At 36.0% G+C, this 62,794-nt stretch overlaps 3 protein-coding genes across 4 annotated transcripts in view; 2 read left to right on the top strand and 1 right to left on the bottom strand.

Moving 5' to 3' along the window:
- Positions 1-12,366: 12,366 nt before the first annotated feature.
- Positions 12,367-25,283, top strand: LOC144344815 (glycine receptor subunit alpha-2-like). 2 transcript variants are annotated; one of them, XM_085507959.1, is made up of 10 exons: positions 12,367-12,431; positions 12,719-12,802; positions 14,360-14,451; positions 15,287-15,351; positions 19,202-19,422; positions 19,792-19,874; positions 22,316-22,456; positions 23,037-23,266; positions 23,889-24,041; positions 24,654-25,283. In XM_085507959.1, the coding sequence occupies exons 2-10, from the start codon at positions 12,735-12,737 to the stop codon at positions 24,927-24,929; spliced, it is 1,329 nt and encodes a 442-aa protein (XP_085364085.1). In that variant the 5' UTR covers positions 12,367-12,431; positions 12,719-12,734; the 3' UTR covers positions 24,930-25,283. The 2 variants fall into 2 exon arrangements, with proteins under 2 accessions (XP_085364085.1, XP_085364086.1); XM_085507960.1 differs by lacking the exons at positions 12,367-12,431; positions 12,719-12,802 and having other exon boundaries at positions 14,437-14,451; positions 18,662-19,422.
- A 971-nt stretch (positions 25,284-26,254) lies between these two features.
- On the bottom strand, positions 26,255-38,452 carry LOC100376709 (glycine receptor subunit alpha-3-like). The gene is made up of 8 exons (XM_085508203.1): positions 38,437-38,452; positions 36,473-36,540; positions 35,788-36,008; positions 32,925-33,007; positions 32,598-32,735; positions 30,872-31,101; positions 26,932-27,057; positions 26,255-26,524 (listed from the first exon to the last, which is right to left on the bottom strand). The coding sequence occupies exons 1-8, from the start codon at positions 38,450-38,452 to the stop codon at positions 26,255-26,257; spliced, it is 1,152 nt and encodes a 383-aa protein (XP_085364329.1).
- Positions 38,453-62,236: 23,784 nt separating this feature from the next.
- LOC100376558 (uncharacterized) overlaps positions 62,237-62,794 on the top strand; it is a 4,132-nt gene continuing 3,574 nt past the window's right edge. Inside the window, exon 1 of the mRNA XM_002731757.4 lies at positions 62,237-62,483. Coding sequence (XP_002731803.1) covers positions 62,293-62,483 — 191 coding nt within the window. The 5' untranslated portion in view covers positions 62,237-62,292. The remainder of the gene's footprint in view (positions 62,484-62,794) is intronic.

Raw genomic sequence — 62,794 nt, 5'->3', positions numbered from 1 at the left:
CTTAGCGCACCCACACCGTGCAGGTCACAAGCACGCGTTCGCTCGCTGGGCTTACTGTACCGCCTTTGAGAACTGAAGTGCTGAAAACGAAATCTGGCAAATATAACAAAAACCATACTGTATGACCATTTTGTAAAAGCATATGCCAAACGAGTGCATTGTGGGAAAAACATAAATGCGCATGTGCAGAAGGAAAAACAAGCGGGGATTAGCTGACGAATCACAGGGAAGCACGCAAAGGATGCTTCAAAGAAGAAGAAAAATAGAAACTCCCACAAATTCCGTGACAGACAGAAAGAAATAAACTGAGCAGAACCAAGTGTTTCTAGGGTCAGCTCTAGAACCAATTATTTGTACCATGACAACCGATAGCAGTGGCTTTCAAAAATGTCACGTGCATAAAGAAAACAAATACAGTTTTGGTAGAAATTACGTCATTTCCCAGACTTTTGAAATGCAACCTATGTTTAGGCCAGAAAAAAATCTCTATTTGTCGTTTCATGGAAATTTCAAAACGAGGCGGCGAGGCGATATTTTTTTATGAATACTGAGCTAAAATGGGTGAATTTGAGACAAGTGCGAGTACAAGCGCATTTTGGAATGCTTTAGAGGGAAAAAATGACCGAGGCGCATAGTTCAAAATGATAGCGCGGAAACAAACGACAAACACAGATATTTTTTTTCTCAGCCTTTGTTTTGCTGAAAAAGTTGATCCATTAATGTCTGTGGGTAAATACCTTAAAGTTCCCCGGTAGATCCGGGTTTTGATATATATTTAATTTACTACCATATGGCGTAGTTACAATTGTTGGCTACAGTGTGTAAAGTAATGTTATTATTATTATTGCTTCCCAAGTAGTTAGGTTAAAATAAAGTTTAACCCCCCCAAAATTGCTACAAAATGTTTTTCAACGGATTCTAGTATGTGTTAGTGTACTTTTTAACATACTAAAAGTTTACCAAAGTAGGACCTTCGGAAAAGTATTTTTTTTTCAAGATGGCGTCCAAGATGGCCGCCGAAACTTCTTAATGATTATAACTATGTAACTATCAACTCAAATGTGATAATCTTGGTGTCTATCCCTAGGTTTTCGGGGGCAAAGAACACATTAAGATCATAAAAAATGACGTTGGCCTATTATGTAACACACAAATCCAAAATGGCGTCAACAATGGCTGCCAATATCTCCAAATGACCGCAAGTCCATAACTATTGACTTATATTTTATAATCTCCATGTCTATCCCCATGTTTTTGGGGGCAAGGAACACACTAAGAGAACTGTGGATATAATTGAGCTATTGAATCATTATGAAATTGAATTCATTACCTTCAGCTGCCACTATCACCTATTGCACAAACACCTTTGTCCATAGAATAAGTTTCAGAATTTTCAGTTTTGAGTGTCATCCTCTTCCTCAGTATCAACGTCTTGAGTGTTGTTTGGGTTGTCACAGTTGTCAATTTGGCAAGGGCCACATACAGCAGTGCAGGGGAGTCCATAGCGTCTGCAGCTGCATCGAGAGAATTTGCATCCCACCAAACAGTTGCAATGGATAATTTTCAAGAGTTTGTCAGGCGCAGCATTTTATGGGGTCATAATTGGAATTAACTGATCATCTTCCTTTTTCCATCCCTATTCGGTTGGATTCATTTCATTTGCCATCCCCATCCATACCATAATTTGAAAGTACACACGTTGGCTATGGAATCTTGTTGCAGGTAATGTTGGGGGAAGCCGTTCATGAGTGACAAATGATTCAGCAGTTGCCACTTTCTTGGTCAAAATGATATGGCGCAGTGATGATAGTGTATCATTATATTTGCCACCAAAGAGATTAACCATCATGGCTGTGCCAAGATCTGATATGTCTTCCTGAGATTTGTTTTGAAGGATGAATGCACTAGCACAGGACTTCATGACAGGATCAGATTTCACTAATTTCCGGAAGGCTGACTTTTTTCCAATGCCGAAAATCCTTGAAGTTGAATCACAGCCTGAGTAGGCATGTAAAAAGAGCAACTCATTGCACACATCGTCTCCTAAAGTTTCTTTCAACAGGTTAATGTTATACATTATGTGTTCTTTTGACTGCTTATTTGCATCAGAACGGAAGTAGATGATCTCATCGTCTGTTCTGGAGCAATGAAGGAGCAAGATCAGCAAATCTGTATCCTGACCGACCAACGTTGTGGTGCAATGACGGGATTTTTCAACAGTTGCCTTAACGATATCAACGTCTGCATCTCCTGGTGACTGAATGACATGACATCCCCGTTCAGTTAGTGCTGTGCTGATGAGCGCAATCATGTCTCTCTTGATTTTGTCACGAGATAAAAATTCCTCCTTTTTTCCTCGCCTTCGATGTGTATTGTCTTTTATGGAAGGACCTTCACCATAGCCATCGAACACCAGTGTCACTAGTCCGTAATGTCTCTCAGTGAAGTCTGCATAATACTCGGCTATCACATTATATGAGTCGCCTTTTTTTCAAGGTAAACGGTGGAGCAAAGAGCCACCATCAAGCACGTACCAATCTGTTTCAGGAATAAAGTTCATCACAGCCTCACTTGATAAGTCCGCAGCATGGTCGCGAATTACCTGAGCAAGCTGTGGTTTGTCTGCTTTTTAAAGAATATTCCTGGCCTCAAAAAGAGCTGGAGGGTGGGGGCTCAGTTCATATGTTAAAACCTCTTCAAGGGAAATATCTCCTGACCTTGACACCACAAGGAAACGCTGGAACAAAAGGGCAGGATCAATGGTACGATTAGGAGCAATCTTCACAACAGACATATTCCCAAGGGTTTGGGCTCTGTCTTTCCGCTTGAATTTGTAAGTAAATGCTCACTTTCCAATTATATCTTCAATAATTTTGTTCCCAACCGATTCAAAGGCGTGTAAATTCACATCTGGCCCAACCACTATCCCGCTGACAATGTTTCTCAGAGTGGGATCAGATGTAAAGGGTGAGCAGGCTGAAAGCTTTATCAGAATTTTCTCGAGATCAAATGCATCTTTCTTGATGCGTGCCTCAGTTGAGTCTTTGTGTTGTGGACTTGTAGTATAGGTCAGGTCTGTGAAAACCCTGCATCGCACTGTTGTACTCGGATGTTACAGGTGCAGATAAGGTCCAAAGGTTTTGCATGTCCTCTGTCATCCCACTGCCGCGAGTTAGACCACCAGTGCTCTTTAGAGACTTCATCAATGTTTGTTCAATGACAAGATCACTACTAAGCCCTGCCCAGCACTGATTACTCCTACGAACAACGTGAAAACCAGCAAGGAACTTTTGATAAACGTCTGGGTGCCTTTCCTTCAGGTTGTTCATTTTCTGTAGGTAATAATGAGCAGACCGCAGGTAATTGAAGTGCCCAGCTGCAGCAAAGACAGTTAGGCAATTGGACACTGTCTGCAAATGCATCAACCAAGACCCAGTACGATCTGCCTTGATCAACATTCTTGCCATGCCTACCATACGCTGATAATTTAGCCACAACTGGATGGTCTTTGAGGTCTGAGCAAGTTCAGATTTCTTCTTCGCCATTACTGTCTCAAGTTGAATCAAAACCTCAGAACAAGAGCATCTTCTAGCGTTGTCTCTCCGCTGAGAAGGGAGGAGTACAATTCCTCAGCTTTACCCAGCAGTGTCTGAATCTCGGGATCGTCTTTGACCATTTCCGTTATAAGCTGGTTATGTTAGCACTTGTCAACAAGCAGATGTCCCCGCAAAGCCCTCTGGATAGCTTTGCATGTCATCATGTGCACAACTGCATTTTCTCCAAAGACAGTCTCGAGTATGTTTTTGAGACCAGTTCCTTCCATGAGAGTTCCTATTGCCTCCAGCAAGTTCATAAGTTTATGAAACACCCCAACAATAGTACAATGCCATTCAGGTGACTACTTTGTGGCGCATCAATGATGATTTCGGCAGCCTTCCAATACAAGGGCTGGTCAAATGTTACAATGGTGGGAAGGTTGTGCTTCATGGCATGGTTGCAAAGAAAGTCTAATGTAGACACAATGCATGATTTATCTCCAGAGTACATATTGATCATAGGCAAGAATTAGACTGACGACTGCCCAGGGTGCTGGCTCCCCTGATGCAAGATATGCATCATCTCCTGCAAATTCGGTGTTGCCTCTTTGAAGCCGAGGGAAACTTCCCACAGAATATCGATTCTCTTGTCACAGTCAAGAAATCTCGGCAGGTTCTGGAAGGCTACCTCATGACAAGTATGCCTTGCAAACCTGTACTCCAAGATAGGAATTTTTGTCTTGTTTTCAGTTTTCAGTTCGGAGATTTGTCTTCGTGGAATTATATGGTTAGTCCTTTTTCCAGGGGTGATAGAAGCAATGACACCCATTCCATGAAATGTCCCTTTGCCGTCAATAGTGATAATATTGTGATCAACATTATCAGCAGCAAAAAGGACAGACATCCCCAGCAAATCTACATCACCACCTAGGACATCAGGTTCCACACAATCCGCTTCATTTGTTTTCAAATCTGACCACTTCTGTGTATGAGCAACAGAATCCCATTTCATGAAGTGTATCCACAATGAACTTCGAATGATACAGGTGATGAATTTCCACAGCAAGTCCTAATTGTAGGGGTGCAATGACAGCTCGTGTGCGAACTGCCTGAATTATGGCATGACCAACTGCTGCAACATTGCGTCCTGTGTCTTTCCCAATGAACAATGTTTCCAGTGCTGTCCGCAGACTTGATGGAATGAACAATTGGGCTGAATCAAGTTTTAAATCCTCAATACTTGGATACCGATTCTTCACAGTAGAAACCTGAGATTTTATATCACTTTTGGTTAACCTAGCAGCAGTTTCAATAATAGCGCGTTTTTGGGACTCTTCATCGCCTTCCTGACGCTGTTGCTTGTAGTATGATCTCAGAATCTGTGACGTTTGTTCTCTCATCGTAACAATATTGTCGAAGTCTTCTCCTTCAGAAAAATGAATTGAGTCCTTAAAACGTGTTTTAAGACGCTTTTTCAAACTGTAATTGTCATACGGTTCCAAATCAGGATTGCAAATATACCCTTTCATTATGCGGCTCAAAGATGTAACAGTTAGTTGTTCCTCACTGTTCAGTTCCAGGTAAGCACACATTTTCTGAAATGCTTCATACTTGTCTTCATTTTTTAGGACGACCAGACTTTCTGCGTTTGGCATCAGGGGCATTCTGAAACTCTGAAGGCACAGATTTGAAGGACCGAAAATTTCCACTACACGAATGATGATAAAGTCCGTCCGCTGCATGTAAATCTCGTAAATAGTATTCAATCCGACCCTTTACAGTAAATCCCCAATCAACCTCCAAAATTGTCTCCACAAACTGGTCAGCCCGTACCCAGCTAAATTTTCCCTTGTCCAACTCAATTGTACATCCACAAAATATGCAATCCCTTTCACTTTCAAACCCTCCACTTGATTGTCTTGCACGTGGTTCTCTTCAATGCCACAGAAAAACTACTTTTCTTTGCAACATGGCTTTTAATGTTTTTATCATTTATGTACTGTTGACGACAGCTTTTATGCACTTTAGTACCAGCTCCAACTACAATATCGTCCTTCCGCTTTACACTTGCTTCATTTATTCCCTTCGCCCCCTTCCCCTGAATTGCAACCCAGTTATCACTGGTATCCTCAATCTCTTCCTTGCAAATTGGACAACAAGCTTGACTGTATGTGCTTGCACTCATTGTGGAATCAAGTATCTGAAAAAAGAGAAAGATGAGAATTTGTTATTCAGTTAGATCCAATACATATTCGTCAGGTCAATATATGGAAAATGCGCCATCAACCCATAAAACATTGGTACAAAACGTTTCTCAACTGATGACAGCACTGAAAATATGGAAAGCCATTCCAGCAAAAACCTTAACTTGTCCAGTTTCCCGTTCTTTCAGCTATGAGATTTAAAAAAATGTTTAGAATGTGTTTCTTGCCCACCCAGAAAACAGGGATAGACCTATCCCAAGTTTAATCACATTAGACTGAAACACTGGTCGCATGGTAGTGCCATATTCGACACCACATTGGACTTACTAGTTATATATTTACCCACTTTCATTGTTAATGATCCTAATGTGTTTCTGGGGATGGACATAAAGATTATAAAATTCGAGTCAATAATTATGAACTTGCGGTCATTTGGAGGTGTTGGTAACCATTTTTGACGCCATTTTCGATTTGTGTGTTATATAATGAGCCAACAACATTTTTTTATGATTTTAATGTGTTCTATGTCCCCGAAAAACTAGGGATATACACCAAGATATCACATTTGAGTTGATAGTTACAGAGTTATGATCATTCAGATGTTTCGATGGCCATCTTGGACGCCATCTTGAAAAAAAACAACACTTTTCCGGGGCCCTACTTTGGTAAACTTTTAGTATGTTAAAAAGTACACTAAAACCTACCAGAATCAGTTGAGAAACCTTTTGTAGCAATTTTTGGGGGGGTTGAGGGGGTATTTTCCATACATCGACAAAGTGCGTTTGATGTTTACAGTACACTCAACTCAATGGTTAATGGCATCCACAGTAACATGCAGGTGAATCAAATTGAAACAAATTTACGAGAAAGCCCACTTCGTATTACCAAGTATAGTATATAAAATAACATAGTGAATATATAAATTTTGACAAATGAACATATATAACACGAGGAAATTATGGTTACATATCCCTATTATTGCTATCCATCACACATTATATCAACACAGCAACAAATAACACACCTTTCATTCATGAAAAACATTAAACATTAAAAATTTAAAATAGGACTTCTTGCGCCTTACGAAACATAATTTACAGAACCATTGTGTGCCTCGCACATCTATTTAAATATGTACGTTTCTACTATTTCTAGATCGGTGTATACAGGGATGAAAACAGTCCTCTAATACAGAATGCCATAGAACACGTCAATACATTCGTCCACATCTGTGTCCCGTTCGTAATTGTACACGCTAGTTTATCATTGGAGCCAAGTTGTAAAAATTGATATCCGTTTCACGAATAATAGCTTTGTGAATGGAGTTCACAGCTTATTTCCATACATTATATTCACACATTGTCAGAGTTACAAAGTTACGTGTGTGTTTTTACGGACACATTCGTGCTTTGAATGATCGGAATCAAAAATCAGTATTAAAAGTCTCTGAACGTTTACGTTTAGGATACTGTCGGAGTAGCTTTCGTGTAGTATGTGATTGAAAGATGAACGCTAGTTCTTTTATTTCTACCTGCACAAAAATAACGGATGTTTCGATGTGTATCAGAGACTGAATTTTGAGGTTCGAAATGACACTTTTTGAAGTTTATGTCCTACTTCTTAAAAGTTCTGTAGCTTTGTTCCTTTTGAAGTTCATGTCCTATTTCCTATGGCTGTGCGTCAATTTTCTTTATACACCATGTACAAGAAATTCACTGATTTTTTTGTGTTCAAGCAATCGTTTCGTTCACAGCATATGCAAAACAATTCTTCGTCTGTAATATGCTCTTCGATTTCGTTTACGTCTTCTGAATTGAAAGATATAGCAGTTTTAGCATCGTAGTCAAACTTGTGCGCGTTATCGATCGTCGCCATATTTGTTCATAAGAATTTGACTAGAATTGTCATGAAAATCATCGCTAATGCATCGTAATCCTCACAGGGCTAAAATGAAAATGTTCTTCGTGGTCCGTTCGGCAAATGAACTTCCTGATATATGTACAAACAGCGGCGACCATCCTGGTACCTTTGATCTAAGCTTGGCTGTGACTCCTTCTCTTTTCACCTACATGATGCGAGTAAGATTACGTCAAAATTACTTCCCCCAAATAAGAGATCATGTAAAAGTTTTGTAGCTTTGTTCTGAGACCTTGCGAATTCTCATTGTACGGTCAGTCGAATGACAAGATATAATGCTGGTAAATCTAGTGTACTACATGTGCGTGCGTGCATGGAAATGTTGCCGTTGTCGTTATGACTCAAAATAAAGTACGCCCTCAGCAGCTTGCGGCTACACTGTCATGTTCTTTTGTGTATGGTCCTTGTCACAGATCTGTCTCATTACTCTTCAAAATAATACCCTTTTACAGTAGACATTCTAATTTACCATGTAATTATAGATGTGTAATGTAGATATTTTCTGTTTTCTAGTATTCATTCGGATGTATGTTGAAATATAATTTTGATGGCTGTTCAAGATATATTCAAGATATCTACCCCATCGTTTAAATGTGTACACCCAATATACAGACATCTGGTTTCATTTTGTCTGAGTGCTGCTTCTATGGTGAAGCATAAATTGTTTAGTTCCATAAGTTGCCAGACGTAATCTCGTAAAATGATATGAGTATAAGTCGTACTACATAGTCTCGACCTGTGTTATTATTGTAAGCTGTTCGCCAGTTTTGGCCTTTTGTTTTTACATTATGGGATAATCCCGATCTATCCCGTTGTTGTTGGAGAAGGGAATGAAAAAGTAATAAAAAAGACATACACAAGTTATTCTAAGAATGGCGAATTTACAAGAAATGTCGTAAATAATGCTTATGATGATAAACACACAAACACACACTTGCTATTGATATGAGTGTGCTTATAGTGTCGATCGATATTGAATTAACTGTTTCAAATATCAGTAAAAATACATAACCGTAGTATTCTGAAGTGAAAAAATGACGTAAATTTTTATATAACGGGCGTATACAGAAATATAAAGTTTAAGAACACAACCCAAATGACCGCAAACAATAATTGACGAAACAATCCACAAAAACAAAACAACGAACCTAACAATACAGTACACATTCAGTAAGAGAAAGATATATGCACTTCATAGTGTATATGTAGTGATGTTTTGAAAAGAGAGAGCATCCCGTGCCCCACATACAACACTCGCTATATCATCTTAACAGTCACGTATACCACTTTACATATTTAAACGACAAATAATCCACAAAACAAGCATACCACAGCACAACCCTACAAAGAAAGTTACATAGCACAAATGACTAACCAACAATACACAAGTACAAAACAAGTTCACCAAAGGAAGTCAAAGCAGTAAAAAAAAATAGGTTATTTATTATACATTGTAATACATATCGAAATTGTATGTTTTATTATACATCACATAAAAAACTAACTTCATGTTAGGGTACTACTCTTTACAAAACTTACGCTACATATTATATCAGACTGGTAGTTGAATATATACATCATGATATTGATATGTCCAATTGTACCCCGGGTAATATTTATATTATAGTTATAGTTATCACGTATTGTAAACAAATTGTTTATTTACATAACACTTGAATATATCTGCTGTGTTATAAGTCGGAGGGAAAAGTAGCTACAGACTTCATACTTGGCGTCAATATTTCCCATGTACGCACACGACACAATAACCTTCTAAGAAGAAATGTTCAAAGGTCAATGTCGCAACATGTGTTTTTGTGCTATATAACTATATATGAAAACTAGCCAGTACCAGTAAAATTGGCACACATATTCCAACAACTTTTCCCAAGACCTTGCTAAATTTTGAAGTCAAAGTCATGTAAGTTTGTATAACTACGGGTAAATATCTAGGACAGACGTGTTGAGCATCGTTGAAGGATTCTAGGGTAGATTACTAATTTGACGAAAAAAATTCAACCTTGAAATTATTATTTTTTATTTCCCGAAAATGTATCACACAATTTACCCAATATACACTATATGATTTTCACGAATCAAACTAGCGAAATCATGTGTGTATCATTCAATTTAACAATATTATTTGTGCATATTAACGTTGTAAAACGAGTAAATTCTTATTTTTAGAGATAGAGATTTTAGAGATAGAATTAGGAAAAAATGTGTCATTTCCCCGTTGGCATTTCACTGTGAACGAGCTTGGTTTTGCGCACGGAGACGAAATACGCGAACGAACGACCGAATTGTTGAGGATGTACAATTGGCGTTCCGATTTTGTGAAAAAAAAAATGCGTGGCAATTTGAACTACCGGAGAATTGTCCGTAAATGTGGAGTCTTCTGCATGGGACTTTTTCACATGAAAAATACATAACTGTACACTACCGCCGCCATATTATCAAATCAAATTACTGGTACGTGCACATCATGCATATTACAACATCGGATCTTTTCAGAAGGTCTATCAGGCGTCGTTGCCTGGCCCATCGTGGTAACGCGATTGTAACATACACACGATGCAACGAACGAGGAAATGCGTGCATTGCTTGGTGCATGGAAACCGGGCTTTAGGCGACACTTATCTTGGACTGCGCTATATGCGAGGTCTAGCTGTACACAGAGCAAGTGAAATAGCGACGCATAACCAAACGCACCATTGCACACGATCAGAAGACTATCGTATTTCAAATCTTTGGCTGTCAAGTTGAATCGCTTTTCACGCTGTGATCACATAACGCGAGTTTCAATTGCTTACATTAAACTACCTATAAATTTATTGTGTTACACCAAAGAGCGATCCAACTATTTTAAAATGAATGCTAAAGTTCATAATTAATTTCTGGTAACTGGGGTAGTATAGGTGTTTTTAATAAATAAATAAATAAATAAATAAATAAATAAATAAATAAATAAATAAATAAATAAATAAATAAATAAATAAATAAATAAATAAATAAATAAATAAAAAATAAATAAATAAACACATTTTGATAACGTATTAACCAGTACGCCACGTGACCTTATATAATTAGTTAATATTTGAAATTACGACCCGTATTTCATCACGTTATTGACCAGTGAAGCGGAAAAACAAAGTAATATTCTATTGAAGAAACGTCTGGCCGTGGATGTGTTTTCTATCTTGATAGCGCTTGTAATTCTCTCCGCTTGTTACTGGTGTGGTGCATTTCACTGTCGCCATATAAGCACAGCGAGCAAACGTCTACCAACACATGAAATGTAGCATATAGCTCACATTTAGTTCTATTTTCTGAACGCACACAACAACGGGCGCACAGACGTTAGTGTGATAACGACGATACCGTGGAGATAGGAAAAACAGATTACGTGCGACAAATGTGTGCCCTTTGATACACATATTTCACGTTCAAAAACTAATTGCTTGGCTAAAAAACAAACAGCGTGGCGAAGCAGAACCAAACCTATTCCCGAAGAGCTATCTTATTGAACTCTAACCGTCTTGGAATTCAACCATTGAGCTGTATTGATGGCTATCCGCGGTGATCAGTTACTCTGATGTCAACGAGTCTGACATTGTGGTCAATTTCACAAGGAGTATCTAATTTGAACTTTCAAAAGGACAATCTAATTGAGCTGGCACCACGTGTTTCCTAGCGTCGACACCGTCGGAGTGCATTACGCGTCACAGTATAGCGTCTGATCTCGTAATTTTGTGTTGGCGAACTAGACGAGCTTGGAGATGTCGTTTTATCTGCATCCTGATACTAGGCAACATTTAGAATTGAACACAATTATATCTAAAATGGGTGGCGGAACCTCATTTCAATGTTAAACCAGCTAATGATATACATGTAACATGGTTGTCTGAGTTGAATACGCATGAAACACGGTGGAAATTAGTTCGTGACATGCGTCAGATATTTCGATCCCATGGTCCTGTAGTTGATTAAAAAAATGACTCGTTTGTATCACGTCGCCAAGTTGGTCTTTGTCTGAAAAAAAAAACAAAACGCTTCTGTTGGTTTCCCACGTTCCCTATCTTAATCGCGTTGGCCGTTGGCAAACTTTGTACATGCGCAAAACAACACTCTATCTTCCGTGTAGAATGACATCAACATTTAGCAAGTGAAAACAGTTACACGCAGATCACCGGCACCTGCACTCAAACAAACACCTGGGCATGATCTTCAACATTCATTAAAAATAGATAGAACGCTCATCTGATTACCATATTAAATTTACTGGTATTTTGTTGTAAACAAACGAAATACTCATTAATGATGCAACGAAACACATCATTACGGACGAATCGCGGAATTGTCATAGAAAAAAAAATATTTGTTTAAACATTTTTGTTTGAACTTCCCAATGAGTGAAATTAACAACGACCGCACCCATCGAGCGGACATGTTAATCGTTTTGATATTTAGTAATTTGTTTTACTGAGCTGCCAGAAGAGAATATCTGCGGTAATTTGTAACGGCTCCACAACAAATACATTCGTTGTACACAACACAAGACGCTAATTAAATTCGTAAATTGTGTACGTTCGCTGCGCACTGACAATTGTTCGCGTGTTGTATTATGTGTCACGTGCTGCCACTTAATACGCCAATGTGGTACCCGTATTTATTTATTTATATAGATACATACGCAGTTAGTTGTGTATCACTCACAATGAATACACCTAACACGCGAATTCCATACCGCACCGTCAACCCAACGTAATCGGAGGTAAGATATTTAACCTATCTGATTCCCATTGCGTATTACGCACCCGCCTTACAGTTTTGGGGTGGGTAGATTTCATTTACTCGGCTAGACCGAGGCTTTGATGTAATATAAGTCTCCAGCCTCCTAGCAATTGCTCTGGTTATCCATGACAGCTTCACGATTTCAGGGCAAACGGTTATGTTACAGATATTAATATAAATCATTAATGCAAAATTACATTCATCCGTGTTTTTGCCAAGTAGAATTGATCGCGTAATTTAACACTTGTGCATTGGGTTATATTACAGATGTTAGATAAATAACATGTTGAATGGTAGAAAAGCAGGAGAATTATTGACAAAAATGCAGTACATCATGATTTATGTTTTTATGTAAGTACCAGTTGTGTTTCTCATGTCGGAAGCTATTGATTCTATTTTACCCACTCTTGTTGCGTCCTTTAGCCTTTCAGTTGTTTGGTTGCATACGCCAATTTACCGATGAGTATTAACTATAAGCATGAAACAGTTACATATATAATAAAACGACCAGGCTCTCTCTTTCTATATTTGAATCTCCGATGAACGTACATGTATATTGTAAGCAACGTGTTACTTCGGGAACTCTCGGCCACAACAGTAGCGTCATTACAACTCAGCTGTCATGATGTTTGATGACTATTGTTGTGCAAATATTACTGAGCGTGGTCACATTAATCTTTCATGAATGGCAAATGCTAATGTCTAGTGTATGAAAGAGAGAGGAAGAGATGTGATTAAATGACACTAGTTATAACAGAATCAGATTATCAATATTTTTGTGATTCATTCGACTAAAAAATAATGTTGTTTAAAACATATTCCTATGGGTGTAAACAATATTATTATTATTTAAAATTAGCTGGCATATATATCATCATAATTATAGATATCAATTACTTATAAATACTCATATTAAAACATGTTTTCATCATATGTCAGGCCAATTACAAAATTAAAACGATGCAGTCGATTCGATCTTATAACGTACAAAATATTCTGATATATAATGATCCAACTTATATTTCCGCGGCAACCTACACACAAAAACAGTAATAACGGTGATATCTTCACAATTCAAAATTTTGCCCAAATAGACAATTTATTCAAGATTGGGAACGCCACCGTTCATTATAGAAGTAGACACACACATACACGAACAAACACCATGTAATACATAGACATGCACGTGCTATTGTGTTCGTGAAATCAACACAAGTTCAATCACTCAATATTCCTAGTAATAAAAAAAGTATGTCATCATTCACTCTATCATAGAACGAATGTCAAAAAAACGCAATTTTACTTGCTGTATATCACGACAAGGTAATGGAAACAGACAAAGAATACCATTGTAAAAAACTTGATACATCGCGTGGGTGTACAGTGTACAAGGAAGTTGGTCACAAAAGCACTAGCAATAAAATGTATTAATGTGGCTGGTGAAAATGGCTTGTGAATTTGAATGTTAGTTGACGCACAGAATAGCTTCTTAGGTCTGAATTATTTAATTGTTATTAATTTTGTAGCAATTTCAATTATGGTTACTTGTTCGTTTGTTGGTTTAGTTGTGACCCCAAACACATATCATACGTGTACAACTACTATTATTTGTTCTAATACTGAAATTAACAATTAAAAATAATCAATGTATGTATGGTCTGCCTTTACATGATAGCCCATATATGTTCGAATAAACATGTTCTATAACGTTTAGATTTGGGGCGGTTTCAGTTATTCGTACATAATTAATCACATTTACATTTGACTAAACGCAAAATAGTTTTACTTGATCGTGATTCCAAGAAAAAGCCCCTGTCCAATCAACCAAAGCAATGTAGCAATGTTTCGTTACATTATGTTACAAGAACACTTTCAATGCAACTTTTGAATTCATTTTCTTTCTTTCAGAATGTCAGTGGTACCTACGGTCTCAACTGAAAAGCATATCATTGATGAATTGCATATTGATGGTTCAAGCATTGTCAGACCCAACTACGAAGGTAAATGAAAAAGTAGTTACGTTATGTAGTAGACCTGGAGACCATACAATTGCGACATCGGTTTATTATTATGTTATTTGGCATCATTTCCAAACAATATTTTGGCAGTTGTCGCTATGGTGATACCAGGATAAGGTCACAAACGTATAATATCTTTAAAAAGGCAGAACATTAAAATTGTTCTACCAGATGTTTTGTAACATGTAGGAAATAAACATACATGAAATAATAGGAGTCGCGAATACGGTTATCTAAAAATGAAGTAATGCTGGTTCCAGGGCCGCTCACGTTACTGTTATGGAACTGTACACCCAATGAACCTATGTGGTTTTCTTACCTGACACTACTTACACCAATAGTAAAACTGTATACATGATAGATTGAGGTTATGCATATTAATTTGGAAACATGCCACAACGGCCAATGAGTATTGTGTACTGCTGCAGAGTAAAAGACAGTAAATTTATGAGCGTAGATAAAAAGTTAAAAAAAAAAACTGTTTGCTTCTAACTGACGGGTATGTGTGTGGTTATAATTGTGTTTTAAATTCATCGACGTCGTAAATACTCATTAGGTAGGAAGCGTAGTTAATTTGCTTAGAATTACATTTCTGCATAATAATCAGGTCGCATGATTCCTCGCAAAATTTAATCATATTATGAAACAAAGAAAAGTTTTGCTCGTATAACACACGATTGCGCACTGAACCATTGCTTACACGGGTTCAAATAGATTATGCTTATAGGCAAAATCTCTCGGTATAAGCTTGGTGGTCGATGCTTTATTGCTTAAATATACCATGAATAACTAATCAAACTAAATCTTGAACTTTCAGGTCAACTGAACGTGTCAGTTCGTATGTTCATTACGAGCCTGGATTCGGTGTCTGAAAACACCATGGTAGGTTTATTGTTTGACAGCACATGTTGTTTATACTGATCAATCAAATAATACGAAGTACAACTGTAAACATAAAGTGATTATCTAGCATTTGCGTCGTTAACATAAATAACATAAACGCACATGTAGTCGGAATAATGTGAATACAATGGTCTCATTAATTACATAATACATCACGTAATAAATTCCAACAACCACATTGAGAGCAGCATGTATAAATTGAAAGCACGTTGTTTGAAAACGAACAAGGAAATGTATAGTTAAAAAATGAAATTTCATATTTTGTTTTCAAATATGTTCCTAGAATCATTCTAAATAAATGCATTTGAGCCATTACTCCTACTATTAAAAACGCCGTTTACATGCTGCGTTTTATAGTACGGATTATCTCGTCAAGAATAAAACATCGGAAAAATACCACTATACTGTGATTATATTATTTACTCTGGTTTGCTGAAGATTGTTGTCCTCCGCCTTCAAACAGGCGACGATACTATATGGTCTTTTAGAGAACAAATTGAAGATACATTATATTGCCATTCGCGAATTCGAAAATATCCTACACCAATACTACTGGAATATATTTTTCAAATAACCTATGATTAGTCAGGAAAACCAATCAATAGATCACTCATTCTCAAGCAAACCTGAAAAATAACATGAAAAGGACGCATTTCACAAATAATAACCTACGGCATCATTATGCAGCATGGGGACACAACTCATAATGCAGCACAGGTAGTCTCCGAATGTCACACCCACATTTCCATACTCGACTCGGACGTGTATACTTCTAAAAAAACTGTATTTATTTCGAGTGGTTTGGTAACTTGTTATCAAGCCCGGCATTCACAGTGTATTACTGCTATGTATGTGATATTTACATTGTATCAAAAGCAAACGCGTGTACATTTCACTCGATTTCACGCACAGAAATGTGCATTAGAACACAGTGAGAGATAACTGAACTTGCATTGAAGGCGTGTGTTGTCTTCCTAGCCGTGTAGAAATTCCTTGTTAGCAAAAAAAGACTCGTTTCGTGTCGTAAAACACCAAAATTGTCCGACACGGAGGTACACATTTTAAGCGTGAGTCACGTGCTCGATGTACGGAAAATTCCCACTACTCGATCTTGTTGCGAAATGTATATAGATTGTGATCAATACGAAACACAATGACACGTGACTGAATCAACAACCCTATTGACGTTGTAGTCAGAACATCTGTTCGTATCGTTCAGTGTACATTTCACACATTTACATCTGATTATCACACAGATATACGTCACTGAACAGAAATAAAAATCATCAAACCGTAACAGTTAGATTCAACAATAATCATTTTCACACGTATCTCATAATTATCGCGGTGATGTTTCTTGTTTTTGTGAAGTCAAAATATACCAAAAAGAGATCAAACTAAATTTAATATCGAACAAACAACTTAAAATTAACGAAACTAGCCACTCGTAGATATATATGGTTTGTCATTTAAAATGAATTTTAAGGACACTGGTTAAATTCAAGTGATTCAATGAACTTGTGCTAATTTCATAATTTATTTATTGCAATGAAAAAATTACAATGTAAAGTTAAATTTTATATTATACATATTATAAATGCAAGTTATATATTAAAGGATTTATCAGAATCTTCATTCGTGAAATTAAAAGAGGCTACGATCTAATTTACCTATTTATGGTCGTAATATCGAATGGTACATTAATTGGAGTTGTTATATCAAAGGAAAGCAGTTGGAAACAGGGTTCTCGTGATTCGCGCCCCCCCCCATCGACAGAGTAATATTTTGAAAGGACGTGGTAATCATGTACATAACGTCGATATTGCTTTATTTTCGACCGTCAAAACTGAAACACTGTTGTTTGCATATTTGCTATAACCTAAATGACGAATAACTATATAACCAAATATCATTGTGTATCCAAGCGACATCTGTGTACGCTTGCGATTCATAGCATGGATCACAAATTGGACATAGCAGTCACTGTGGATGTATTATAAACTAACACGTATCCGTTCTTTTGACGACGTAGAGGGCGCCGCTCAACAAAGCATTGCTCTGCAATGCCCACTCACACGCTTCCCATTTTAGATCTGTGCTCCACTGAAATGGGCAATTATTGATTTTTTTGCTGAAAATAATTACTCACATCCAAGTAAATTTGAGATATTTCCCGTGCTGTAGCCACGCCCACCTATCCTGAAACGGTCGACTGTTTCCGGATTTCCGACTCTCGCCGAAAGTTTGCCACCAAATGCAAAAATATGAGAGGAAGCCATACCCCTGGGCCGTACTTTTATATCACTGTGTCATTCAACGTACAACTGTACTTTTAAACGATATACATTTTTTAATCGGCGTTTCTTTTGTCTATTTTATTTTATTTTTGAGGGAGCGAATTTTAAGAAGTTGTTTTCACAACAAACTTTTATGATGGTTAAACGTTGTGTTGTGGGCGGTTGCAGTAATGCGTATAGTTATAGTGTAAGTATTTACACGTTTCGAATCGATCCGAAGGTGCGAAATCGGTGGACGAAAGCCGTGAAAATAACGAGAAAAGGTTGGGGTGCACTTCCTCCTAACAGCGTCATATGGATTGTCCACTTCACCTCAGATTCTTTTTTTTTTTTTGAAAAACTGTCCCTGTCCATGACAAAACAACTAGGTTTTAACGAGAAACGCCGAAAATACAAAACGTTTTCGAAAAAAAATAGATTCGGGACTAGCCCATGATCACTGAGACGGATTTCAAAATGGAGAGAAACGTCGAGTATGTGTTTCAAATGATTTGATTTTTTTTTGCGATCCTGATTATTACTTTATAGAGACCAACCGTGTTATGTAAAAGGTAGCAGTAATTTTGATAATGACGCGAAAACGAAGCGTCGGACAAACAGGAAATTACGCAGCCCTCCGGATGTTTTCATTTTCGCAGGCTAAAAGTGTCTGAATTGTTCTGTTATTGGTGTTGAATGTCGAATTCACACCTTTGTTGCCTTTACTTGCAGCTTGATCTGCATAATAATTTACGGAATAAGAATCCGGGCTTGAGCTGTCAATGTATTTCTTTAATATGATGCCATAATCATGAAAATCACGCTAAATCCACTCTGAATTTGTCTGTATGTGCGTCGCTCTCAATTATTTTTGTTATCCAATTAAACGCCGCCATTCACGCACTTGTCCCCCTCATGACCCGACGCGTTCAACCATTACAACGCGGCAGTCATTTATTTAGTAACTGTGTTTTGTCGTTTTCTAATTATTTCTCTATTTTATAAATCAATAGTGTCTAGTAACCTGCTAAATAACAAGACCATTCAGCCGTCAAATTCGATTTTGTCCAATGCCGGAGTCCAGCGACAGTGTACAAACGTGCTCCGGTGACGGTGACGACCACGGTGACTAGCTACACCAGACCGGACATATTTCGCATCTGACTCAACCCCATGCAACAAACTTGATACTATGTGTTCAGTATGGTTCATTCTTCCTCGACGAACAAATATATAAGTGGCAATTTAGTCAAAGACGAGAAAACAGCACAAGAAATTTGCCTTATTTACACGTATCGGCAATGCAAGCTGCCCAGCGACTTCCCCTTCTGACGTCACAAGGGGAATTTCTGTATGCAAACGAGAAGCTAATCAGGAGCCTCGTTTTAAAATACACACAAAAAAGTTTCCGTAGACTGAGTTTAAAACACATTTTTTCACTTAAAATAAATTATTTATGCTTAGAAACATACAAATTAATAATATTTATGTATCAATGGATAATTTTAGGCGTGAAAATAGCAGCCATTTCACAGGCACTTTAATTGTTGCAGGATTACTCAACTACTATGTTCCTACACACGAAGTGGAAAGACGAACGGTTGTTCCACAATCAGACCAAATCAATCATACTCTCATCATCGTCAATACTCGATCTAATTTGGAAACCTGATTTGTATTTCGAGAACAGTAAGCAAGGTACCCATCACTATGTTACGACCATTAACCGATCCATGAAGATCACTCCAGATGGGGTCATATTTTACAGTTCGAGGTGAGCACAGGATATAAGGTCTACTTTGAAATTACACGGCAACTTGATTTTGTTTTATTTAATATGTTAGTATTTTTTTGCACTCAAGGTTATGTTTTCTCGCGAACTTTCTCCCAACTTTATGTTGGCATTCCGCGAAAAACGCAACGCGAATGCGCATGCACTGGCGTATTGACGCAAATCATGCAACGTCGCGTAGTGAAAAATAGTGCAAAAACAGTGTACGATAGGTTCACAGTGCAGTGTTTAGTGTCATATATTTATCATTTTCGTATAATACATAATTAAATACTTTTTTCGTATTATCACACAACCGTTCCCTAATTTAATCAACTGCTAGGTAAACAAATTGTTTATAATTCTCGACAGACTGAGTGTGACTTTATCGTGTAATATGCATTTCCATCGTTTCCCCATGGACGAACAAGCGTGTCCAATGGTACTACTAAGTTGTGAGTATTTTTTCTATATGAGAGTTTGTGAATGATGGATATAGTTTTTTTGTGTTTCTTATTAACTTAAAGTCAGTTTCCATAAAAAAACATACAATATTTTCTGCTTACAATCCATAAATAGGGTTGGAAATATTAGCCACGTTTGATGTGTGGATTTCATTATTTACAACGCCATAATTTTATTTGTTTTCATGCATGAAGTTAACGTTCAACTATCTACATGACAATATGTTGTCACGATGTCACGTGTTCAAACGCTGACTTCAATGAATGTTGCACCGCATACCACACCGACTCACGCGGTACTTTATTTTTGCCGGCGAATAATGTTTTAGTCCTAGTTTCAGACAAAGTCCGAAATCTGGCACTATTAATTTGATGTCCGTCCGTCCATGCGTCCATGCGTCGCTCAAACTCAATATAAAGATGATGTATGATGACTTACATACGCACGTTAATTTTTATGACAGTTTGACAGCCATTATTACAATCCATGATTTTGCCTGCACAGTGTACTGGCCACGTGTACGCAACTTCGATTTTTTACAAGGCAGTTTACGCATACACAATTGCAGCATCAAGATACAAGTTAGTCCAGTGCTAAAATTTAGAACGTCATTTCAGGATTAAAACGTCTACGTGACTTTACTTTGAAGACATAGATATTTTATACAACCTTGGTGTGTGAGGGCGCTGTATAGTGAATTTCAGTTCAGGTTTGTTGAATTGCCTAATGCACTATATTTATGCTGTAAGAAAAAAAAAAATCACTAAAATGTATATTACAGTTCATGCATCACCGTTTAGAGTTCTATTTCTAAACATATAATATATAAAGAGATAAAATATCTTACATGCAACAGATCATATAAAGCGTTAAAACTAAAATAAAGACTGAATTCGACCTCGAATCAGTCCTCGGCACGGAAGCTGTGACGCGCGGATTGACATATAACGCAACCGTGACATGGCCATTGTTGACATTATAAACACGTCATGAAAAAATTAAATTTAAATACACCTATTTTTCATTTATATTGACAAGGTATATTTCCAGCATAAATTCACTTCAGATAAATGACGGGAATGTCAAATTATTATAATTGTTTGCCAGATTAAAATATTATACTGCCATCGCGAGGCGTCTTCACTCAGCGGCGGCGGGATCCTACTGGGACATTTAATTGATTGACACTTGTCAGAGTGTAACTACGCTCTAACGGGCATATATCAATGATTCGTGCTTTCTAATTCAATCATTTTCATTTACGTAATAAAATGACAGAATTTGAGGGGTAATGAATTAGCAGTTGTTACTTTGTTCAGAAATAATTTACTCTCTGTCACCGGCGGAGTATTGAAGAGTACTGATAAATACAATTTACGTCTCGCCGCGGTAGCCTGGCGCTAATAAACAGACACATTTAATTCCCGAATACACATATTTCATGGAACTCTGTCAAAACAGGACCAATTAACATACTATTTTTTGTCAGATCAGTATGACGATTAGCAATTCCTAGTCGCTGTACGTATTGCATATAGCTGGACTCTATCCTAGTAAGCGCACAATTTGTGCTTGGCATCACGGCGACCGACCAAATTGATCGCTGTTTGTGAGTCTTTTGTTTTTTGCGCTTGAGAATAATCGAATCTGTTTCATGACTCCGCAGCTTCCATAATTATGTAGTTTTATTTAGCGCATGTTTTAAATTGGTAGCCAGTGAAGTAAGAGCTCGTGCGTGTGAACCAACACAGTCATTTTTTTTCTATATTGGATGACGTCCAAATTGTTTTTTTGTTTTTTTTTTTAAATCAAACGTTAATTTAGAAATCGTGGTTGTGTTTGTTCGGTGTGTAACAAAACAAATAACATCACGTCCTGACCGTCATGCACGGTGACATATGTCCGACTAATATAGGCCGTCACTCTCTGATGTCATTTGATCATCCAGCGACTTTAATTAGTAATCATTCACATAACAGTACGACGGTCTAAACTACGCGAACACCGGTACAGAGTTTCCATGAGGCTTTTGTCGTACACCTAGTTGCGTCATTAAATGATCTAGTCCATCCCATGGCTAGTTTGATGGGACTTCGGTTATACATATTTCTCAGCGTGTGTACTTTAGAATAATTAGACACTCAATGCCGTTTATTGACAGTAGACGTCGTTTCATTTGTATATACCATTGTCGCTTAATACATGGCTACTCATTCTTTTGCAGACTTCTGCTTCTGTCTGAAATTGCGTTCAGTCTTTTATTTAAAGCATACTCACAATGCATAGACCTAAATTGCCCTATAAACTTATGTATAAATGCAATGAATACAGTCAAACAAACTATCTCGCATCGATTAACAAATAGTCGTAAAATAACCACTGAAATAATAACTGAAATAATTTCAATCGTGTTTTTTTTGCGATAATACAGATGCGTACAATGGACATGAGCTGAAACTGTCTTGGTACAAAAATCAAAGTTTTGAGGTCTTTGACCAGAACACGTTGCCACAATTCACTCTAGCGGGCTACGAGCTAGACGAACACTTGTTATACTATGCAGAAGACATTCGTAAGTTATGTACTATGTATACATATATATATATATATATATCTTTGGTTTCTCTAATAAGATTTGTGGTTTACATATGCAACTTAAATTTAGGTAGATTTACCGATATAATACTTTTATAATACAATAATACTTTTTGAGTAGCATTCAAACTTCCCAACGATGTATAATTTGTCTTCAATTGCATATACATTTCAATTTACAATAAAATTCAACAAATAACACTTAAACGAGGTAGGAATACGCTTTTGGATGATCCCTGTTTTATAAAAAAACTTGATATCCAATGAAACTAATGAACACTTAGTTGTATTTTGTATAGTTGCAATTTGTTATCACAGGCTGTTTTTTCTCTATCGGCACCTTGAGATGAAAGGTTCCAATGCCATAGTTACATAGGTCAGACGAACTGCGGAAACGATAACAGGAGAGACTAGAACACTATTTGAGGGGCAAAGCAAGTCTCGTAGCTTTCTCGCTTTTAGCAAGATCTGTGCGCCCATTTGCCTTTAAGGTATATTTTTGGAGCAACAATCTTTTAAATTGAAACTTAACTCACAAATCTCTGTTTGTTTTTCAGCACCCTGGTCTTCGCTCGAAGTAACATTCATTTTACAAAGGCAGCTAGGTTACTATCTACTTGTTTTCTACGTTCCATGTGTTCTACTGGTTACAGTATCGTTCATATCGTTTTGGTTGTCGTACCAAGCAACGGCAGCGAGAGTTAGTCTCAATCTGACATCGGCATTAACAGTCGTTGCTCAGGGGATCGGTGCTCGTTTTTTCCTTCCCCGTGTCTCGTACACAACGGTTAGTAATTTGCATCCATATTATTTCGAAAAAGTAATATTTGAAGCGAATGATTTAAACAGTTGCAATCCCCTGGCCTTTACAATAAAAAGTTGAGATTGTGGTGGATAGATGAATTTCATCATGATATCTACGTGTTTTCACACATTTTAATATGCTTTTACAATATTTTGGCGGTGATGATTTATTTATTTACCATATGGGAATACATACACATTTAGTGCAGTACACCTTCATGAAACAACAATTAAAACTACATTATGACATTGCATACATTTATATTCAGGCTTTCCATACAACTTTTGAAACCTGTGGAAACTGCTTGGCGTATCTTCCCTGATAGCAATATGTGTGCTATTAAATTACATTATCTACGTACAATTTCTCTATTTACGGTATCTTGAAATCACGTTTTCAAATTTCTACTAAGTATACGGATTCATGTATTGTAACTGTGTACTTGACCTCCAATACTATCACCAGTTGACACAATTAATATTATTGCTTTGAATAAAACAACTACTGTAATACATATATATATTAGCATACCATTCTGAATCAAAAATTGAAATAATATTTACAAATAATGATTGCATACTTCCACAACTTATTTACATTCCAGGCATTAGATGTATATATCTTTGCAAGCTTCTGTTTTGTGTTAGGCGGTCTCGTCGAATTTGCTTTTGCCAACTTCCTATCGAGAAAGTGTGTTGTTTGTAAGTGCCGTGGAAACAACATAGCCATCGCGAACAACCCCAAAACGGAGGAACCGGCAAGTATAATTCATTGACTGTAAACTTGTTTACGAGCTGTTTTTAACCAATCAATGCAGTCCAATTTTCCATCCTAGACTATCCATTAAGGGCAGACACATTTTGCTGAGACGGTGTCGATTTCTACGTACCAGCCGTCCGTCTAATTGTCCGAACGTGAAAGCATACGTAACACAAACTGTTTTAGTTGAACGTATGAAAACAGAGAAATACTTTATTAAAAAAAAAATACAAAATGTAGTTTGGCTTTTATCTACATCTTTCCATATGTTCTGTTCTTGTCAAAGGTTTTGGTCGCCTATTAACAGAGTGGAATGTCCTCCACCAATAACAATGTTTATTGATAAACAATATTAATTGTCAACGCCAATTGAAAGGAAACATAAGTGTCAAAGAGTATTGTCGCTGTATGCAGACGCGCACCAAATTACACCAACAGTGTGCAATGAACATTATGTTAGGTCACCATAGTGTATTGCATTTATATGAAATTAAATGTATAATGGGAGAGGGTAAGCTACGTCTGCAATACTGCGCGCATTCCGAGTTCATGACTTTAATTACATCGGACGCAGAAGCCTTGAGCAAAATATCTATTTTTATTTTCGCAGGACCTGCATAATCGAGATGGGAACGCGTCCTCCGCCGGCAACTGCAGCAGCATCACGAATAGGACACCTTGGAAATATTCGCACAAACAACAACCCATGTGTCGCCTGCAACAAGAAACGAGCAAAAAACAAGGAAGTTACCATTCAAGTCACTGCGATAAAAAAATGTGTGAGCCTAACTACAAAGCCGAAGCAGTCGATCGGGCGTCAAGATACTTGTTTCCAATTGCGTATTTGGTATTGAATTTAATATATTGGGTTGTATATTCAGTTTGAGTTACTATTTCTGCTCATCAATCATTAAGTTCGATTGTCGGTATGCATATTCATATAATCCTCGATCCCCCTCGAAAAAAATGTCGCCTCTCCAAAATCAAGCTGAAACTCTTTGTGTCAGCAAAATTTGTACCTCAAAATGCAGGAAATAGCGTTTTAGAGGGTTGAGAATTACAAATGTTTTAAGGAGAAGAATACCACCCAGTAAGGTCGCAATTACGGCGCAGGGTTGGTGAGCAGATCTCGCCACTCCGTCTCTGTATGTATACATTCGATAGGCAACGTTTGGTCCAATAATTCATCAAAACTTCCGGAGAGCAGAGTAATTGTCGATTACATGTAACTAATTATTTATAATCCTATATATATATATATATATATATATATATATATATATATATATATATATATATATATATATATATATATATATATATATATATTGCATTTTCAGCAAATCATACTATTTCAATTCCCAACACATAATTGTAGTAAAATAGCTACAGTTTAGTTTGCCTTTACAGACTAGAACACGATGTGACAATAATGCATAATTATTGTCTAAATAGTCCTGGAGAATGTTAGAATGTATGCCCCTGAATGACAATTTTCAACTTCTGTTTTGTATTACGTATTGTATAGTATGTATCTTACTACAAACAAAAATCCTGAATAATATAGCTCGATATAATAACGAACACTTGTCTGAACTACTTTATAGTGCATATACAAGTATAAATGTATTCGCAAGACAATATTGTCATTGCGATTTCTCCTTGTTTAGGTTAATTACCCAAGTGTCTATTAAATGTATTACTCGGTATACTAATCACTCGTAATGATTTATTTGACTTTTTTGGCCAGGATTTCAATGTTTTATTTAGCAATTATCAATACATTATGCGATAGCATGAATACAACGTTAACCGATTCGTATCTCACAAGGCTGAATACTGAGTAATTCGCTCGGATACACATTGTATGTTTATGGTTTAAAAGATGTAATACGATTTCAATGTTTTATTTAGCAATTATCAATACATTATGTATCGCATGAATACAACGTTAACCCAGACGTTACGGTACCTCACAAGTCTGAATACAGCATCCCTGAGTAATTCGCTCGGATACACATTGTAAAGATGTAATACGATTTCAGTGAATATATTTATATATATTACCCGATTTTGATTAACAATACAAATTCAAGCCATTTGCTGTGACGGCCACTTTTCATGCATTGTAAGCTAAAATTGTATGTTAACCCTCACCGTCTCTGTGTGTTTGTATTTTGATCTACTTGAACTATGTTTACTTGTTGCAATCTAATATTCTGTGACTGGAGACAACATCGCTGGTGGTTTACGCTCTAAATAAATAGACCAATATATAATATTGAACAGCGTGAATAGTATCGGAAATAGCACACGTGATATCTGATCGATTTTCTTTGCTGTTATCCTAGAACCGATTTTGAACATCGTTTTTTTGACGTCTCGGGTGTCGTCGTTATTCTTGGGATTCTCGAAATCAACATGTAATTTGAACTCTGCCTTTTGTCTTTTTGTTGCATTTTCAGTACCTGTGCTAGATTCCTGCAAAAAAAATACATGTAAAAGATCAGTTGAATCAATAAAATAATCGATCTGCGTTTTTTTTTAAATTAAAAAAACTTTCTGTTTGAATTTACCAAGTTAAGTGCAATAAACATAGTCATTGCGAATATTTGAACAAAAAGAGCTACATACAAATGCTAAGTTACTAGTTTACGGATGGACTAATGAACGTTTAATGTAGACCGGTAATTTGATTCGAAAATTTATTAAAGACTTACCAACTAGTCTCTCTCTCACAAAATAGAAAAAAACGCACACATATCAAAATATTACTTATGTATTATAGTATTAAATAGTACTATCCACGGAGTATAATCAGATATTTTATCTCATTACCCCCTGAAAACATTGGACATACCGAATGTCATTAAATTTATATGACTGACCATTTGCTCGTGTCTCTTTCGTACAACAATGCGTTTTCCGTTGACGTGTATATAATGTACAGTGGCAAACTCCAACATTGCAACAAAGACAAAGAACATACAGGTTGCCAGCCACACATCAATTGCCTGTGAAAAAAAGAAAGCACTTATTTTAATCTCTAGAGTAAATTGTAACATTTGAACTTTCCTCAATATACAAATATACATTAAAGTTTTTATCTCAAGCTGGGTTTAAGATATTGTAGTAAAATGTCTTAACGTTCTCAGAGTGTATACTTGTCTAACGTTTATTATTTGCCAGTAGTCGAAGTGCCCAATCTAGTACATGTAATACAAAATGGTGTTCATGTATCTTGTTAGTTAATTGCAAACAGCTGAGCAGGTAAATAACATGATACACATAAATGCTGAGTGCGGTTATTTTTAACATTATTATAAAACTTGTTATTATAATACAAGCTCTCATAAGGTAGATAATGCAGAATTACTGATTAGGACACATCTCTCTAGATTGACAGATTATTATATAACATTTTATCTCGCAATATGAAACTATGTGTATTTAGTGGTCATTCACAAATAACAAAAAATAAAATCCGTTTATATCATCGCGTTATTGCATTAATTGCCGGTGGGTTGTGCACACGTTGGAGTAATTAATGTAAATCATGACAAATAAAAGTCGTCTATGCGTTTTTCGTGTTGCATTTGGCTATGTTTTGTTGTGTTTCTTCGAGGAGGTTTGTGCATTTCCCCGAATCTGTATTCACTGCTACCGATACTGTGCGCCACTGACTTCCGTCCACTAATATACTGGTATTTCTTTTATCTTTGCACTGTGAACAGCAGCCAACCACAACCCCTGAATAATTGAATAATAAATCAGTTGACCGTTTAGAAATATAGCAGCTAAAGGTCAACGTTGCTGTTCATTTTTTCAGGTGGGATATGTGATTTTGTTCTGATGAATCACTAGTGGTCTGAACGTTTCCATTTCAAATTCTACGGAAATAAATTGTGACAAATTTCCCAATCCAAAGGCTGTACGGGTAGGTTGTCAAAATCCAGTTACTCTGTTCCACATCAAATACACGGACCTTTTGATTGTGCATCTTCTCATTAATAAGTCAATCAACAATGTTAATGTTTCAAACGCAGGAAAATGGTATAGCAGACAAGCTGGTGGTAAAGGATACTTACAGCCGGATATACACCTAACGATAGTGTTTGATTAAGTATACACATTGCATTACAAAAAAAAAAAAGAAGAAAACGCCGGACAAACACCCATAATATAACTCGAGACTTCTGACACCCTCCCCGTTACTATACCGCTTTGGGTAGCTTCCCGCATTATCTAAATTTCACCGGAAACGTGTTGTTTTATTAGGTATTATTCTGGTCTGAGCGAACAAATTGGTAATAAGTTGTTTTTGATTTTATATGCTTGCGATATATGTAATCATCACGGCTTTTGAAATGTTCCAGAACCTTCTCAGTTTATGACCATTGAGAAGTGTGTCTATCTATTGAGAAAAAATTGTCGGAAATCGTGAATCTGGATCTCATATTTCAGTTTGTTGTGTTTCAGACACGTGTTTGAATATACCTACTCACTGATATTCTCCGTAATTGAACAGTATACATTTAACCGAGTCATTTATGAACATGTCATTGGTATTACAACATTTCCAATTATACAATACGCCTAGAATTATGCCACGATGTCAAGGATACCTCCTGTATATTATTTACGTATTTGTTGATTTTATTTTCAATGGTACTATTTAATATTAAATCGGCCAATATAAATCGCACGTGGTTGCTTTTTTTTTCGTAAGTGAGCTTTACTTATAATTGGTATTGTTGTAAATAATATTGTATTCGTTGTTTGATGTAAAAACTAAAAAAATATTATTTTATTGTCAAGAGAATAGACGTTTTTGTTGGATAATAAAACAAATGCTGGAGACTGTTTCATAGCGCCCAAGGCATATAAGCTAATATTTTTTTTTCTATCTCAGATCACCATTAAGGCGAACATTATCATAGAATATTTGAAATCACGATAATGAGTAATCAGCACAAAAATTAATGCATTATCTCGGTCTACAATTGATACATCCCTTAATTTGAATGACTCGGTTAGGCCGGCACCACGCATAAGTACATCAATAGATTTTGATTATCATTTGACAACACATTGAATTTATCCCTACGTATTCCAAAAAATTACCACTTTTGTAGAGCACTGAGGAGTATTTTTTTCCTCAACGTGTAATATGATAACGCCCAACATCGTAGAATTAATTCGCCACGAGATGAGAATGAAGCAATCATATTATAAGTAACTGAATAAACTATTCGGATATTAGTAATTATTTAGCAAGATATTTTGAAGAGAATAATAAAATATAAAAGTTATTCCCAAAATGCGTAATAATTGCCATTAATTCACAAAATGAACATATCTGGTTTGGTATAATGTCTGTCGGTCATGTGATGTGCAATACTATTATAAGTATTTGATTAAATTATCTTGATATCTTGAGGTTATTATTAGAAATGATTAAATAAATATCAAAATGACTCCCTTTGTTGTCACAGCTACATAGTTGAATCATGAGCACGAATATCCATCATGATCAGATTAACATTCCGAATTAAATATGCAAATAGTCTGATGCAAGTGCAATGCATGTAATTAAATGTCTACGAGGTATGGTATGGTTAAACTGCCAATCGACGTATTATGTAATACAGGTTCCATACCAAATTATACTCAACTTCTCAAAATTGTTTTTATTTTTTATTTCACAAAACCTACTTTTATATCATACTATCTATTCATATGGCAAACTATTAGTTTTCATAAACAGGTAAAACAAGTGTTTAATGTATGTGCCATTGCTATATTTCATTTGTTTGCCACGCACCTGTCCTGATTGAACAAAGCCCTATCCCGGAATCACCTATTATATCAGAATGATGCAATACAGTTATTTTATTACTTGTCCGCGATGTGTAATTATATACGCTTCATATACCCTATTCGCAATTTCTGAATGAGATATACGATATGATTTAGGTGAAATTCCGCAACCCAATGACGTTTGTAGCACTATGCATTAATGATTTAATACATATTGATCACTGTTTATGACATTGTTTTGGGTCACAGACATTAGAATGAGATCATTTAACTGACTTATTATATCATGCAAATATGATTGTTACTTCTATAAACAAATGAACAAGCTAAGGACGCTATATGACGTCACTCACAACAAATCATCTCGCCTTGTTCGAGTTTAAATCGTCGAATTTAAAACGGGGGATTCGTCACCTTCGCATTCGTCAGATGGCCTTAACGTGTCAATGATTACAAACAAGCGTTTACCCATGAGCCTTTCCGGCCTAGCGTGTGTTGTTATCATCGCTTGGGACTCAATTCCCGCGCGTGCGCAGGTGACGACTATCCCGCTTTAAGGTCGGACCTCTTTCTCATTATTAGCTAGAGATACATACTAATAAATACGCAACTATTTATTCGTAATTTCATCAATACAAATTCACTATTTATAATTTTTGTCGCCCGTTTTCAAGAAATAAAATACGGTGTTCATGAGTCTCACCATTTTCAAAAACGTTTGCGTGCTTTAGTGTGGTGAATTGTATCTCAAAAGCTCTAAATTCAAACTTTCTAAGCGCTCTGATCGGAAGCAGCAGCAGATCCGATATGTTTTTGAAAAAATGAAAATAACCGTTCGAATTACCTGAAACGCGCAATTTTTGGAGAACTTAAAATTTATTTGTTGATTGGGTTTATCGCTTATAACCTACGTTAAAATACTGTAGTCAGTCTGCCCCCTCATTATGCGGTCTATTATCGGGTAAAATAAAATAGGACACATATTAAACAAATATCATCTTTGCCTACCGTGGCGTATGACACTTCCGGCAAACCTTGCCTGGCTGTTGATATTTGCGTAGCTTCTGTTAGTATAGTTGTGATTCCTAGTGCTACACGTGCCGCTGTGGAATCCAAATGTAACCAAAATGAAATCCATGATAGAATAACGAGCAGTGTGCTAGGTAGGTAGGTTGTGAGTACATAGTATCCCATCTGTCGACGGAGGTAGAATCTGGCTTCAAGAACAGACCATTGAACTGAAATGATATCAATATATCAATCAAGTTCAGTCACTGTCACTCAGAACACGTAATTATTATATCATCAGTCACTAACACTGGAGATATTTAATTATTATATCACCAGTCACTGTCACTGAGACTATTCAATTATTATATCATCAGTCACTGTCACTGAGAATATTTAATTATTATATCATCAGTCACTGTCACTGTCACTGAGAATATTTAATTATTATATCACATTTAGTCAGCTACGGAAATTAAGTCACTATTTTATGTTCAGTCACAATCACTGGAATAATGTCATTATAATATAATGTTCAGTCCATGACTGAAATTATGTTAATATTATATTACTTAAGTCTATCCATGAAATTGTTTTAATATGACATTATGTTAAGTCTATCCATACAATTATGTTAATATGATATTATGTTCAGTCTATCCATGAAATTATGTTAATATGATATTATGTTCAGTCACAATCACTAAAATTGTGTATATATATGCTTACCACGTTTCGTCAGCTACTGTAATTATGTCATTATCTTATGTTCAGTCACTGATATAATGTCATTACAATATCATGTTCAGTCTGTGACCGAAATTATGAATTATTACGTTCAGTCTATGCATGAAATTATGTTAATATGATATTACATTCAGTCTATGCATGCAATTATGTTAATATGATATTACGTTCAGTCTATGCATGAAATTATGTTAATATGATATAACGTTTAGTCTATGCATGAAAGTATGTTAATATGATATTACGTTCAATCTATGCATGAAAGTATGTTAATATGATATTACGTTCATTCTATGCATGAAAGTATGTTAATATATTATTACATTCAGTCTATGCATGATATTATGTTAATATGATATTACGTTCAGTCTATGCATGAAAGTATGTTAATATGATATTACGTTCATTCTATGCATGGAATTATGTTAATATGATATTACGTTCAGTCTTTCCATGAAATTATGTTAATATGATATTACGTTCAGTCTATGCATGAAATTATGTTAATATGATATTACGTTCAGTCTATTCATGAAATTATGTTAATATGATATTACGTTCAGTCTATGCATGAAATCATGTTAATATGATATTACGTTCAGTCTATTCATGAAATTATGTTAATATGATATTACGTTCAGTTTATCGATGAAATTATGTTAATATGATATTACGTTCAGTCTATCCATGAAATTATGTTAATATGGTATTACGTTCAGTCTATCCATGAAATTATGTTAATATGATATTACGTTCAAATTGTTCGCTACTTCCAAAACGGCAACGAGTCAGCTTAATGTCGATACACTGAATTTGTCATATCACAATTACATTCGGCACTTAAGAATTCCCTCATTCGATCACCATTGACAGAATAAAATGTGAGCGTTTGTTCTAATCGGCGAACAATCAATGGTTATACTCTCTGATTTGATTTGATGGACAGTACGATCAGTTGCAGTGTTTGTTGAAAACATACCGTTGTCTTCCTTTGTCATAATTTCATCGAAAGTACGGTAGTCCACTAAGGTGAACTGAGATAACTCATTGTGTTGAAACAACTGAACGGGAAGCTTCTTTCTCCAGTGTAACACGATATCGCGTGCGTCATAGGCGTCTAAAAATAGAAAACAACCCCACCAATTACATATAAAAAAACAATACCATAATGCAAATTAACTGGATAATTGGAGAATATTCCAATTGTCACGGTGACTATATAAATGTAACGCTCAAATTTATAACAAAAAAAGCGTCATTTAACCCGTAGCCCGTTTAATGATTCAAAAGGTCCACGTGTACTCACAGCTTAACAATATCATCGGGCATGTATGCTGGTCCATGGGGAAGCCACTCAGCTGCATATGACAGGATAGCGTGAGACTTAATCTGTGCAAAGAGAATAACAAAATGTATACATATAATGGAATAGAATTGCGGTCAGTTTGTATTATACACTCTAGTGACAACGATAGAGGGAGGGAGGGAGGGAGGCAGGGAGGGAGGGAGAGAGAGGGAGGGAGGGAGAGAGAGAGAGAGGGAGGGAGGGAGGGAGGGAGTGAGAGAGGGAGGGAGGGATGGAGAGAGAGAGGGAGGGAGAGAGAGAGAGAGTTCTCGATTAAATTCAAGGTTTGTGAAGATATGGGGAGTTGATTAGAACCACTTCACCAGGTATGTCGAGACATTATATTACGAGCCTTATCAAATGTAAATATGTTTGTCAAATTAATTCCGTTTTTGATACTGAAAACTGTTTTTATCATTTTCAATGAGGTACTTTCAACTTTGGAAATATCCGAAAACACATTTATCACGTCTCGAGCACTGTTGTTACGCATACTGCGATTGGTTGGGACATGCCATTGAATAAAAAGGGATATTACATGGTATATTGCCCGCCAAGTGGATATTGCATGGTGTATCACATACATATGACGTCACTGTAACTGCTGCACAATGATGGCGCGCATAAAAAAAATCCGTTCGCTGCACTGCTGCTGTCCCGGCTGTTGTTGTTTCAAAGGTATTGTATGAACTTTAGCCATCCGAAATAGACAGCAAACATGCCTGAATGTATATTAAGTAAGGGTATTACTCATATATAGCAAATATATACGGCGTAACCGCCACTGAAACGTCGCATCCGGGGTCGCTGTGGCGCGTTGTACGCCACGAGGGCTTAACGCGTGCCACGCCGATGCTCACCGACAACGCTCCAGACTGAGTATCTGTGCATGCAGATAGAAGGTCTGACAGGTTTATCAGAAAAGTGGTGGAATGACATGCGTTTTGGAAGTTTTCAATTCATTGCAATGTTGTTATACTCGATAAATTGAGTGATTCGCACTGCTGATAGTAACATTTACTGTGTATTTCGCAGTTTTTTTTTATGTTCAGAAAACAGTGTGTGTATGTTTGCTATTGAGTAATGTGTCACTTGTAATACATAAAATAACATATTGCATACTTAAAATATAAGTGTTGTTATTTTGTGCGAGGGCGGGTGTGAGACATGTTTGATAGGTGTTGTTGTGAATGGAGAATGCGCATTCGGGCAATATCATGACAACCATTCATTAGGCAAGTAATACATTGTGAAATTGCCTTCACCAACATGTGTTATTGAAATATAACATTGTATTAGTAAAATCATCACGTATTGCGGCATGAACCGTGATCTAGGTCATGTTCGTTCATTATAACGTATTAATGGAACATATTACCATGTGTATTTCCATTGTGTAATTAGGTAATTGAAAAATCATCCTCTAATACCCAAGGTGAATGCTTAATTTCATTTCATAGTTCTAGAGTAAGATCCCCAGGGAAACAACTATTTCCCATGTTTGACTAATTCTTTGCGAGTCTAATTTCACTACACTCATAGCTGATTCATTGAGGCTTACGACCAGCTGGCGACTACAAGCATAATCCATTAAAAGTTTATTGATAAAAATATACGTATGTCGCACTGCACGCAATGAAACCTTTTGTCGACGAAATTAAACAATCGTGGGTGAGGAGGAATCGATTTGCGATCAAATAGCTGCACAGAAATCACCATATATAGGAATATTTAGATGATGTTAACGTTGAGATCGGCGATAATCCAGGCGTTTAAATTCAAAGATGAAGACAGAATATACGTTTCAGATGAAAAAGCTAATATTATGTAATTTATGATATCATAGCCACTTTAAAAAGAAGGAGAAAATGATTTCATGTATTACTTCAAAGATTACATAAAATGTATTAAACGTGTTGTACATCATTGTAGCATACCGGGCCAACCGTACGTATAAAATGCATATGGCTGTTAAGGCAACCGAACTGATACAATTCATTTTTGAATTTTATAGCTTTCAACTAAATTCTAAGTATAAAGTATACAATTTATTAAATCTGACTCATACAGGTCATATATAACCTATTGACCACCAAAACATACTTATAACTTTATTTTCAGCGACTACAAAAACGATTTGTATATATTATACATTTATTGTCGATATACTTTACTGTTTGTCTCTTCGCAATATCCTTATTTGACTTATTATAATTATATACACAAGTAATATGCGCACTAAAAAGTTTGAGTAATTTTCATCGGTATTTTTCCAAGTCATTTTCTCAAAGTATGATGTCATAATTTACCCATAATCCTTTGTCGGAGAATTAAGATGGACTACAAAATACTTCCACATTTGTGGAGCTCTTTTATCTGGGAGCATTGTGTTGTTAATCAACAAGTAATGGTCTTCAGATCGTTTGTTTAAGTTGGGCATGGAAGTCTGACAGGGATGTCCCAATAAAAGTTCTACGCATCCATATCCCTTTAGTAACAACGATACTATTATTGACCAAACAAAGACAAAACAATGTGTTAGCCTCGGTTTTTACAAACTTGCTACCCCGTTTAACAGATTGTCACAATTTTATGTACCTATATTTGGAGTAACAACAACTATGATGGTCAATATATATAGTATTTGTAACATTTCATGATTGTTAACCACCAAATGCACAATATAAATGTTCTTGCGAATTCCCCTATACTTTCAAGAACACTGATAATTATGTTATATGCTACAATTCGGCAGATTTTAGTATGAGTACACATATACAACCCATATGCCAATTAGGCCTGCCGATGATTTATGTTACACTACCTTACGTTGTATTGTATCTCTCCAGTGTAGAGTATACTCATGGCTCTGTTGTCGCTCGTGACGCCGTGAAAGTTTCCTGATTTGCCATTCTCAAAATACACATCCGGACGCCAAATCCTGTTCACAAACTCCGGTGTCCGAACTATTATTGTGTCTGAGCCGTTATGGTAGAGTCGGGGATCTCGCCATTTCATCTTTAAATAAAGAGTGACTGAATACTCCTGGACATGGGGAGAGTTCATTGAAATATTATTCACCAATGTTTATATTTGTAAATCTATATACTAGTATATAACGATATGATAAATTAACAGTGGTAATATTATTTAGATTTCACAATTGATTAAGCGGTACAATGTTTAAATGTAGGGTTAGTGGAAATGAAAATTGCTAACGCGCAAAGAACAAAAGGTATAGTTTCTCAAAAATCAAAGAATACGTACTGCATGTTGTTCAGTTGCATATTAAAGAATAAATGCGAGGGCACTTGAAGCCAGTTGCCCGTATGCCTTTTCTCTATTCAGACATTAGCGGATATGTCGAAATGTAAACAAATATAATAAATTCCATACGATGTTACAGGAACTAGTCTTGCAAAATAACACGAAATGTATGAAAAATGCGTTAGCTTCAATCATCCTTAAAACGACAATGGCGGCAAATCTTGTTAGGAATATGAACATACCATTCTGGCAGCTTCTACTGAGTCAAAACTTGACACATGTAAGCTGCACGTCACGTTAAGGGGATCGCCTGTGAAAGGATACAATTAAGCTAATGTTAGTAATTCACTAAAACGTTATGTAGAAAATGCGTTTGAAGAGTTCCCATTATCAGAAGAGAAACTGGACGCTGTTTTAATGAAACAGTGCGAATCAAATTCAAATGACTGCCATTAAGCTAGTCACAGCAGCACGCCCACTACCTTTGACAACATTCTTGAATACTGAAACCTTTTCCTCGCCGATTTGTTTGTAGAACGTGTATCAAATTACTTTCTGTTACTAAATTGGTCTGCGACCATGCGCTGTTGTATTATTTGCTAACCGTACAAGCCAGTAAGTTACGAAAACCCCACATGCAATGTTCGTCAAAATTGTATGATCACATAACCTCAATGACCTTCCAGTCACTTGCAAAATCACATTTAATTCCACTGATCATTTAAAAAGCGCTAGTGCTGTGTGTAATTGACTCCAAGCGCCGTGTATTTTAATACCGAAAACTACGTTTCCACAACAAAAATATACAGAGTGTACTTAAGACCAGACACAAATCATAGTGAGACCGATACCACGTCACTTTATAATCACTTTCTAACCATCAGGACGTGTATGTAATAAATACAGTCTTGAAACTATTCTAACGAACAACCATATGAACTGTGCGCGTCATTAAACTTAAAAAATGTATGTTGTATTCAAATCTCCACATAATGCAATAATCTGCAAAGCAATGAAGAAGATACACTGTAAATCTTAAAAGCACTTTCACTATTTTCATTAAAACATAACAGTTTTAATAGAAGGCACACTGTTGTCATTACAATGTGTATTGTATTACAAAACACATGTATTTTCTATCAAAACAGTAGTGTTTTAGTATTTTAAGAAAAGTGTTTTGTGGAGTTATTAAACACTTTTGATGGAAATTATATAACTTTTAAACACACAAAATTACACTTTTATCACAATAAAACCGTGACTGTTTGCGGAGAAATAAATGTGTCATAAAAAGTATGTATTTATAGGACATTTATGCATCTAACATTAGCAAGCAGTATTAACAAAATTGAGTGAAAAGTCTGGAGACTCGTAACTAAACATTATGGTATATATGCCAATTGACAACCCCCCAAGGTGACGTAAAGCATAATGAAAAAAAAACTTCAGAAAATTATTTCATGTCAAGCACCAGGTTGTGGAAGTACGCTTATATGGTCTTACTAACGTAAGTACAACTAGAAATCGACACGTGGTGAATTAAGTACCTCGTGGCCTAACGGATTCTGATACTTCGCATTTGGTGAACGGTAGTTGTAGTTCCGATCACATCTGAGCACTTCACATGTGTTTTTAGCATGTTTCCCGAAAACTGTTTGGAACACTTCAGAAAGCAAAATTACCACGACCATAAACACCGGACTATAAAAGTTTCGCAAAGAGTTAATGTATAAGGCACATTTGTGATTTTGAGAGTAACTAAATCACCTTGAAGCGCTTCCTAACACAAACACACATGCAATGTGTCAAGGTAAAACACCCGAATATACAGTGTTTATGTATACGACATGTACACAAGTTCATAAGAGTACCTAAAACAATTTTCTTCCAAATTGTTTTATCTTGAAGCACTTCCTTAAACAAACATCCATTGAATTGTTTCAAAGTACAACACCCGACTATGCATGTTTCATAAGTGTTTATGTATATGACATGTACACAAGTTCATAAGAGTATTTCTTCCAAACTGTTTTATTTTGTAGCACCCCTAAAACAAAAACACATGCAATATATCAACCTAAAACACTCGATTATATATGTGCTCATATACATGACACATTTGTATACCGTCCACGGGATGCATCTTTAGTAACCACAATGCTTATTATCGACTCTATGTAACATATTTATTAGAAATAATGCTCACCATTGCCAGCAGACATACTGTGCATGTGCAAATAAATATATTGATTTTAGTATTTTCAATAATAAACAGCTTTATATACTAATATATTGTGTCACAAGTTGAATAACGATGGAATTAAACATGCACGTTGTTGTTATCAAAGCTCGGGTTAGGTGTTTAATTTCTAATTATTATATTCATTTTCTTTATAGCTATTTTTATTATCGGAGCTTCAGTGTTGAATTCCAATTTAGTGACCACCGCACACCTGTTCAAATTTTAGTCTTATTTAAACGGGCTCCTCTAAGTCTCTAATAATACCTATTCAATTAATAGGTATTTAGAATTGTCATTAATACAATAAATACAAAATGAAAACAATTATTGAACAATTATTTAATTTGCTACTTCTTTGAAAACATTTTGAGATATCTTTCGCTATGAACACTATTATACGTTGCATATTTATATGCAGGTGGCATATTCGTTAAACAAGCAACAACATCTTGAACCGAAAGATGCCCTTTTAGAAACCGGAAGTTATCCTAAACAAATTTGAAGATATGATGATATTGTTACTCCATTACGAAAAGTATGGAAAGTGTAATTCATTAGCTATCATATGTAACAAAAGGAATTATTTGTAAACATTGATTACATATCAGTGTGTGAACCGAATAAGTTAAGTAAATATGCTTTTTTTTCTCATGCACATTAAACATTTCCGATACACATTTGGTAGTGTGTATTGTTGTAATTCCGGCTATATGCCTTTCTCGATATCCATCCGATTATTGATGTGTTTGCGCTGGGTTTCTTAAATTGTTGTTAACAATTATATTGTTAATTTCCGGTATTTTTGGATGTCACCTAAGTTATAAAGCTGTATACATTTGACACGTAATTTCAAATTGTTCAAACCCCAACTTGATCGAGCACAGAAATATGTCCATACATGTTCAGTTGAGATTTTTCACAGCATGTGGAACGGTCACGGATTGAATTAACGCAACACTTTAGCAATGATGTTACAATACATCCCATATGTTAGCCATGATATCAGAAATGTTCACATAGCAGCAGCATTTTGACAGTGGCGTTGTTGGGGAAATTACAATTACCTGATAACACCTACCGATAATATAATTAATAACGAACAGTCCGTGTGTCCGTGCTTGCATCTTTGCGTGCGTGCGTCCTGACCTATTTCTTAGACTTGCCTGGACGATTACATTCAAAATTTGCACATACAACATGCATAACATTAAACATACGCACATCAATTTGTTTCACGGTCTGAATGGCGGCGTTTTTTGTCCTGAATAATAATCATCATCAAGCTTTCCTGGCATTCCGGAACCGGATCTCGGCTGTTTGAAGATGGATTTATATTCAAAACTGGTACAAAATGGCTGACTGCCGGCCATTTTGTTTTAATGAATGCTCTTCTAGAGCTATATCTCCGACTTGCTTTGAATAATTAACTTTTTATATAATCATTATACATCATGTCATAAATATACAGATGTATTGGGTTGACGATCCGATTCAAAATGGCCGTTCGGTTAACGCTCTTTCAGAGCAGGCACTCGTTTGACGATCAGATACAAGATGGCTTAATGTAAATCATTTTAATGTTAACAAATCAACCTAATCAACAAGGCTGTAAAACGATAAGAAAATAATAAATAATTCCAGTATTAGTATTGTTTGTGGTTCTCGTTAATTTTAAAGTGCTTGCATATTTCTAAAATAAACCGTTCTATATTTTTCTTTTTTTTTTTTTGTATATTTACAAAATGGAAATTTTTAATTTGAGGTTCATGCGCTACGAAATGTATGAACCTTAACATTTTAAAATTATTTTAAGAACAAACCCATGTTTTGAATAAGACAAATTAAAAGCCAAGCTTAATAAATATTGAATTTGTTGAAGTTGTCACCAGTCTCCGGAGTACTACTATTTTTTTTATGTCGAAGAATATATTTGAATATTGTGACTTTTAACTATATTTTTTCAATTATTTTTTTTAAGTATCGAATTTAGATAATTTGAAAACACATGATACACCAATGAAGCAACTGGGTGTAGTAGTGATAGGGAATGATGTTGAATTTGTTAATTTTATTCGATTCAAGGTTGTAAAGAGATAATAAATAATATCACGTTTCTCTCGTAAATATTTTAATACTAATAATATTTATTTTATCTTTGTATTATCATCGACTTATTTAGAACATATATATATGTACATAACATTCTAATTTTCAGACAGCGGGTCGAACTATTTTGTTTATTCATTCATTTTCCCAATATCTTAAATCCCTTTGATGAAAACATACACGTTATATTGGTGTCATTGGATGTAATCTTCATTGTTCGGTAGCCACATTTTGTTTAATGGCATAAATTTATTAATGGTTTATATTGTTTTTATTATTAGTCATTAGTTGTATCAATAGTTGTTCATATATCCCAAACATAACATGACCCTATTGCTCCTAAACATATTACCCAAATTATTTAGATTAACTAGAATCACTTTCAAAACCTAAAATTGACATATGTTCAGTTATAATAACTTGGGTATCATTAGAAGCCATTTTAGCTTCTATTTGTTATTCGTAACATATATAATCAGGGGGAGTTTGACGACACAAATTTACGCCTCGCTTCATGGGTTTGTTTATCACAGTGAGTCCGCCATGTCAGCATGTGCGTTACAACATCACACTGAATATTTTGCGAAAAAAATATATACTAGGGAATCATTATTCAAAATTCTTTATAATTGGTCTTATAGGCATGCACATAACAATGTCGGTTTATTTATTTCAGTGAATTCGACGATCACTTTATGTTTGAATTGTTTGTTAAATTTTTGCTGAAACAAGAGGATTTAGAACATCAAAGTTATTTTTTTATTTTACGAACATTTTACAGCTTATGATATTCATGACTTACTTCATGATAGTCTGACATGGGAGTCATTATTTGAAAATATCACATAAGAGCGTTATTAACATCTGTTTTCTATGAAAGTCCAGTTTCCAGTAAAGGAAATCACACCAAATTTGGTCAGAAAATACGTCACTAAGATTAATAAAAACAAATGTTTCCATGTCAACGCCAAAACAATCGTGTTTATTTTATATTATGTTAATGTGATATAAACAATTATCTGTATAAAGTGGGGAAATTTATGCCTTGGCATCCATGGTTCCAATTATTTGAACAGAATTGGCATCCATGGTTCCAATTATTTGAACAGAATTGGCATCCATGGTTCCAATTATTTGAACAGAATTGGCATCCATGGTTCCAATTATTTGAACAGGATTGGCATCCATGGTTCCAATTATTTGAACAGAATTGGCATCCATGGTTCCAATTATTTGAACAGAATTGGCATCCATGGTTCCAATTATTTGAACAGAATTGGCATCCATGGTTCCAATTATTTGAACAGAATTGGCATCCATGGTTCCAATTATTTGAACAGGATTGGCATCCATGGTTCCAATTATTTGAACAGAATTGGCATCCATGGTTCCAATTATTTGAACAGAATTGGCATCCATGGTTCCAATTATTTGAACAGAATTGGCATCCATGGTTCCAATTATTTGAACAGGATTGGCATCCATGGTTCCAATTATTTGAACAGAATTGGCATCCATGGTTCCAATTATTTGAACAGGATTGGCATCCATGGTTCCAATTATTTGAACAGAATTGGCATCCATGGTTCCAATTATTTGAACAGAATTGGCATCCATGGTTCCAATTATTTGAACAGAATTGGCATCCATGGTTCCAATTATTTGAACAGAATTGGCATCCATGGTTCCAATTATTTGAACAGGATTGGCATCCATGGTTCCAATTATTTGAACAGAATTGGCATCCATGGTTCCAATTATTTGAACAGAATTGGCATCCATGGTTCCAATTATTTGAACAGGATAGATAGTTTTGGGAGAGACATATTACACGTGCCTAACGTAGTTTAAATAGAGTCTATGATATCATTTACAAACTAAGTGTTCTGATGAAGCAATAACAATTCTGTTTGAAGCGATATCGTATGGTACCATGCGCGGTTATTCAGCATAAAAACAAAAACTCAACTTACGTAGATATTGTTTTTAAAACTATGTATATATACATGAGTGAACATATTACATGTTTTTCCTGACTTGCGTTGCTACACATAAATTAGAAATATGTAGGTTATAACAGAAGACGTACGACGGGAAGATTATATAACACAATGGCTGGACTATATAACAATGACGAGGCTATATAATATAAAAAGGGTTGCTGCTGTCTAACATAGAAATGAGATGACAAGACATAAACATCAATTGCACATTTTGCTTTAATTGTCCAACAAATATTCAAATGAGATGGGTATTGTTTATAACTTACCTCTGAAATAACATGAAGACAAGACACCATAGAATAATGGCATTTTGAATCATAATATCTTCAGTATTACTAATTATTTTAAACTGTCTTAACCATTATATTAATTGCGAATTTATGTTTGACTCAAAACGTGTCCAAATAGTTTAATACACAAACTGCGAACGACGAGTGTTGTCATTGACAATGTAGTAATGCAGCTTCTTCTTTTCCTGGTAAAAATTGATCTAATTTTGAGTGTACGAACAAAGAATTAAAGAGAGACAATCATTCAGGACTATGGCAATCCAAATGCAAATGTCACACGTATTATCATCGATGACTGGGTAACTGGGTTTACTATTGCTTTAGTTGTAGTTAAATGATGTACACAACGCTGTCTTATTACTTTTTCCTTCACTGAGTGTGAAGCACCTTTTGGAACAGTGTTGATATGTAAACTGGTTACATTGGTGTTTGCCCAGTGTTATAGTATGTGGCTTATTTTGAATTGTTAGCATTCATCGTGTACAGGAGCGAGACATGAGTTAGGGATGTATTTCCTTTGTTATGCTAAGTGGTGAGACCGATCTTCGACTTGGAGAAGCGAGTTCCCGGATTGACGGAAAAACGCAAATACAGAAAAAAAGATGCATGAAAAAAAAAAGAAAAAGAATTTCATATAAATCAGGCGGGTTACCGTGCTAAATTTTACTGACAATTTGTGGCATAGAAGGGAATCGTCTAAGTAAGCTGAATAAAATTAGACCGAGTGAGCCCGGAATCATGTGACACGAACTTATTTTAATAACTGGAAGGCATCACGCTTATGACTTTACGTTACTACTGGCTAGTTATGCTAATGATTCAGTATCACGTGACTTCAGACATGTGCGGCAGCCATTACAGAGACAGATAAATAACAGTTCTCGGAGTTTATGTTTATGACTTTTCTTCGGGGTAAATTTTACCTAAGTGAGTTGATGGACGACGCAGTGATGAAAGTGAAAGTAAAGCGACATAGTGACGGGAAAAAATCGCGACATTAAAAGGCCATAGAAGAAAGCAGAAGTAGAGAAATGCATTGTAGCCACATATATTTGTTAAATCTAGGGTCTTTACGTGTGTAGCACTAAAGTAGGGCGAGCCTCACTTTTCACGAGGGCAGTTTTAGAGAACGAGTATTTTTATGTAAATTTCCAGTTAATATTATGCAATGAATTTACATATTAATGCATTGAAATTGTTAGGGATAACAGTTGCAGCAAAATTGTAGAATCACGGATGGAGCGGACATTAAATCAAAATCTCATGTTATAACAGAACCACAGTTTCAGTAGTTAATTCTGGTTGAACTAAGAACACGTTCATGTTAACATGCATGGTGTCTTCAAGCTATATATCAATTTTAGTAGCACACAGTGTACTTGCTAGTCGTTGATAAGAGTGTACCCAGTCATTTGAGTAGGTGGCATTTGCATGAGGGTCATACACAAGCTAAAAATAACCGTGCTGAATTATATGGGGTTTAGATGTGAATGAGATCATATTTACATTTATTCATAATTGGTAATGTATTTTATTTCAGATGACAAGAGGTCAGAGCTCAAAGAACTAGACTCGGGTGTCAATCAATTTCAGAGTAGGGCGTACGCGGTTACAACTAGTCAAAATTGCGGTCACAATGGAAAAGATACCTTTTGTTTTGTAATTGTTCGTAGACTATTATTAATTGGGGGTTCGTCCGTGCGTCCTTGGATCCGTTCGTTTGTCCGTGGAGACATTTCTCAAACATGCTGTCACCTAGATCATTAACATGGGGAAACACTTATTCAACTTTACTAGAACCAATTCTTTGTCTACAAAAATAAGGTAGTTCGATTCATCACTTTTTCCGACTTTCATGCTCACTCTGCTCCCCTTTTTCGCCAACTTGGAATTCTCGATATTCACAAACTCTGCAAACTTCAAACATGTTTATTTATTTTTTACCTTAAGCACGATCGTTTTGCCCGTAGTAATTTATTTACTTTATTTTCTTTGTATTATATTTGCTAACCAGGGTATATTTGTTAGTTCCTTGGAAGATTTTGTTTATTTTTTCCCCTACCAATTCATTATTTACATTTCTTATTTTTGTTTGATTAGCTGTTTGATTCGTTTAATTGTTTCATAACAGGTTAGTTAATTATTATATAAACTGGTTGCTTGCTTATTTTTTTGATAAATAGTTATTGATGAATTGTATTTTCATCTATTTTGTTTCCAAATGCAGATTTAGAAATATAATTTCTGTCTGTCAATGATCTTTACAGATAAATTTACTAAAATGACAGGGTTGTGGACTAGACTAGTTCATTAGAACTATTTTCACCGTCCCCATCAGATGTTTTTTTTTTTTATTTTTTATTATTGATTATACTACAAGGAGACATTTAGTCGACGTGCGTAAGCTTTTACATTTAATGACTTTTGTCTTGATGACTTTTGTCTTTTGACTTGTGATTTGTCATCTTTCTGTGCGAGTCGTTTTATTGCATTTATTATCACGATTAATGAATGTTGTGACGTCATTAAGGCAATTACCAAATAAGGAGTTGCAAGCAGTTTACAGCTGACCCAGACTGTACTAGTGCAGGGCATAGTGATGCTTGAAAAAGAGATGTTTGTTTGCTTGATATCACTGAACTCTTCGAGTAACAGCTGTGTCCTTAGTAATTATTATTCCTATAGAGTTAATGACACTGTGAATACATTGTAGTTATTTGGTAATATACTGTTTATTAAGGTCTCATTATTCGTGGCAGCGTGTTTGTGGGTACGGTAAAAGCCGGTTCGACACAATATTTATCCATTGCCCTTGATGTGGATCGAGAGGAACAATCGCTTGATACTGTGCATGCTAGCCCCCTTTTTCAAAGCAGTGAGGAAAAATGTACGCTCCCTCATCGCCAACGTCGGATGCGGTTCGATAGCCTATTTATGTTTGGTTGCCTGGCGACAAGTTGATGAGAATGGGACACATACATAATCTTTTGCGTTCCACTTTATAGATAAATTGTAAGTTACATATAATGTCCATATGTATTCTTCTATATCATAGCTTTCGGAGCAAATATACATTTTCAGAGTTTCTATACGCAAATAACCTACTGGTACCGGGAGATTTGATGAAATAATTCAAATCAGTAAAAAAAAGTACGTAACGTTTTTCTGGTCGCTTAGATCTAGTAATAAAGACCGAGACAGACATGATTGAGATTCAAGTACCAATCAATTAAACACATGGTCTAGGGCAGAAATTTAATATAAATTACTACTTCCCAAAAACATCCTACTATAATCGTGAAAAAAAAAAACATTTGTAGACCCTAATCAGCACAATTGGTTTATTGCCAATTTCATTTTCAGTTTAATTATACAAAGTAAATCAAAGCGTACACTACATCGAGTCAACTCCATTTGCCGTTAGTACTTATAAGGATGTGAAAATCGATCACTCGTCTTCTGTGGCTGAATTATTCTGTTACTGGGAGTTTGTAATGTGATGTATGTATCTATAACATCAGTCTCTTTAGTAGAAGAGGCCACATGGAGACTTCAAAAACAACGATGTTAAAAGTTTGTAGATAGCTAAACATTTTATCGAAGACCGTCATTATATATCGTCTTTTAAAAAGGTGTGATTTTATCACAAATAAGTTGCTGGTAGTCTTGTTCTCGTACGATACCTAGAACTTACAATTTCGATAGTTCTATACAAATAATGTCCACACCGAAGGTCATCTCTTAAACGTTACAGAAGCAGTAGTTCAGTGGGCAATCGGATGCATTATATACGTGTAGTGTGCTCTATAGACTAAGCAGTGTAATGGTTTGAACCAAGTTAGTAAATACGCACTGTTAATAAATTGCTGCACCCTCATTTGGCGATCAACTAGTCATTTGATAGATTTACCCCCTTCCAATGTGTCCTTGTTAACGAAACATGAATGATTGCGTGACGCATAGTCATCAAATCCGTGTATTACATCGCGCACTATTTTAAATAAATCCGGGACTCAATTTGCATAATGATCAGAAATGTACATACCTCCTGCGAACGGTCTAAATGCCCCAATTTCGTAATGTGCTTGCAGAGTTTTTAGGAGCTCTCGGTGTTCCTTGGCTTCGCCATTGTCTGGGTGTATATATGTATCTGCGCTTAATCTGTAAATTAATGTATATTATGTTCAATACACTTGACCGAGTGAGGTAATATAAAACCTAATTTTCTATTTAAAAACTACGTATAACTATATGCAGTTGTTGATGTGTATCTATCTCATCTCAAGTAGACCTTAGACGGAAATGGCCGCCGTGATCTCGTTGAGTGCGAGAGTGCCACTAGTCTTGTTTAGGCATCTCAATTAATGGCTAATTCCCATCTCACATATTACGTCGATCTAGAATCTGGAAACTAGTACTTGTTGTAGCGAATATAAAAGTGTAATCTCAAAAAATATAATCTCAAATAGGAAATCTAATCAGCACTACTGACTGGATTTGACAATATTACAGATTGTTTTTGCATCGAACGGCATTTGGAATGTTTTCAAAATATGTGGCTGAATCGCGTGAATCCAGGCACGGAATTACGGCCCAATGGAACCACGATGACGATAACTGGTTGCTTGCGTCATACAAGCCGTTCCATTGGGACGCCGAAATCTAACAAATCTCAAATGGTGTGTATTATCTCTTTTCGTTATCATGTTCACTGTTCATTCGGATAAATGTATTTTGAACAGTGGTCGCGATAGTGAGAGACACGCGAGAGAATATAGCACAAACAAGTATCGTGGTTCTCGCTCTCTACGAGATCTTGGAGGCAATATGCGTCTGAGATTATAATGCTTGATTAAAGGAGACAATTGTTACACAAATCGACCTTCTTCTAATTAAATTGCATGGCCATGTGAATTCCCGTTCACTCGTAACACAAGTCGATGATCCAAGTACCCAGACGCAACAACTATGAAACTAGATTGATCGTGCACTTGATGACAACGACTAGAATTGACATTTCGCCTCATTGTCTGACACTATATTACCTAACGTGTTTTAACGGTGTCTATTCCACGTTTGGGGACATGATCATGAAAATGAGAAAATAAGTATTCGTATTATTAATGATCGTGAACGTGAATGAAAAGTTCAATAACGTGGTGTGATTACAGACAAACTGTATAGTTAGATGCGTATCTATCTCATCTCAAGTAGACCTTAGACGGAAATGGCCGCCGTGATCTCGTTGTGTGCGAGAGTGCCACTAGTCTTGTTTAGGCATGCCAATTAATGGATGATTCCCACCTCACATATTACGTCGATCTAGAATCTAGAAACTAGTACTTGTTGTAGCGAATATAAAAGTGTAATCTAAAAAAAATATAATCTCAAATAGGAAATCTATTCAGGACTACTGACTGGATTTGACAATATTACAGATTGTTTTTGCGTCGAACGGCATTTGGAAAGTTTTCAAAATATGTAGCTGAGTCGCGTGAATCCAGGCACGGAATTACGGCCCAATGGAACCACGATGACGATAACTGGTTACTTGCGTCATACAAGCCGTTCCATTGGGACGCCGAAATCTAACAAATCTCAAATGGTGTGTATATTCTCTTTTCGTTATCATGTTCACTGTTTCTTCGGATAAATGTATTTTGAACAGTGGTCGCGATAGCGAGAGACACGCGAGAGAATATAGCACAAACAAGTATCGTGGTTCTCGCTCTCTGCGAGATCTTGGAGGCAATATGCGTCTGAGATTATAATGCTTGATTAAAAGGAGACAATTGTTACACAAATCGATCTTCTTCTAATTAAATTGCATGGCCATGTGAATTCCCGTGTAAAATGATTAAAACCATTGATACTTTTTACATTCGCACAATCTATGCGTTAATCATCCCAGTCTTGTTTACAGAAATACGGAAGTAAATTACTTGAGTCGCGATAAATTTCCATAGCTTTTAAGTTGGGAAAAATGAGTACGCAACATTATTATTGCACCTTGTATTGTTGTGTAACATAATTTCAGGGCCAAAGATCACCCCCCCCAAGTCAGAGTATTTGCCCATAGCGGGCCAAAGGTCACACGCAAACAGCGACTTCTACGTTTTGGTCGCATGCAGCCCAGTCATTTGTCAGACGTGACTAGAATGTAATTAATCTTTAGTTAAATGTTATTTGCAGGCTGTCTAGGTGAACACATCAGTGATGCAGTTAGCGCATCATACATTTTAATGAGGTCAAATTAGATAACTTCATGGCTTTAGATTGCAGACTAAGCACTGAATTTCCTACACGTCATTCTCTTATCTGACGGCATAACCGTTTTCAAATAGAAAACTTTCCTTCGTTGTGAAGTCATTCGCCACTTGAAATATCTTAAATCATTGGAAAACAATATTTCTACTGACGAACCAAACCAATATCAGAGGGACGTTTCTTTCAACCACCGACGTCACAGTAACCCTTCGTCACTAGAGGGCGTGTCGTGTGTAAATGAACTACTGAAGTTATTTACATGTTGGTTTAATTTTCACGTTCTCTCAGCTGCTCACATTCATATAATCTATACATAGATCTCCACATTCCAAACATTACCATCTGTGTCATGTGTCATTTCATGTGTCATTTCAGATTAAATGCACATACACTAAGGTTCATTTACATTATCAGTTAGTTTGCACTCCTGTGAGATCGATATACAAATTAGCATATAACCCCTCAGCACATTGGCTTAACACTTGTTTATCGTAAAACTATCAGTGTCAATAATTTAACTAAATCAATTCTTCACACTGTGAATTTAAATAGCAATATCAAGGTAGAACGCAACATAAAAGTAAAGGTAATGACATTTTCTTTATTTTTTACTTATTTTAATCGGTCACAAATGATGACAAAATTACAGATAGTGACTCACAAGGTACTTTACACTACAAGACATTATTTTAGTATTTTCCTTAATGGCGAAATATGTTTACGTTGTAGCCTATGGAAACTACTACCAAATTGTCATTTTATGCATATTATTTGAGTTTTTCTTAAACATGTACCGATTAGTAGTGAATTAAAAAGTCCACATACTAATGCTAAAATGACTATTGCTATATGCGTACATGTCAAACACGCACGAGTACCACCCTACCGCAAAAATAAAATTGTCGTAATAAATAAACAATGATTAACCCAATACAGTTCAAAAAACGCATTAAAGTATACATTTCACACTAAAAAATAAATGTTTAGGTTAATAACAGAAGAAAGTCTTACTTCTAATATTAGTGACTATTCAACGTTTAGCAACATCTGATCACGAGGGTGCTGCATTCCGTGCACGGTAAAGCCTTCAATCAACATCGGAAATCATTGTAACTCAATTTGTCAATCTTCTAATTCATGTCTGGTACAATTTACAATCTATTCTCTTGAAGTGTGCCTTTTGCAATACAATTACTTTTATTTGGGTAGATATTGTGAATCGAATTACACAAATCCCCGTAATCACATTCTGATCGCGTTCACTCGTAACATAAGTCGATGATCCAAGTACCCAGACGCAACAGCTATGAAACTAGATTGATCGTGCACTCGATAATAACGACTAGAATCGACATTTCGCCTCATTGTCTGACACTATATTACCTAACGCGTTTTAACGGTGTCTATTCCACGTTTGGGGACATGAACATGAGGAACTAACTATTCGTATTAATGATCGTGAACGTGAATGAAAAGTTCAATAACGTGGTATGATTACAGACGAACTGTATAGTTAGATTGTACGCGTAATATCGCAAGGCAGATCTGTCTTATTTACATCCAACGATGGCGCAGGCAAAGGGGGATACACGTTGACATTGCAGAGAACACATTCATGTGCATTTTAACAAGTATGATAACCGACAAACGTCTGGTTACCTTAATAATATCAATCAATGTTATAACAGCTTTAAACAAAATTAAAACTCACCGAAATTTGTCTCCATAGATGATTCTCGTGCAGACAATTAACAAGACCACCTGACTCCCCAAAACACGGCGAGATCGGAAATTCATTTGCCTGGACTGTTTCGCTAGACTAGATAGTATAATGCATTTCCGTGAAAGCCTACTTATGAGTTGTTGTGTATTCTCTGCGACAATGTCAGATCCTAGGTGCTTTCCCGGGGGTGGTACTCATAATTTCCGCGGAGGAAACATCATAGTCGTTGTCATGGCTATTTCCATTATGCTCAGTGGGCGGGCGAGTCGTATATATATATATATATATATATTATACAAAATTAATATACAACATGAGAGAAACGATATATTGGTGGTATGGGACTCGACTATCTCATGTGAATTACAAGGCAATATTTATGGATTCCGTTGTCTGACCTTTATTGTGAAATCCAAGATAAAAAAAACATTTCGCAGAAAGCAATATATTATTTGCTAGAGTTAAATTGTAAACTATTGTTTGGTGGAGGCTGACCAACGTCCAGCATGTACGGATACATCGGGATTAGTTTGTGATAGATTATTCATCCTAGAAGTTACACTTTATTTCTGCGCACGCCATAGTCTTCAAAAAAAATTCAACTAAACTGTCAGTACTAAATACAAAAGAAAACAATAAGTTGAAAACCATTTGCATAATAGGTATATTGTGGTCATTGAACTAGTGTCCCAGTCCACCATTGGCAATCATTTCACTCTATTCGCACGTAACGATCATTACCCTGAACGCATGGTTGAATTCTTCGCTAAATGTGTTACCTGTATTATTATCTAGAGGTGAATAAATTGAGGTAGTTCAGACAGGTGACAGGCGCGACTATGCAATTAAAAACGAAAATATTACTGGCTATATTTCACCTTTTTTTATGGAGTGTAATTTGCAATTCACATTTGTTCTTTTTACGAGTATATCAGGTGTAGTCTACGTGCCCTGATTCAAAGTGACGCGCGCTTGAATATTGGTTTATTGTCCAAAGTATATGGTAATACAATATACCCCTACACAAAATCACTATAATGAAACGCACAATATTAAGTTGCGCCATCTAGCGTCGAAGCGGTTATATGACGCAAAGGTTATGTTGAACACCCCAATGTATATGTTGTGAATGATACATTGTTTTCAAGAGACTCCTATAATCTAAATTCAAACGACTGCACAATCGCATTTGTTTTATTAACCCCGATAGAGGGCGTGACTCGAGTCCTATGTTGGATTCACATACATTTCTACGTACATAAGCTCGAAGTTTTGTCGCCAGGCCCACACAATGCAATAAACATTAAATTGCGATGGGGTTAATTGATAAAGGTTAGTATTGCCTGAAGAAAAACATTGATTTCAAAGCACAATATTATAAATCAACTTGCATAAATTCTACTTTGTGTTTACTTATTGCGCTTGTGTGAATCGAATCACATGGCAGTGACGTCATTAATGAGAGTTACACACCAGTAATTAAAAGTATATCCTTCAACATTTGAAAATGTAAATGTAGCATCCTGTTTTATTTCCGTTAAAACCAAAAGATAACTAATTGTAAACCAATATGTCCCAAAGTTGGCATAAGGAATATCAAAGTTAATTGTTTTGTTGAAACGATGGGGTGAAATGTGATCATCTTGTTTAGAGCCCAATGATTTTGAAGATAGGTATCAAACGTTCCTCGGTATTATGTGCCAGTAGTGCGCTCGCTCTCGTTTCTGGGATGTTTAAAATTGGCGATTAAAATAACTACCTGAAGGATCGTGAAAACCGAACAACGCCAAACAAACGCATTTTTGAATCAGCACCATCGGGCTTACTAAATGCGTTATTAATAAAGCCTTTGCTGCAGCAGGCTAATAAAAAAACAAACAAACAAAAAACACCGTATGAACATAGAGAGATGAATAAGCGATGGTAGTCGCAGTGCGTTCGTTAGAATTTTGTCACGTATACATCAATGTATTCATGTATTTTACAAGCGTCGTATAATTCGCCTGGTACCGATGTAGAACACGACGCCTCTTAATGATCATTGATCTTAACTTACCATATACATGGTGGTAGCTCCACGTATTATGTAGACTATTTCGATAATGAACTAGTGGCCGTAAAATTATAGCATAATAGTTAGACTTATTACGCGGGAAGTCAACTGACTCTCACGTAACTTGAAACGAGGAATTCGAAAGAACTTTACAGTAAAACCTACTTTTCTTATTTTATTTTTTTTTCATTTTGTTCAAATATGTATTCAATTATTTATTTTCCAAAATTATTTAAAAATTGTTTTTTAAAGTATTGATAATCGCGAGAGTTCAATAAGGGGATGGTTAAAATATTACAAAATAAACATTATAGTAAACACGGTGTACGATTTGAATTTAATCAGACTGAGGTAAAGTTAATCCAATATGTGACATGCTTATTCACAAAAGATGGTGCGTCATCACTCAGTTTCGAAGTCCGAACATTTCATAATTAGTTAAATAATTAGGTAAGCACTGTTAAAATCTCGATAATGAAAGCTGCTTGGGGTCGTTGAACTTTTTGTTTTGGTAGCTGCGTCTGTCAGAGTAAATACGTTCGTATGTTAAACCTGCCCGTACCGCTTCAAGGCAAATAAGCTCGTAAGCGCGCACATTATTCCCACAATATTCAGCCCTGCCTGCACCGATGTTTAATGAATACAATTCCGTTGATATTTATAATGAATTGGATATTATAACATGGATAGACAGAAGACGGAGTACTTGTAAATTTAATATTGTCAGACATATAATTACAGGTGCATGAGCAAATACGCATTACGTCATCATAGTTAACATAATAAGCAATGTATAATTAATATCACAATAATTCGAAAAGAATACAATTGTATCTTGGGAATTTGCCACCGTAGTGAGAATTTTAAATAATACCGATGTTTTATTACTCCCAGAACACAATCTAAAGATGATATGTTGCCCGCGAACTACTAGTATTTCGTGATCGTAATTGGGGTTTGCCACCTGTGACTCAGCGGTTGCATATAAAATGTATTTGTTGAGAAACTCTTCCGACCGCGCGACCCGAAAGTTCGTAAACAGTCTCGATAAACTGCTCTTCTTCGACGTCCATTGCTCTTTTTTTTGATAGCGCGAAGATTGTTTCCCTGGGATCGAATAACTTTCTTGATATAGCTAATCCGAAGTCTCGCGCTTATTGCCGCCAAGCGAGAGGGAGGGCAGGTCGGTCACGTTGATAGAGTCTAGTCAGAATGGCTGAAGTTTGGCATGTATTTTACTATACTAGTTTCAGTTTTCATAGGCAGCAAGTTGATTCTATATTGACAGTTATTAATGTTACCTTTGAAAGTTTGCCAAATTTGTTCTACATACATACACACACAATGAAGTTGAACAAACTGTAATTTGTAACATCAGTACTAGTGTACACGTATGTTTGTATGACATTTCTGGGGTCAACATACGAATATGTATATTTAAAAAATGATGCAAACGAGATCACAAACGTTATATACCATTCCGTCTTCTGTCATCACGGACGCGCTCAGCGACGCAACAAGCAGGAGATAACACATCCGGTGGTACTCGAAGCTCCCAGGTCAGAACGCCCTTTTTTTCAGTTTCTATTTCTCATTCAGACGTTTACCATCATCATTTTTACAAAGTATTGAATACTGTAATCTCACATTATCCACTGCTGTTGTGACCGGAAGTTAAAACAACTATTTTTACAAAATCGTCAGCAATAAGTGAGCGAGGGATCACAAGATCAACTAAAGATGCACGCCCTCACCGGTAAGGTATACAGTTTCGCCTTGTTTATATATACCATATGTCTGAGAGGACTTTTGACGTGTTAGCCAAATACATATTATACTTGAATAATAGTGAAGACCAATTTCAGGTTTTGAACGAGTCAGGTTAAGCTAAACGGAAATTTATATTTTTGTGGGTGTTTTGTTAAGCACAGTTTACATTGCTATTAGATAAAGTTTTAAAATTAAACTAAAAATTGAATGATTTTTTTCGTGTCCCGTAGGGTCGCGGACAATAACTTAGCGTATGATGCTCAACGATAGAACGTATTTTGTGTATAACCCTATTATTATACGCTTTTTGTGTACTAAAAAGTCACAAACAGAACAGTCTAAAGCTGCGTTTGTACAGTGTTGGGTTTGCGCCTGACAATACTCATTTGCAAAATATCTGAAATGCGGTCGCTTCGCTTTTACCGACCATGCACCGCTAGTAGTCTGTTGTGTCATTTTCAGTCCGGTTACGGTATTTCTCAAGGTCCGATCGAGTATGGTAACGAGCGCTCAGAACTTGTGTCACTAGAGTACACGCGTGTGGTGCGCCTGATTCTGCAAAATTATGCGGCAGGTTGCAAACGAGCCATATTTTAGCTGACATTCTTTAAAATATAATGTAGAATAATAAGGTTATTAACAAAATATCAAAATCTAGGTTCTCGTATATCGTACGCTTATATAATTTTTTTATTTCGTCATGAACAGACAAATCGGGGACACAGATGCTATAGTTATAATGGAGACCGGAAGATCAACAAAATGACTTTTTAACTGAATTTCGTCGTACACAGGAGTATAATGAGAGGAGATGTTCTGTTGTCGTATATTATATCACATATATCACCGTAACGCCATAAGTTACAGCGTGCCGTAATTTTGTGGTATTTTACGGGGTATTTTCATCCTACCACATAAGGAAATGCGAATTCGAAATATAGAATGATTACGCGCGTAAGCGTCCTCGTAATAATGAAAACAAACATGGCTACCCCAGGGTTTAACCGGACTCCACACAAAGAAGTTCGCTGATTCTGTTCCAAACTCTTTTGGATTTCGGCTTTCTCATGATGTATCCTTGGAAGGAAAAGATGTATAATAATAAGGTAATTACGAGGATACCTCAAAGTATACCGTCGCATACTCCCGCTGTACTGTCTTCGTGCATACTTTGATGTATTCTCGTAATAACCTCAAATAGTTATTGGCGCAAAAATGGAGTCAATGTTTACAGGATTATGACAGCTTGTTTTTGGTAGGATTTTATCGTATCAATTCACGATTCACCTAAAATAACGTATTTCAGAATCTCTTTTAGGAAACTTGATGTTTGTAAAAGGCCCTAGATCTGTGTGTCTAAGCCATGTTAAAAATGTTCACAATAATTTATTTTAACCGACACATTACATTATTTTATCTAACACATTCAAAGGTATGTAATGTTTGTTCAATGCCAGCAAACTACGTAATACACCATACATTTTGCTTCGGTGAATTTTCTGTTGATATTTGTGAGTAAGCATCGCTACCACCTTGTGATGACATTGAAGCTATGAGTGTAAATGTGGAACATATATGCAAATTAGGGAGAGTAACAATCGGTGTATCATCATTTACACTTCAATAACTGATACTGCATAGCATTATGGGTAATGATAACCAATGGCAACAGATGGTTTGAGGTGCAGTTATTTAACCTTTATTTGTCGGCATTTGTGAATCAACATCTACTCTTAAAATCACAACAGTGTAGAGAGTAAACAGCGAATTTAGTACACACAAACATATATATATGCACAACGACGTGGCATGACCAAACTGAAGAAAAACATGTCACTATCGTTCCTGTCAGAGTGTCAACTTGAACTAGACGAGCGGCGTACATGGTGACCTATGATATTTGATGCTTGTAGAAATTGTTGTTGATTTTAAAATAATAACATATTCGCGAAAACAATTAATTCTCAGAGTAACTATGTAGAATTGTATCTAAATTGAGTTATGAAGAGAAATTATTCACGTTTTTTTTTTCTGCTGAAATAACTGGGTGGGTTGGGGGGGGATATATACAATTTAACGTTCAATAATGGATAACACTTTTTCGATGTTATACAATTCCATGTTCAAGGATCTTGCAATTTCGGTTCACCACTGATCAAATCAAACTATACAATATAAAAACTACGTAATTCATGGACCCGAATGGGACGCCGGCGCTTAAAACAGAAACACAAGTATGTAAGATGTGGTTATATTTTTGTGCCTGCAGATCATAACATATCATTCAACACTGTTAATGACAGCCGAGTTTATTCGGAGAATAGTGAAGTGAAGTTGGATAAATTACGTCATCAGGTTGCGTAATAACAGCCGATTCTAGAGTCTTTAGAATCATATTGTATCATTTTGGCGTCAACGTCACGTGTACCTTTTTAGCAAATTGCAAAACTAGTAACAACAACTGTTAATTTGTAACACACTAAACAAAGTAAGCATTAGTGTAGGTGCTTACTGTATACACCATATAATCTTCGTCAGATGCGATTGTATTGCGCCATGCTTTCATGGATTGCATATGTTAAAACTTTTCCATTTGTTTTCTGAATTTCAAATGTACATGCCAACGTATCAACTGGAAATACAAACAAGGACGTGTAGGCAAACACAATTAATATGGATTTATATGTCGCTTTAATTTAGCCGCAAATTATTATTTAACTGAGAATTATTTGTTAACTGAGAAAGTATTTCGGTGTCATCATTCCTCTTGTTTCAGTGACGCTGATGTCATCTTTATCTTTTTTATTTTTCAAAAGGACTGTGACGTTATGTTAACGAAGTGTGCCGCAATGGAAGCAGAGAGCCAGTATTCAACAGTATTAATTAATTGCAATTATAAACAGAATATTTTGAAATTCTCTATCGACCACGTGCACATTAAACGGAAACAAACAAGGATCTCTACAGTGTTGCTCTTCTGTGTACGACGAATCACTTTCAAGATGATATTTTGCAATAGTTACGACCTAGCGTTAATCGAGCAACAACCATAATACCACCAGAGTCCTTTTCAAGAAAGCGAGAAATTTAATAATAAATTCAACGCATAGAATCAAAATGACGATCGAATATCAATTGACCAATTACCAAGCCCGAGCGGGTGAATGCCATCGAAATAAATATTAGACAGCGTGTGACCTTTGAACACACTGATTTCCTGGCTGCTAGAAAATGAAATCGTTTTACAACTTAACGATGTGCACCGGCTGTGGTGAACATAGTGATATTATTACTGTAATAATAGCAACACATGCTATTTGGCACTTGATTAATCTAAAGTTGAAGCTTTTGAATACATTTGATAGGACCTACATTCTGTGTAAACATTGCGATGATTGAGGGAAAACATTGATCAATAATCATTATGGATAATGTACATTGCAAAATGGCTTCTACAACCAAGCTCTGGAAAACAAATTTACTACGTTTGATTAAAAATGTTGTCAATATCAGCTCTTAATGTGGGCTTATCGAAAAAGTAATATTTCCCTCGTCTAAATCCAACTCACATTGGTTGATTTTGAATGCAGAGAAGATATTCATAGAATTAGAGAAACTAATGTCGAGACAGAAATGCGATTATTAACTCTGGAAATAAACAAACCCTTCAGTGAGATTGGGTATATAATTTTCATGATTTGAATGAGATATTCTATTGTCATGTTATTAAGTAGCTACAACAGGTGTTTGTGGCGTTTGTCAACAAAGAAATTTTTCATCCAACATAATATGCCACGCGTAAGATGAGACGAAGCTAGGGTTCTTAGTGGGATGCGTCATATATAGTATATAATACTGGTATCTGGTTTCTTCCCCAGTGTTCGAACTATACTGAACTCAACCAAGGGAATTATTAATATTACGTAATTACGCCCGTATATAATTTCTGTTTTACCAACTATTAATTAACATTACAACGAATGTAAATAAATCTGTGAGTATATGGCGCTCCCTTTCAACTAACCAAAGCTTGACACGTGGCGTCGACACCGTTATGATGCAATTTATTCAAGGAACTCCGGGATCAAATGATTTAGCTAGATGGTTTCGTTCGCCCAACTGTGTCCCACTTCTTAAAAACGGAATCAAACTAACGCGGCTCACTATCAACACTCATGGATAACGTTTTATTAGAGATTGACAGGGTGTACACTAGACGTTTTACAAAATTATGGCACTAGTCTTAATGGATGCGCCTTTCGCAATTGCTCATGAGACTTTTCATTTAAATTTTGAAAGCAAAATGTGATTTATGAATTGAAATAGTTGCTATGATTTTGATTTATTATTTCGCGTTTATGTCAGCATTTTTTTTTACACGTAAAACAATGTTTCTTTTAATTTAATTTAATTTAATTTAACTTAACTTAACTTAAATAAACTATTACATAATTCAAAAAAGCTCTCACAAACATGTGTTATTATAGCAACACATCGGAAAAAACATTTAATGTCATAGGTCATCATAATTCACTCCAGCCCATATGTTGCCACTCTTATAGGAATGAGAGTGACATGTTTATTATTCATTTAAGTCATGCCACGTCGTTGTGCATACATTTATTATATTCGCAGTTCACTCTCTACACAAATATTACGATTGTACGAGTGGATATCGATTCACAAATGCCCATACCCAAAATTAAGATTAAAACACTTCCCCCTCAATCCATCTGTTGCCGTTAGTTATCATTGCCCAATGGCATTATGTATTGTTTGCTATTATAATAGGAGTATAAGTGTTGCCCGGGGTGTTACACTGATAATTACTGCATTGCATTTGCATATATGTCTCACGCTTTCAGCTTCAATTTCATCACAACATATCCAAATTGTGAGCGATTTGGAGTTTGTCAGAGAGAGAAATGATTTGGTTGAAACACATTGTTTTTCCCGTGAAGGAAAAAAAAGTTGTAGATCATTTTACATCTGCATAGTTTTCTTCTAATATTAGTTATGCATACAAGCGAATGACGTCACTTTGTTGTATTAATATGCGCTACTTGACTCGGTTCCCGTTTAGAGGTAAACAAAATAAAGGACCCATGTGCATTTTTCGCTGTTTTTTCGTGCTCAAGATCAGCAGAGAATTTTCAGTGTTTTAAATCGGAGACCAACATTAGTGGACGTAAAAGCGTATTTATTATCACTGCAGTATCGCATATATTGCCAGTCATCGTCCACCGAATCTGTGATTGACTGGCTGCTTCGTGGCATTGCATGGGCTGCCAAACATTCTCTGTTCAGTACCGGTGGAAAACCACGCAATGTCGCGTGAGGACGTTTACAAGCCATAACAGTCTTCAGGCCTCAGGCCTTTGCTGAAATACCTGCGTTATTTCTTGCAAACGACTTCCCGTTTGCCAATTTAGTATACTAGTATACCAATTTAGTAATAAATTAGGTCTGAGGACTGTGAACATTATTGTTAAGCCAGTGACGACCTCAACATGTATTGCAGAAAATTTGAAATATATGACAGTAGGAATTTGCGTTATATTTCCGTTCATTATTCATTCATTACTCAAAAAACAAACATAATGGAGAACAATTAAACGTAGAAAATGCAGAAAGGTACTAAAATCGTTTTAACCGTACCTGATATACAGTTGCAGCTGTTGGCTGTAAACTCGTTTGGAAGCAGCTGTTGGCTGTAAACCTTAAAAATGGAAATCTCTTAATGGTATTCGTATCCATGTACTCCAACAAAATTTCCAAATCGTATGCTTTTCAGGTACTATATCGCGAGATAACCTTTCCTATTAAGGACATTGAATATTGCCACTCTGCTAGCCTAATGTCGACGCTAAGCTATGTGACTGAAGTAAATGGGGATCATGCATTTAAAAATCAAATTTGCCAGAGTTCAAATTCCACCCGTGGCTGAACATGAAAAAGAGATCGACGCCAACCCTGGATGATTATTGTTCACAGACTGAATGGAGAGGCCGAAGCTAATGACTGCCCCTTATTAACTAACTGGCGACTTTAGGGAGCATTTGATATCAGTTGCTTGGCACATGTCAGATTTGCACCGGGTTTGCGCCATAAAATTACAAACACTTTCCCGTATAAAAGAGAAATGCACGAGTGCACTATCTGACTTACAATACGTCAACCACTGCACTTGTCAATCACAAACACTAATTGTATCGGTCTAAACTGATTTGAGCTTTGTTTCCATCGTTCACGTAACTGCTACGTATTACATATATGCCGCAATAGCAAGGGAAAGACGCGCGTAATCAAAATATAAATATTCATTACCATTTATTAATTTTGTAGCCATAATGTGTTCAATAAATATATGGAAGTGACAGACACGAGCGTTGACTTTGTATCTAGCTCGCTTTTGTATATAGATAAAGTCCCGCACTGAGTCAATCAGTCGGATAATGCCCCCGCGACAACAAAGAAATATTCACACAGTATTGACATATTCACCCGGGATATTAGTTCAGAAAACGGGACAAAGAAGTTGTCACAAATATGCCTAAAGCTTCACGACTATTCAGAATACTATATTGGTATAATTTATATATGCTCATCTGCCAAGTTCACGAGTCTTACTCTTGATTGCACATGTATATCCTAGATATAATGAGGTTAGAGTAGGGTTTATATATCATATACATAGTACTAAGGATCTTATATGTTATAATGTATGCAGGCTTTTATATTTATATCATGTGACAGATTTAACTGTGAGTTAATACTTAAGTATAAAAGTGGGTGAGTATAAACACCCAAACAACGACAACAGACGTACAAAACGCTCTCCAAATGTATATATGCAAAAAACAAATACAAATACAAAAAAAAAAAAAAAAAAAAAATGCGGACTTTTCTGGTTTATTAAGTTCACGATAAAGTGTCTCGATTGTGTTTCGGGTAGAAGGCGTTCTAGTATTCACATTATATTCTATACGTGTCTACGCAGGCTACCAGTCTGTAGCGGATAAAAAAGATTCAGTAGTGTACAGTAAAACTTCGATTATCCGAACACCGATTATCCGAATTATGATTTATCCGAGCAAGTTTTCGAAGTACTATACGTTATTTAATGGCCGTTTATTTACGGAACAGGACTGTATTTTTTTTTCGCAGTATTAAGTTGATTTTGTATAGTAAGGAACACTTAAATCAGAGCGCTAAACAAAGGAACGCCGTGTAGCTAACCAATTGAATTGTATACTAATAACGCATACGTGGAACGTATTCAGAACGAGAACATGTGTGCATAGAAACGTATTATCCAAACGTTTCCATTTATCATCACCACTGCTGATGTATTTTTGTTTTGTTTTTCTACGCCATTCGTGATTCATTTTTAATGTATTTGATTCAAATTTTAGTATATAATGCTGATCTGTATAAACTGAACGAGAGTGCCATACGTCACCATAATCGACAGAGGTCAAAGGTGATCGCTACATCTGTTACACGTAACACTGCTGACAGCGAGTAGTAACACACCAATCTGCCACCATCATTGAAATATTGAGCAAACAATAGTGTGATTCCATTCGGCGCTTTCCCTTTTCCACGATGCATTTTCATCAGTCAGATGAGGCTTCCCGTCACAGACGAGACAGCTTTATCCATGCGTACCTGATCGTCTTTGTCAGAGTAATGGCATCGTTTAGCAGACTGTCTCTAGTGTTGCTGTTCGGCGTGGCATTGATGGCGGTGCTGAAACATCTCCGACATGATGTAGGCGTCGTCCCGGGCGACGACCGGTAAGCGTAAACCTTTGATTATTATGGTTACTAGTCAATGTGTATAAAATGACCTTAGTGTTAAACTGTGCGTATTTGCGTGAGTTGAAAATGAGAGAATTCACAGGATGTTAGAATATACTGGAACATGTTCGTCAATTAACTGGCACCAACGAGTGCATGTCGTGATTTCATGCAAATGTGCGCGATACCCATACGTGCGGCATGCTAAGTTTTAAACGGCGCGATTTACATAATTACAGGGTAGACCTAAATTACGTGATGGTAGTAAAACAATATGGCATTAAATGAGTTAAAGAAAATTGATGTGT

The sequence above is a fragment of the Saccoglossus kowalevskii genome, chromosome 14 (genome assembly GCF_978046115.1).
Source record: "Saccoglossus kowalevskii chromosome 14, keSacKowa6.1, whole genome shotgun sequence".
NCBI lineage: Eukaryota > Metazoa > Hemichordata > Enteropneusta > Harrimaniidae > Saccoglossus > Saccoglossus kowalevskii.
Note: the sequence above shows the minus strand (reverse complement) of the source record. Positions and strands in the feature narration are given on the sequence as shown.

Excerpts from the sequence above, each read along its gene's own strand:
- LOC144344815 (XM_085507959.1), top strand. The coding sequence starts at position 12,735 with ATGTTGAATGGTAGAAAAGCAGGAGAATTATTGACAAAAATGCAGTAC. Across the intron at positions 19,423-19,791 it reads GTCATATTTTACAGTTCGAG|ACTGAGTGTGACTTTATCGT; the intron begins GTGAGCACAGGA and ends AATTCTCGACAG. Across the intron at positions 19,875-22,315 it reads TCCAATGGTACTACTAAGTT|ATGCGTACAATGGACATGAG; the intron begins GTGAGTATTTTT and ends GCGATAATACAG.
- LOC100376709 (XM_085508203.1), bottom strand. Across the intron at positions 31,102-32,597 it reads TATGACAAAGGAAGACAACG|TTCAATGGTCTGTTCTTGAA; the intron begins GTATGTTTTCAA and ends ATATCATTTCAG. Across the intron at positions 27,058-30,871 it reads CGGAAGTGTCATACGCCACG|GCAATTGATGTGTGGCTGGC; the intron begins GTAGGCAAAGAT and ends TTTTTTTCACAG.